Here is a 72,089-nt window from a genome sequence, read left to right as displayed (position 1 = left end):
AATTTCCGAAAACGTACTTTTTATTGAAAAAAAAGGTGTTTTCGGAAATGCACTTCCGAAAACACGAAAAAAAGGTGTTTTCGGAGATGCATTTCCGAAAACACCCCCCTTTTTGAGTTTTTGGAGATACATTTCCGAAACACCCCTTTTTTGAGTTTTCTGAGTTTTCGGAGATGCATTTCCGAAATATTCCAAGACCAAATTGGTCTTGGAATGTTTCGGATATACACCTCCGAAAGAATTCAATAATTATTAAAAAATTAAAATCAAGGTGAATCAATACAATTAATAGGTATAAAATCAAGGTGAATCAATAAAATGAAGGTGAATCAATAAAATCAAGGTGAATCAAAATTTCCTAAATAATTTTAAAGTTAAAAATTATTTTACTAACTTATATAAATCAAAAACATTTTAATTTCATAAATAAATTTTGAATTATATAGAGTTAAATATAAAATTTATTCATTAAATAAAATTAAGACAAAATCTTTTTTTAATTTTTTTAATCTAAATAAAAAATTATAACTCATTTTTAATTATGAATCAGAATAGAAATATATAAATATATAATAATAATTATTAATTTTGTAAGTGAAATATATAAATATATAATATATAAATATATAATAATTATTATAAATTAAAACACTATTTTTTAAATTTTTATAATTATTATATAAATATATAAATATATTTATAATTAATATATAATAACTATTATATAAATTTATAAATATATAAATATATAATAATTTTTATAAATATATAATAATTATTATATAAATATATAAATTAAAACACACATTTTTTTAATTTTTTTTAAATATATAATAATTATTATAAATATATAAATAAAAAATTATAACTCATTTTATAAGTGAAATTATTTTAATTTTTTTAATTAAAATTATTTTAAATTTTAAAATATGAATCAGAATATAAATATATAATAATTATTATTCATAACTCATAAATTATATCAAAATATATAATTATTATTATTCATTACTCATAAATTATATCAAATTTATGATATATAAATTAATTAATATCCTAAAATTAATTTTTAGGATTTTTAGTTTTTTTTTGTTTTTTCGGAGATGCATCTCCGAATTAATCAAAATCCTAATTTTTGGGATTTTTTCGGAAATGCACTTCCGAAGTCTGGAAAAATTTAGAAAAAAAAAATTTCGAAAATGCATTTCCGAAGCAGGGTAAAATGGGGTTTTCGCTGAGGGTGACCCCCATAGGGAGGTGGGTAAAGAAAAAATCTTTTATTTTCGTTACAAATAGCATCACTCATAAATTATTAATAGTTTTAATTACAAATTAAATTAATAGAATGTTTTATAAATAATCTAACTATAATCATTACACTACAAAATATTTATTTAGGTAAGAAAATCTTCTTAATCCTCTTAATATATTATTTTATTATGAATGAATAGTAATGGTAGAAGATTTCATCCGTCTTTAAGAAAAAAAAAGAAAACTTAAGTCGTTCCAACAAGAACTTTAGATAATTTATTTTTATTTCCAATATAATAATTAAACATAAATATTTATTTAATTTTTAATATGAATAATCTTAAAATAATCAAGATATTATTAATTTAGCTAATTAAAAATTACTATAACTATAAATATTTATTTAAAAATTACTCATAACGTATGGGTCTATACATAAAATAAATGATTATTCTTTCACCAAATTTTTATAACTTAATATAATATAATAAGTTACACATTATTATTTTAAATAAATAAATAATTAGACTTGGTACAAATAAAATGACATATTTTAAAGTATAATGTTTTTTAGAATTTAAAATTAATAAAAAAATTGTTTGGGTATATTCGTCACATACATCATGAAAATTATTTAGTTGAAATGTATAAATAAAAACTTATCAATATTAATAGTTTTAATTATTTATTTTTAATTTTGAATTATCTCATTTATAGTTATTTATTCAATTTCTTAATATTATGGTTATCATTTTTTTAAGATCATGTTTTTTATGATTAACACAATTTCCCTTTAAAAATTAAAAAAATAATTCTACATTATACAATGAATTAATATTTGGATCACAACCACGAAATGACATATTTTTATTTACTATTTTTAATAGAATATTTATTAATCATTACTTTAACATAATTATTTATTATTTATAATTATTTTTGTAATTTTTAAATGGATTGTGGTGTAAATTTTGTTGCCATTATTGCTAAAATGATATGTTGCTTAAATTAAAATATTGGAGAATAAATATTGTGATTTTAAAAAATTTAAATTAATTATTATCCATGTATCATGTATGAGTATATTGTTGATTTTAAACAGTTAGACAACATTCTTCTAAAATAAATATATTTTTAATGAATAATTATATTGTTGATTATTAAATAACTATATTATTGGTAAAAGAATTAAAAACTGCAAAATAAAAAATCTTTAAAAAGAATATGTAAAAGTATTATAGATAATTATTATAAGATAAGAGAATGTATATTTTATCTCTATTAGAATTAATTATCTTATTTGTAAAAAATTAAAATAAACGATTTAATATTTACGATATATTTTATTTTAGTTTTAGGCATATGCAAATCAAATCAAATAGAGTATATTTTTTAAAATTGTGTTGTTTTAGTCTAAAATAAATATATTATTTGTAAAAAACCTAAAAAGTGCAAATGAGTTTAAGTTATAAATTAATATTTTATGTTGTATTTTAATATGAAAAAAAAAACAATATCATAGGTTTATAAGTGGAGAAATTAAATTTGAAGATGACAATATCATTTATTTCTATGAAAATTGATTCATTCAATTAAGTATGATTTATTTAATTAATTTATAAAAAAAAAATTTGAGACAATTATGATTGCTGACACATATTTTGCATGTCTACCAGTATTTTATTTGCTTTTCATATTTTATTTTTTTCAAAGTGTAACTCACACGATTCTGATTAATATGATTACCCCATACACCGATCAATTAGGTTGATTAAGCAACTATCAATTAATATATTATTTTTGTTAGAAACAATAGTAAATAATAACAAACAATAATACTAATAATCCTAATGCTTGATAATATAATACTTATAGACAAAAAAAAATAAAAACTAAAATAAAAATAAAAATAGGAAATGGTTATAATTTAATAAAATAACAAATGTGACTTTTGATTTGGTCTTTGTTTTTTTATTATAATTAAATAAGATATTAATTAAATAAGATCTAATTTATTTTTTGTAGATTTATTTATTTTATTTTAATTTAATTTTTATTTAGCTATGGATATTCATTAATTAAATAATAATCAACTAAAATAATTCTTTTTTACCATGGTTCTTTGTTCTTTTTTTGTTAAGTTTGTTTTTCATTATTTGGAAATAAAATAAAAATGAAATCCTTTTTTAGATTATTTGTTGTTTTTATTAAATAAAATTTTAAAAAATTTAGTTAAAAAAATTAAACAAAGATTTAAAGGAATGGGGGCTCATTCCTGTTTTTGTAGGATAGTTTTTAATTTATTTATTTATTTATTTGTTATTTATTTAATTTAATTCTGTTAATCAATTTTAATTATTGATTAATAAATAAATCATAATAGTTTTGGATTTGATGTTTTGTTTTTTCTTTTAAAAAAAATAATAAAGAAATAATAATAAAAAATTTTAGAATCCGAGCACCCCTTTCCATATATATATATATATATATATATATATATATATATATATATATATATATAAAAGTAAACTTTAATTATGAATCCATATTTTTTTTCCGTGTAACATAATAAGAATATTCAAACATTACACAATTTTACTATGGAACTAGTAACAAACCCGTGCGTTCGCACGGGTTCTGGTATGTGACGCGCATTTGTTTCTGATGTATATTTTTTAATAAAAAAAATGTCTGGTTACTTGTGAAAAATTAATATGAATGTATAATTAGTAAAAAATATTTTGATCAGTAATTTCATGTCCCGTTAATAATCAATTTTTTTTACAAATATTAGTTTGATCAATAACTTCATGTCCCGTTAATAATCAAAATTTTCTACAAATATTAGTTTGATCAATAACTTCATGTCTCCGTGTACTTTAAAATATATTTTGATAAGTAACTTCATGTCCCGTTAATAAGCAATATTTTGATCAGTAACTTCATGTCCCGTTAATAATCAATATTTTGATCAATAAATTCATGTTCCGTGTACAAAAGGTTTAGTGAAACATAATCTTACTTTTGCATCACATTTTATACACTAAAACTTACTTAAAAGATATTATTAATTTCATTTTAGAAACATAAATTTTCTTTTTTATATATATATATATATATATATATATATATATATATATATATATATATATATATATATATATATATATATATATATATATATATATATATATATATATATATTCAATGTAACTCCTATGAATCAGATGCCTAATTGGACAACAACTGCATTTAAGATTATTATATAATAAGTATGTCATATTGATAGACGGAACTGTAGAAGCTTTGTCATAGACTTGCTATTGTGATGTCACAGCTACAACTTAGAAAAAAGGACTAATGCAATAAATTTTTTAATTCCGAGAAGCCATAGAAAAAGTGAATAAAATTTAAAGTGGGTAGAGTTCAAAGGAAAAAGTAAATTTAAATAATGACTCAAGTGAGAACACTTAGTTATTATGAGAAATGAGAACAATGAATCACGACCATTAAATTTTGATTTGTTGATTTTAATAGACATGATTAGTTTCTCTTTCTATGATCCTTAATATTTATTTTAAATCAACATAGAAAGAGAAACCAATTCAGTTCATTAAAATCAACAAATCAAAATTTAATGGTCGTGATTCATTGTTCTCATTTATCATAATAACTAAGTGTTCTCACTTGAGTCGTCTCATATATATATACCAATATATTACATTTATAGTTACACTCATTAATAACCTTTGATTTTAAAATATATTATTTGATGAAAAATAATGTTTGTTACTAAGAAAAAATTGGTATGAAAATTGTGATTTACTTTAAAGAAAAAAATAATATTATATTCGCTTAATGTAACTAATAAAACTTTTTATTTTTAAATACAATACAAATTAATTCTCAAAATATGTATAAAAAATACAAAAAAAAACTAAATAATAAATAATTAGAAAATAATAATTTAGTTTTGGATCAAATAAAATTTATTTAAAAATTATCTAACAGCTTTACTCAATTGTTGAAAATTTATGATTTTTTAAACTAACAAATCATAATTATTTTTTAAAAATATTGTATTTTTATTTTAAAATATGTTTAACCAAAGAAATATTCATGAATTTAGTTAATTATTTGAAAATTTATGATCTTTTAAACTAACAAATTAAGATTATTTTTTAAAAATGTTACATTTTTATTTATAAGAGACATATTTTTTTATTTGGATTAATAAAAAAAATGTGTCCAACTTTCACTCTCTTTCAAATGAAAATAAACTTAAAGAGTATAACACAGTTGAAATTTGATTAAAATAATTGTAAAACAAATATATGGGTGTAGATTCATATATATATATATATATATATATATATATATATATATATATATATATATATATATATATATATATATATATATATATATATATATAATTGGACAACAGCTGCATTTAAGATTTGTAGAAGCTTTGTCATAAACTTGCTATTGTGATGTCACAGCTACAACTTAGAAAAAAGGACTAATGCAATAAATTTTTTAATTCCGAGAAGCCATAGAAAAAGTGAGAATAAAATTTAAAGTGGGTAGAGTTCAAAGGAAAAAGTAAATTTGAATAAAAAAATCATTAATAATTATTTATTTTATAATAATAGTCACTAATGAATATTTAAATTTGTAATTGGCAAAAAAATGTAAATTTTACTTAGTTGCTACATGCAATGCAAGAGTGAAGAAGAAAGTATAAGTTGAATATATATCCTAAATATTTTTAAAAAACTATTTTAAGAAATATTAACAAAAATCACGTGATTTTTATTAATAAAATCGAAATGATTTATTACCAAAATTAGAAATTATGATTTAATAAAATGAAAAAGATTTTCTACCAAAATAAGAAATTATGCGTTAATGAAATGGAAATGAATTATTATAATTTTTATGAAACTTATTTTCTTAAAGTCGGATTTATTATTATCAAGATTTTCATATGTTTTTATGGCTCAACAAATATTTTGATGATAAATATTTAATTTATTGTATTAAATATTTAATTTATTAGTGATAAATATTTTATTGTTTTAATGTCTAGGTGAATCTACTTAACACTATAGAATTCGACATTTTTTAAAAATATTTTATTTTAATAGTCTTTCACATACTTTTATTTAACAATTCTCTAGTCAATGCAATTATTCTAAAAAATATATTTATTAATTAATCACTTCACAATTTATTACTTTAAAAAGATAATAAGACTATAACAATATTAACATTTTATAAATTTATAGTATAATTCAAAAATTATATTATAACTTATAATTTAAATATAAATTGAATTAAATTTTTTTAGTGATTAAATTAATCAGCATGTTGATTACTATCAATTTACTCTATCTTTCTTCCAGATTTGAAAAAAAATATTATTTAAACTATAATGTTTTTTTAAAGTTATAAATAAATAGTAATAATGATTATCACTTAATGTTTGATTTTAAGTTTTAAATATATTTATTTATTTTCTTTATTAATGAAAGTTAATATTTATTTCCATCTCTCTTCTTCTTTCTCACATGATATCTTGAAGAAAAAAATTACAGCTGCCGCTCACCTATTCCACTGTCTACAGATTTCACATGGTATCCTTATCTCTACATTTGCAAAAGGGGTAAAGAAAAAACTATGAAATCTATAAAGCCTAACACTTGAAGATGAAGGTTAAAAATAAATACTTTTTAAGATCTGGAGGTTTTTTCTATTACATATTTGTTTGTTTTGATTTTAGATCTGGTGATTTCGGTGGTTTTAATTTCAGATCCGGTGGTTTCGTCGGAAGCCATTTCAGATCCGAAAAATGAATAAGAAGAAAAATCTTTGGTGAATAGTAAGGAATAGCAACTGAAAAATAGAAAAACAAAAAATTCAATTAGTTAATAAAACATACAAAATAAAATAAAAATATTTGTATAAGAAGCTCTACTCCATTGATGATGAATGAAGTGATGAAGAAGATGATGTCTCTAGTTGTGAGGAAGAAGATTAAAATCAAAGAGAGAAGTGAAAAAGAAAAAAAGCCATAAAAAAAGAGGAGAGAGGTTTGAGAGAAAAGTGAGAAGGTTTGCAGTAAATCTGATATGCTTTTAAAGAAAAAAAATAGCATTAATAGAAGGAAAATCTGAATAGTTAATTAAGGCATCCATGTGGCATCATTTGGAACAAGCAGGGTAGTTTAGGTATTTCAAGAACATCTTATTTTCTTATATGATAGATGAACACATTGAAGAGAAATCACGAATAACAACTATCAAATGTAACGGATAAAAAATTAAAATTTCTCTTTCAAATTTATAAACGTTTTACCTAAAAGCAAACTATGTTTATATTTTAAGTTAAAAATAAAACGAGATGGATTAATTAGAAACGTAATAAAATGAATTTAGGTTTACGTCATTAACAATGAGGAGTCAAACACAGTCTTCCATACGAAATGATTAATTAATGATCAGCACTATGTCACCCGAAATCATTACAAATCTGCGTACGGAAGACGTGGCTTCCTCTTTTATCAGCCAATTGGATCTTATCTATCCCCATTTACGATGATGGATATCTCAAGTTTCAAATTGTAGGTTCTTTCAAAATTCTAACATCTATATTCAAAATGTATGCTATACTGTTATGAATATGGATCTAAGAAATCAGTTTCATTCTGATTATGGAATAAATAAACTCAAATTAATTAAAAGTGTTTAATTAGATTTTGTTTTTATAATTTCTTTACTAGGAAATTTGAAAGAAATATATCGAACTGTTGAAAATAACATTGATTTGATTCAGTTTAGTATAATTAATATTATTTTATAAAATTAATACTAATTTTAATTTAATTTTTCAAACTTCATCATTGTGCATGTTTATAGATTTCTTCCATTTACAAATTCTCTTAAAGGTGATGGCTGCGTAAAAATATGGTATGTATATTTTGGAGGTGCATTGATTACTGTTAAGAGACTAAAATGTGTGGGTTTGTATATTTTGATTCCACTGTTATAGGTGACACATCATTAGCTAATTAAAACTATAATAATAAAACTAAAGTATAACATTTAAGGTTTGGACAATAACATGTCCACATAATCAAAGAAAATCTAAAAGATGAAAAAAACACAAAAAAATGGACGAGAACAATATGAACTCCTCCGATAAATTTGAAAGAGAGAAAGAAACCCACATATATTCTATGATAAACCATGAATAAAAGGTTAATAATCTAACTTGTGAATTTACTATTAATGAGTTATTCCTCGTCAATAAAAAGTTGGATTGTGAGCCAAGTAATTTAAAAAACAATAAATTAATTATGCCTCTAAGCATATTATTTCTTCTCTTGAAAATGAAAATAAAGATTTGTTAGAAGAAATAGAGTGTGTTTGAATGAAACATTTTAATGAGGAAAAATATTTTTTTGAGGGAATTTAAAATGATTTGACCAAAATTCATTGTTTAGATACAAAAATGAAGAACTGTTAAAATGATGGAAATTTATGGAGTATTTCATCTAAGTTAAATTTAATCATTTTGAAATGACACCAAAAACCAAAGAATTTGAAATTCCTCTCATGTTCCATAGAATGTATTTGTTATTATTATTTCTTCAAATTTTACAAATTGGTCCTCATATTTTCCAAAATTATAAAATTGACCCTAAAAATTTTCAAAAAATTGCAAATTGGTCCTTAATAATTTTTAAAATTTACAATTTGGTCCTTCAAATTTTTTAGAATTGCAAATAGATTGTCTTAGAGTGTGTTTGGATGAATATTTTAATGAGATAATGTAATGTTTTGAAGAAATTTAAAATGATTTGTACAAAATTTATTGTTTGGATACAAAAATGAAGAATTGTTAAAATGATGGAAATTTATGGAGTATTTTATCTAAGTTAAATTTAATCATTTTGAAATGACACAAAAAATTAAAGAATTTGAAATTCCTCTCATACTTCATAAAATGTATTTGTTACTATTATTTCTTCAAATTTTGCAAATTGGTCCTCATATTTTCCAAAATTACAAAATTGACCCTAAAAATTTTCAAAAAATTGCAAATTGTCCTTAATTATTTTTTAAATTTACAATTTGGTCCTTCAAATTTTTAAAAATTGCAAATTGGTCCCTATTTTTCAAATTTTTAATTTGGTCCAAAAAATTTAAATTTTATAAAAAAGGACCCCAAAAATCTAACAATGAATTATCTTAATACTCCATCCAAAAAAAATAATTTAAAAATGAAAGAATTTCAATTGAATCATTTGAATTGCTTTGAATTTTAAATTCCTTTAAAATTTCCAATTACCTCATCCAAACACACTCTTAGAGAAAAAGAAAAACAAAGTATTTTTTAAAATTCTCATTCCCTTTCTTCTCCTTCTTACGGATCTTTTAGTGATGCTATCAAGAGTAAACAATGCAGCCTTTTAAAAAATAAAATTGACAACTTGCATAACACACTTGATAAGTTTATAAAAGTGAGAGATAACTTAAATCTAATTCTAAGTAATTAAAGAGCAACCTATAATAAAGATGACCTATATTATGAACCAAATAACAATGCTAAGAGACTTAGTAATATTTGTCATGCTAATAAGACCTTTACATATAGTATGCTTATATATAACTATTGCAAAAAATGATCATGTTGCTTTATTCTATTTTATTAAAAAAATCATGAAAGTAAAAATACTTATTCTCTTTATCATTTCTATAAAGAATATCATGAATATAAAATGATAAATATGTTTGCCTAATCCTACTTTTGTGATCATGATTCTAGATGGAAATCTAAAGATAATATGCATTACACTAACACAAGAAGACCTGGAAAGATTTGGGTATCAAAGGTAAAAAAAGTTAATTTTAGATGTATAAATGTTTGACAATTCTAATTAAAAATGTGTAATTCGTAGTGGCGATTCAAATCATATAATCAAAGATATGAATATGGTTTCCTACTTTACTCCAAAGAAAGGAAAATCTTCTTCTTTTGGTAATAACAAAGGTAAATCTATTGAAATTTTGAACTATTGCTAAGGTCCATAATCCTACCTTTGAGTTATTCTAGTTTTTGAAAGTTTATAACATAATTTACTTAGTATTAAGTAAGTTTAATGATAAAGGTAATGAAGTATCATCTAAATAATCCTATATGCAAGGTCTCTGAAACCCGTAAACAAATTTCTTCTGGTAAATTTTTTTTAAAACATAAAAGACTATGAATGTTAAAGAATTCATGCACGTTACCTTTGATGAACTAACCCCATACATGTTGTAGATGTAGAATTATTTGTTTATGGGCATATGTTTGAGAAAAAGCTTTTTAGAAGATAAATATGAAGAAAAATATCAAAAGATGAAGGCATCCTTAAACATAGCAACTTAAGGAACGTACGTAGAATTCAAAAAGAAGTCTAAATATCAACATTAACAAAGATGAAGAAGGACAACAAATACTTATGCTTAATGAACTAGTCTCAAAGCTGAACACTGATAACTAGGGGGAGAAGTATGGTTTCATGTCCTGCTCAATTCTCTCTCTCTCTCTCTCTCTCTCTCTCTCTCTATGTGCTTATTTTCCCACTATTGATTAAGGTAACTCATCCCTTTTATATAAACTATTATTGTGTTCTATATGTTATTTACTCTCAACCAAGGGGAGAAGTATGATCTTATGTCATACTTAATTGTGCCTCTCTATGCTTATTTTCCCATATTATGAGGTAACTCATCCTTTTTGTATGACCTATTATTGTATTCTATATGTTGCTTTTCTGTTTCTTCTTCTTATTCCTTTCCTCGCTTTTCGATAACGATAAAGGGGATAAATATACTCTCAAGGGGAGTATATGCTCTCTTTATCTTTGACGGAGAGTTAACTACTCCATTCCTTTTCATCTATTATTTTCCATTTTTCCATCTCCTTGAGAGATGTGTTATCATCATAAAAAAGGGGAGAAAATGGTTCTATGTGTTATATAGGTTAAAGTATTCTAAAATTTTTGATAATGATAAATGAACAAGGAAAATTAAAATCACAAGTATCATCAGTCAGGAAGCAAGCTAAAAGCAAAGTATCAAAGTTCCTTTATGAAGAACAAAAAAAGTCAAATAAATCAAACGAAAGGAACTAGAGTTATAAAAGCTTTCCTAATCACACACTTAATTAATTATATGTAAATTAAGAAAAGTAAGTCTTGAAGTACTTAGACAATCACACACTCAGTTAAATGATTTATAAAACTTTATCTTTGGTCAAAACCTTCTTAAATTAAATTTGGCCAATGTCTAATCGATTATGGATGTTACTTAATCGATTATACAACGAGACTTAAAATTATAATAAATTATGGATCATATCTAATTGATTATAGGGAAAAATTGCTTTTAATAAATTAAGGAAGTTACCTAATCGATTAAGGAACCGATCCAACAAATCTTTCCTTCGTTACTAGGTCTAATTAATCAAAACGGATGTCTAATTGTTAGAATGACAATAAAATTTATTAGAGAACGAATCCGACCCAAAAATATTTCCTTTTTGAGATACATTTTTTCCTCTATAAAAGAGTGCGTTTATCACTTCTAAACACACAAATTTCCCAAACTATTTATTTTTGCATCTCACTTATTCTCCTTTTGTTATCACTTTTATTCATTAGAAATTTCCTTGGTACTGAGGGAGTGAAAATCTTAATATGAGAGTTGTGTTTTTCTGTTGATGTGCTGAATTTGTTTACTCAGAAGCCTAGTCATCTTGTGCTTTTGTAATAGACTTGAAGGTAGCAAGCTAAACTTATAAGAAGATTGGTGTAAGGTTTTTGGGCTAAACTAGTGTAAAATTTCAAGATGTTGATAGTGAAAATTTCAAGAGGAAACTCTTAAGGACTGGAGTAGGTCGTGTGATTTAAGGTTGAACTAAATTTGATGGTGTGATATCTCTAATCTCTATCGCTTTATTTGCTATCTTTTGTCTATTTAGATGCTTAATTTTTACTTATACCCTCTTATTAAAATTAATCAACATAAAATCAATCGTTTTCCGAAACCAAATATTTTAGATCTATGTGCTTTTATGTATAATGAGTGTAGCAATCTGGTGACATATTTGTTTTTGATGATAACTACTTTGTGAGGTGAAGTCTTCATCTGATATGATGATTAATTTGTGTTTCTTAGATATCAAGATGTCATATGATGTGATAATCAAGTTGGGATTCTTTAAAATCAAGAAATCAAAGGCTATCTCTAGAGGACAACACCTAATGTCAAACACAATTTTGTGGAGTCTATAATGATCTATGAGCAAAAAGTGTGTTTGATGATGTTATCCATCAAGAAGAGTTATCAAGACTCATCCGGTAAAAGAAGTCAAGTCCCATGTGAAGCATTGAATCATGATGAATCAAGCAAGGGATCTTGAATCTTTAGATTTATGAAAGAGTGGAAGTGTAAAAGCTCGCCTTGTCAGTGTCAAGTGATATGTGTTTGTAAAGGTATAAGATTAACTCTGGAAATAATAAGGAAAATCATTCACATATACTTTCAAATGATCGAAAAACCTTATAATTTTATAAAAACAACTTGATAAACCTTTTGGTGCCTAGTCAATGGATTAGAGACTCTTTTTAATTAATTAAGAGGATTTTTACATATCATAAATGATTAGCCCATTAGGGTTAGTTAATTATTACTTTTGTAACTCTAATAATTAATTATCATGTCTCTTAAGCGATTAGTAACGACACATTTAAAATCCTTTCCTTTTTAAATTGCATAATCAATTTTATGATATGCATAATCGATAATGAACATTAAAAAGGACAGTTTTTTTCCATTTGAGGCACATTTTTTTCTATAAATAGAGGGTTTCCCCTCATATCAATTTACACTAGAAAATGTATTTTGAATATTCTCTCTATCTCTCTCTCTATCTCTCTCTCTCTCTCTCTCTCCTCAATTTTGAAAAGATTAAATTTTTACCTGTGAGGTGTAGGTTCTCTTGTGAGGAATTTTTGTAATTTGTTTTTAATAATTAGGTCTTCTTGGTTATAAGCTCAAGCAAGCAATAAGCTCTTGTTTAGTTGTTGAGGTAAACTTGATAAAACCTCTGTTTGATTTCTAAGGCTAGTCTGTTAAAATCTCATGGTTGGTTGATTGGTCTTCGTAGTTATAACTCTTGTTTGATTTGTAAGCCTAGCTTGGTTTTAAAGCTCTCGTTTGGTTCAAGATTGTATCACTGGTGAAATATTTTGTTTGGTTGGGAGGTCTCTATAGTTAAAAATCTTGTTCAACTTGGAGGATAGCCATTGTAAAACTCCATACTGTTTGTAAAGAGGTTTGTGGGCAAAACCTATATAAAGCTCACATCATAGTGGAAACTCTAAAAACAAAATTCCTGGAGAGATGAGTAAGCCAAGTGGTTAGGCCTAACCTTTATAAATCTCAGATTTATCTTTCTCTTCTCTTATCTATTTACATTTCAATCATTTGTTTACTTGCATTGTAATTCTTTTTTCTACTCTAATTTTCTTTATTCCACTACTCATTCTTTGTTTTTTACAAACTTGTTTTAAACTTTGATTTGTTCAAATAGTTTTTATTTAAACATTATTTTTCAAACCCACACAATTCTCCCTCATTTTGTGTTTGGAATCACTAGTTTGACAAGTGACATTAGAGCTTAACTACGTGTTAAGGACTAATCGTCTTAGGAAAAAGATGACATTTGTGAACACTTCTGATTTTAATACACGCCTTTTCACAAATACACCTCCATCAATTATGGTGAAAGGTTTGAAATGTGGAAAGCAAAATTTAAAAGTTTTATAAAAGTAAATGATTTTGAAAAATGAGTTTTCTTAGTTAATGGTCCATTTATTCCTACCTTTTCCTCTAAGGATCAAGTAGTATATAAACCCCGATTTCATTGGATCGAAGAAGATATGAGAAAAGTGAAACTTGTTTCAAAGTCAAACATCTTTTGATAAATGCTTTAAGTTATAAGGAATTATGTTATGTCTTTAATTGTGATTATGCCAAGGAAGTGTCAGATACTCTTGAGATGATTCATGGAGTTTCTCCAAAGATCGAGCAAAAGAGAATGGACACATAAATCTAGGAAGTTGGTATGCCAAATGAATATGAGAATTATTCTCTTAGATGTCACTCAACCATTGGAACTCTTGGAGCTTATATTTGAAATTTTGTATCTAACAACTATCTAAGAATTAAGAATTGGTATAAGATATCTGATCCATTCCTCAATTTGAAATATAGTAGTACTTTTTTTGAGTTTCACGAAGAATATAGAAGGGAGGAGATCATTAAGAAATACAAATAATTGATATAAATTTTTAAAGATGAAGGAATAAACTCAAGAACATTAGAAGAATCTTCATCAAGAGGAGCACTTGAACATGAAAGTGAAAGATCAACACCAATATAATTGTTTGAAAGAATGATCTTGATAGAGGGTTTAAAGGGAATACATTCAAACCTATTAAAACGACTTATGCACTAGGACCCAAAAAGATTTGGGTATCAAAGGTGAAAATTTAATCTTTTTTGAAGGAGATGCTTTGCAACTTTGAAGGTGCTTATTGTAAATTTAATAAAGCTTTGCAAAACATGTGTATACCATGAGTATACAAGAGAAGTCTGATGATTCGTGATGATCATGATAATATTTGAACAAAGTTGATGGAATTAAAAGTATTTATTCAATGGTGGTTGATGATACTGTATAATATTTGATAAAGCTAATTACATTAATGGTGGTGCTCAACTGTCCTGTTTGATTAAGCTATTATCATTAATGGTGGTTCTCAAAAGTCATGTTTTATTAAGCTATTAGTATTGATGGTGGTTCTAATATCCGTGTTTGACCAAGTTATTCATTGGTATTGATGGTGATGCTCAGCAATTGTGATGATCTTGATATATATATATATATATATATATATATATATATATATATATATATATATATATATATATATATATATATATATATATATATATATATATATATATATATATATATATATATATATATATATATATAAAGTCTGAGGATATATGATAACATATCACTCCAAATGGTGTTTTAGACAACTTTCGTATCAAGTGATCTGTAGAGATGAATTTTTTGATGACAGTTTGTTGTTCCCTCTTGAAGGGGAGTTTTCTCAAGATCTCTTAAGGTTTTTGAGGTAAAACACCTAGTAGAAATTAAGTCGGAAAACTTTGAGGAAATTATTGAGAAAATGGTCTTTTCATGCTTAGTGAATATTATATTATCAATAACATTTTTTTTGGTTTAAGTTATTTATGCATTTACCAAGTGTACAAAGAAAAAAATTAGAAAATCTAGGCAAAAGGGTGCATTGCTGATATTTTAAGGGTGCCAAAAGCAACCGACCAAGCCCAACTCATACCTAGGCCCAAAAGGAGCAAAAAAAAAAGAAGATGAAAATAGTCTAAATAATCAATTAGACTTAAGAATAATCGATTAGAGGATATTTGTAATTCAAATTTCAAATTTTTGCTCCACATAATTGATTGACCCTAAGGTTTAATCGATTATTCCCTATGAAATTGTGCACCACCAATAATTAAATCATGAAAGAATCTCACATATGGATTGTCAGGGAAGATAATTGATTAGAGGTAGCATATAAAAGGTACCCACCTTGTCTCTTTTTCTCATCCCATATTATTCTTCTCCTTATTTTTCTTGCTTGTGTTTTTGCAAATACTCTTGCAATCTTCATCATTGTCATGGCTTCAAAAAAGATGCATACTTTTAGAAGTTCCTCATAAGCAACTTACTTCTCAAAGTTCTTTTCTTTCCAAAAGAAAGTAAATTGGTTCAATAGAGATAATGCAAGATGAAGGATCCTTCACTCCTACCACTTGGAAGAAAAGATATTTAAAGATTGTGAGCTCTTGAAATTGTTTGATGAAGCTTTTCTAAGGAATTTTATTTTTGACATCCCGAAAGAGAAGTTTCCAAATTTGGTGAAGATGTTCTATTTCAACCTTTAGTAAGTTAGTGGGATCCTTACTAGTGAATTGAAGAAGCAACATACTAGATTACCTCTTGAAGAATTCGCTGAGATTTGCAATCTTCCACGTATGGATTCAGAGTACAAAGTTGATCAAGATGCATGAGTGTTGTGCCACAAGGCGTCTAAGGAAAATGAAAGCTCCTCAAGTCAACTAACTTCACCTCAGCAAGGAAAGCTATTCGTTTTAAAAGAGTTTGATTATGAGATAATGGAGACTACTCCAACTTAAACACTTCGCAACACCATCATAGTGGATCTTATATGCCTCACGAAGTATTATGTGATGATGAGGATTGCAAGTAGTTTTTTCTTAGTTGTTTCTTTTTTGATTTTGTCATTCTTTTTCCCCCTTTTCCCTTTGTATTTGAATTTCCATTTTTTAATGAAGTATTTTAAGTTTTAAATGCTTGTGTATATTTTATCTTGTGATCTATGTGCTAGAGTATCTTCCCATATATTTATCATTTTCTCACCTTTTTGATAATGTCAAAATGGAGGAGAAGTATACTCTCAGGGAGAGTATGGTATACTCCCTCTATATATGTGTCATAGGAAGTTTAACCACTCAAATCTATCAATTATATTTTCTTGTTTGCCCACCCCCTGAGAGATGCATTGTCATCATCAAAAAGGGAGAAAATGTGAATTTATGTACTTGCATGTATAATGACTTAATAAATTTGGTGAACTATTTGATTTTAATGATGACAACACTATGAGGTGAAGTCTTCATCTGATATGATGATCAAGTTATATTGCTTGGAGATTAAAATGTCATATGATGTGGTGATCAGGTTGTGATGCTTGGAGATCAAGATTTCAAAGTCTATCTATGGAGGACAACACCAAATGTCAAGCAGCATTCGATGAAGTCAATGAATATCTCTGATCAAGTAGTGTGTGTGATGATGGTATCCATCAAGAAGAGGTATATAACCTCATAAGATAAAATAAGTCAAATCTTAGATGAAATGTTGAATCACGATGAATTAAGCAATGTATCTTGAATCTTTAGAGTTGTGAAAGAGAGGAAGTGTGAAGGCTCGTCCTGTCCATGTCGAGTGACATCTATCTTTAAAGGTATAAGATTAACTCTTAAAATACTAAAGCAAATCACACACACACACACACACACACACACACACACTTTTGAATGATCGAAAAAGCATTTGTGATTTTATTAACACAACTGAAAAAACTTTTTGTGCCCAGATAATGGATTAGATATTCTTTCTAATCAATTAAGAGTACTTTTACATGGCCTAATTGATTAACCCATTTGGGTTTGTCAATTATTACGTTTGTAACCCTAATAATTGGCTATTAGGTCTCCTAATTGATTAGTGACAATGTATTTAAAAACCTTCCGTATATAAACTGCATAATACATTGTGTGATATGCATAATCGATTATGCGCATTAAAAAGCTCATAAATTATTTTCTTTTTTGAGCCATGCTTTGTCCTATAAAAAGAGGTTTCCCCTCGTTTTAATTTACACCAGAAAATGTGTTTTTGAATAACTCTCTCTCTCTCTCTATATATATATATATATATATATATATATATATATATATATGTATATATTTATATTTCTTCACTTTTTCCTCAATGCTTTAAGATTGAATTTTTACTCGTGAGGTGTTGGATTTAGTGTGGGGCATTGTTATAATATCTCTCTTGCGAGGTCTTTTGGTTATGAGCTAAACCAAGTAAAAAGCTCTTGTTTGGCTGTTGGGTTAACCTAGCAAAATATATTTTTGGTTTTGGGATTAGCATATTAAAATCTCGTGGTTGGCTGGGAGCTTAGCCTAGTGTTAAAATTTCTCGTTTGATTCAAGATTGATTAAGTGGTAAAATCTTGTGTTTGGTTGGGAGGTCTTTGTAGTTAGGAACTCCAATTTGATTTGGAGGATAACCATTGTAAAACTCCAGTATATGTTTACGGAGGTGGAAAAAACTTGTAAAATGTTACATCAAAGTGGAAAGTCTCAAAAAGAAATTCTCTGAGATAAGAGTAGGTCAAATGGTTAGGCCGAACTTCTATAAATATCCTGCATCTTTTGTCTTCCATGATCTCTATACATTTTAATTTATTTACACCTACTTACACCTACTATATTTCTTTCTTTCTCTTTTGGTTTTCTTTATCCCATATCTCATTCTTTATTTGTTTTACAAATTTGTTTTAAACTATGATTTTATTAAAAAAAAATTAGTTGAACATCGTTTATCAAATTCACATAATTCACCCCTCTCTTATATTTGAATTCGCTTACTCAATAATCGTCCATCATATAAAAAACGTACTACATATATAATACATTTAAATATTCTTCAAGTCATTCATCTAGATGCATGGACTATCATATTTCCAATTATATATTTTATTCAAGTCTTTCAACCACACATACTCATTATGTTATGTCTATACATACATTTATGGAACAAAAGACATAGGTTAGGACTAGCAAATTTAAATGTTGGAATCAATTCATACAAACTGAAAAACAAAAGAACAAACACAGAAATTTGTGGACTTGCCACCACATGTAAAAACCAATTAGGTGCATGTGTATTTACAAAATCAAATATCATGGTGACATAAATGTGGATAGGTTCAAAGAAATATTAGTGACTAAATGGTAAAATCAAATTAAAGTTTTGGATTACTTTGAATCATACTCTCATATTTTGTTGTTAATATTTATAGACAATCACTCCATTTTTGTGAGAGAGCAGAACACTTCGAAATTGATTGTTATCTTATAAGAAAAAAAGGCGTCAAGCATACACATATTCAAACTACTTTCTGTCTCATCAAAGGATAAAAAAGTTGACTTCTTTCCTAGTCCATTGCTCCCTCAACCATTCATACTCCTATTATCCAAGTTGGGTATTGATCAAGATTCAAGCCATTGTTAAAACTTTGGAACGAGAGAAAATGACGGGGTGTAAAAAGATTGAGGCAGAAACCGACGGTCAAATGGTGGTGACCAAGTTTTGGCCCAAGCTACCCCAGGCCAAATCTCACAGTAAATTTGTGTTAAAAACTCCAATGGTCTTTGATGGTAGAAAAAATAATTTTACTAGTAGAAAGAATAACCAAACGACTCACCTTGCTATTTTTGATTAAATAATTTTCCCTATGTAAATATGTCAATTGGGCAAATATAAATTTTAAACCAAATCAATAATAGTTCTCAAAAACTTGGTGACTTATTTGATGAGAGATGATGTATTTGGTGACAAATTATTACAACACCCAATAAATAGAGTTGAATAAAGAAAGAATAAAGTGAGCCCCCCTTTCCTTTCCTCAACAATTATATCACTTCATGTGTCTCTTGTTTCTCATTAATACATTCACACACTCATCACCTCTTCTCCCTCTCTTTCTCAATCTCCCCCATCATTTCATTTCCCATCTCCTAAATCTCTCTCCATCTTCATCCTCCTCTCTCTCTTCCTCCCTCTTGCAATGAAGACCTCTCTTTCTTCCCTCACAAACATCCTTTTCTTTCTTCTCTTTCTCTTCTTCCTCTCCTCAGCTAACTCAAGATTGATCCCTACCCCTACTTCCTCAAGAAACCACCACCATTGTAATTCTTTTTCTAACAGAACCTCACGCTCTTTGTGCTATAACCTTCAAAGAATACACCATCATCACAATCTTGGTCCTCCTCAGACGAATATCGGTGTTGAAGTTGATCCAAGGTATGGTGTAGAGAAGAGACTAGTTCCCTCTGGACCAAATCCACTTCACAACTGAAACCATTCACTATATTTATATATATATACCTACTAAGGTAAGGTAACATTTTCACAGATTATATTTTGGCATGCAGAAAGAGACAATATTCTTTTCTTACTATTGTTCAATCTTTAACATTTCTTTAATTTCTTTGTTTCAGTAATATTTCAATGTTTCTTTTGCCCTATAGTATAATAGGGCAACATATAGATTTTCCATTTCCATGCTTGTATTTGGTTTTCTTGGTCTTGAAATTAGGGCTACAAAATTTTGTAGAAAAAAAAAAGACAGAATCTGAAAACAAGCATGGAAATGGTGAAAGAGAGAAGATGGAAATGGTGAAAGCAGTTGAGGAGGACCCCATGAGTTTCATTAATGAGGAGCCAGCTAAAGTCATAGGACTATCTATTTATGGTTGTTGCTCACAAGAATATTATGTATGGAGTCAACATCATTTTTTTATTTATAATTAAATATATTCATGTATAGTTGGAGTTGAAGTTTGAATTCAATCCATGAAAATATATATAACATATTATGTTGTTTTATTTATTTTTATATCATATTTTGCTTATTTTGTTTAAGGGTGTTGTTAACTTGTTGATGCTATAACTTTTGTGCTTACAAAATTTAATATCTCTACTAACATGATTTTTATATGTTTGTGCCTTTTAAGAAGTCAATAGGGGATTTAATTTTTTGATGGCACATATAAAAGATATGGGTTTTAAACAAGGATTTAATTCTTATATCTTATTCGTTTAAAGAGTTTTTACATTATCATTGATCATAATTTATTAATTAATAAAAGTATTTGACTTTCATATAATTATTTTTAAAGTCATATCGATAAATCATTGTGATGTGTTGATAGTATAAAATGTTAAAATTAATTTTAAGTTTTCAAAATTATTTTGGGTATCCAAATAGAAAATGGTTCTTATTATGTTGGTTACTATAAACACAATAGATGATTTATATTTCACATTAACAATTAAATTTTTTTTCTTCACAAAATTGTAATGTGAAGCATCCAATATTCATTAGATCATTTATTACAGAGTGTCAACATTCATACATTTCAAAACACAATAGATAAAGTTAGTTATGATCATATATAGGATTTCTATTCAAAATTTATAACTTATCTCTATTTAACTTGCTGGCCCTATACATATATTAAAGTCATATTGCTTTGTAATCAAATTGGGCATAATCAATAAACTAGAATTCTATAATATGGCATCAAAAACATAAAGATCCACGTAAAGATTAGTGTGAAAAGAAAAACCACACCTTCACCATCTTAAATTCTGCGTTATCTTTGAATTCATCCGACAACCCAATAACACCGTTTGTTGCTGCAACTCTCAACGGAGAGAGTATTGGACGTGGGCTAGATTGATGAAGACTACTCTACATGCGAATATGAAGTTTGGCTTGTGTTTCGTTGCGGAAGCAAAGTTGATCATAGACTAGAGGCTACAAGATGCAACAATAGATTTGAATTTTTGATGTGGTGAGAAAGAAAAGTGTGAACCTGTAAGGTTGACAGTCTAACACTCAAGTCAATATTTAAGTAAGATGAGTGAGTGAAGTTTGAATTTAAATTTATGTACTTGGAGAAAAGCGCACTTCCCCTTTATATAGTAGAGCAGTTGTAGCAACTCATTATTCTTCAAGTGTAGGATGCGGGAAATTGTTGGATGAATCTTGAACTTGGATCTCTAACGCTCTTCCCCAAGGTAATGCCCATATGCTATAAGTGATTTTGCAAATTATTGCTTTTTTGGGTCGTGGTCGTCGTCTCTTTGGCAGACTAGAACAGTTGCCCATAAGCCCTTGGCTTTGCTTGATAGTGCGAGGGATTTTGTCGTATTCGACCTCCAAATGGAAAGTCAATAGGTGACATTGATGTTCTTAGAAGTTCACACCCAAAATGTACCTCATGTCACACATGTCTTTTCGTAGGTTCTATCATAATGATCTTTGAGAACTGAAATACTCGAGCGCCTTCCTAAGGCAATCTAGAGCGTCGATAATGCTTATTATCTTTTGATTGTTCCTTCCAGCAAAGAGGCATGTGACAATATGTACCATAGAGACCAGGATGGAAGACAGGTGTATCATTATGTTTTAAAAGTACGAGAACAAAGGTCATTTCTTAACGAGGATTGGGTCATACATATACAAGGAGAGTGATATGTCCAAGGAGGAGTATTATCTGAAGAAACAGTTGGTCACCTTCGTCAAAGATTTGGTTCATTCCAGGAACATCACTCCCAGGATGAAATTTCAAAGAAACATTTGAAATGGCTTGTTGAAACCTAGGTGCTAAGGGATACCAAGGAGGAAAGGAATGCCATTTTTTTGGCAAGCTTCTAGTACTTTTGCTCCCTATCGTGTGTTTGGTCGTTTGTAATGTTTTTAACTTTGATAATTGTTATTTGCTGATTCAATGAAGAATGAGAAGACAATCCTTCAACTCCACGTCTCCCCGACTGTTACTAGTCCTTCAAATACTTCAACCCCGATTGATGTTCCTCCTCCGATTGGGATAGGGAAGATTTTTCCTCAACCCTCTCAGCCAGATTTTCGAGAAGAAACCTCCTCAGGGCCTGCTAGAGGTGTTGGTATCCTTAGTGATCCCAAGGGGTCACTGCTTGTGCCAGGTCTCCCAGCTCGTGTCTTATTGGCTAGACCAGGAAACTCGTAATCCAAAAGAACACATGTTGTCTACTTCGGGGGAGGATTGCTCTTACCTTACCAACCTCACCGGCGAGGCTCTCGAGGAAGATTCTTCGAGTATGGCGTATTACATCCGACGTGCTTATGTCGTTCTTGCCAATAATGGGTCCGGTCATTGGGATGCTTTCCTATCTGATAAACATCGTAAAGAGAAACAAATGGTAGATGAAACTATCTGTAACCTAACGCTTCATCGAGATACATACTTTCACAAAATACAAAAGGCTAATATTTATCTTATTGGCATAAGTGATGCCTTGAGTGTCTTCAAATTTCCCTGGCTCGTTAGTTGATCAAGTAACACTCTTGGCGAGGGACATGATAAAGCTCTAACCTCCCCACAAGCTATTTTATCCACTACAAGGGTATCTCTTTCAGCCGTTCAGGGAGATCTTGAAAACTCATGCCCTGAGAATGCCTCACATTGCTGGTCTCGTAATTGTTTCATAGTTCTTTGAGAGCACGTTACAACAAGCAGAACATTTTTACTCTCCTTCGTGTATTTCGAGGAAGCCAGTATGACTCAACCAAATGCTTAAAGATGGGAAAGTCATCTTGATTAGAGATTAGTTGTGTCCTTTAAATTTTTCTTTGAATATAATACCCTACATTGGGAAGTATGAACAATTGAATTTGACATTGAGATATTTCTTTTACCTACTTAAGGAGCATGCATTTTATTCCAAGTTAATTGCTATGGACTTTGAGTTAACTTATGAGGTTTTAACTCGATGTTTATTGGGTGTCTCTAGGGTCATGCCCAGCCAAGGGTAGACACCTCTTCCCCACAAGTGAAACTTGATCCGAGGTTGATGTGTTGCAGACTCATCACGGCCTCTTGAGTGGCTAGCTACCAAGAGAAACTGTGTAGGTGGTCATATCCATTTTAGTGATTTTGCCACTTTCTTTGTGAGTGTGATTTCATTATGGATTTTTAATTGCTTTGGTTATACGCTTGTGGCGTTTATGACAAAACCCATGAGTTTTTGTGTTGGGGCTTTGATCCTTTCGGTCGTACTATGGACTCATTGTTACCTTACACGATCACAAAGAAAAGAGAACCTTAAAAAATTGTGCTTTATTCAGTAATAATGGATAGATCACAATACACTTTTTGAGGTAACTAGTGATACAAGAAATAAATTCAAAGATAAAGTTGTAAATAGAACTAGGCGAGCCTAGTAGTGCTTATTATTCCTAGTTTGTAGTTTGTCGAGCCAGACAAGCTAACCCTCTTTATCAATCCCTTGATGGTGTCCTCCAACTGGATGAAATCATTAGTGGTGTTGACATGGCTCTTGTTAAAGAAACAATATTTTGACTTGTCAATTTTGGAAGATTCTCTAACATGGAAGGGGTTTCTGACCCGACCTTTCAGAATTCCATGTTGGCACACTCTTTGTATATCTTCCTCGAGGAAGTGTTAAGAAGGGGTGTACTTGTCGTACCGACCATGAGTCCCACAGTTGGATTCTTTCCTTCTCTTGTTGGAATATTTCCAAAATGATCGGATGGAACCTACATCTTCCGGTGGTCAACCTGGGCGGTAAGTTTCTTCTCTAGGTTAATGAAGGGTTACACTCTATTTAGCAGCTCTTTCAGACTATAAGCCTTCATATGCCCTAATTTATCCCTTAAGGAGTTATCCTGCCTTAGATCATTCTCAAAGATCCATCACTTGAGACCCTCCTCAACTTTTCTTATTTCCACAGTTATTTGCGTGAAACGATTAATGTATGACCGAAAGCTCTCTTTCTTCCCATGGGTTATCCCACCAAGGGTAGCTGATGTTGTAGTTACATTTTATGAGTTGTGAAATGAGAAGTGAAGCTCTCGCACATATTAATTAGTCCATAGATCAATGCTCACATACAACAGAGCCTTGCACTAGCGTCTAGCAGATCCTATACGTGTTAGTGCAAATATTATACACCTTGCATTCTCGTCCGCATGGAAGTACTTCAAATGGTCATAAGCTTGTTGTATATGCACATCAAGATCTCCTTTCATGTCATACTACCTCAACTATGGAGGTTTTTCCAGTGACTTTGGTATGTGGTTGTCCATGATACATGGACAAAAAAGGATGCTTCATCATATTCTTTATTAGTAGTTTCTCCAGGACTAGGGTGAGGAGTCTAATGTCTCTTGCTCTTTTGATGATCTGGAAATTTCAGAGCAGCGTCTCTTCGTGATTTTGTCGGCTCGGGATCAATAGTTAGACTTTTGTTGGAAGAGGCTTTTTGCATTGTGTTCCCTTTTGGATTCACGTTGTGCAACCATTATTCCAGAAGAAGCAATATTTCATCTATAGCTTGTGAGTTTTGTTACTGAACTATGTTATATTTATTGTTCAATAACTCGTTTGTGACTTGTATTTCGAGGCTCACTTGTAATAATTGGAAACCAGACAATACTTCTAGTCTCGAGGTTCATGGAAGTGCTAGAGGTCTAAGTGAAAGCTATCCTACGATCTGATGAGGCTGGAGGAGATATGAATGTAATAGAGTGTTTACAACGACCTGATTCGTATCGCCTTGAGGAAGATGCAGCGGATCTCATACGGTTTGTGGTTAATACAATAGTAAAATTGATTAATGACAAAACTTATATTTGTGTTATAATAACATTTATTTATTTATTTAAAAAAAATATTGTTCATACGATGAACACTAACTACAGGTGTACACTTTGGTGTAAAAATAACAAAATAGCAATACTCGTTAGCACATGAAATATTTTGGCTAAATTATAGAGTTAGATTCTTGCGAGACCCAATTTTTGAAATAAATTCATAAAGTTACAAAGCTATGTCTTCTATGGATCGAACATGAGACCTTTGATTAGCAAAATAATATCTTGAGCAAGTATTACTCTTTGATAGTTTATTTGTAACAACACGTATATATCTAATTAATTTATACACTTCCCACTAAAAAATTTGAAATGTTTGGGGTGGCTATGACCACCCATAGTCTAGCTGTAGCTCCGCCTCTGTGAGAATCATACTGATGATTTAACACTACTTAGACAATAAAGAAAAATGGTGGAAAGTGCAAATGGTTGTACAAGATAAAATTTAAAGCTAATGATATTCACATGAAGATCACAACCTCTTTACATATTCACATGACTTCGATTTCGGTCTATATTGATGATCTTGTTATAGTTAATAATGATTTTGTTAAAGTTAATAATGATTATGTTATTTTCCCTAAGTTCAAATAATACTTGAGAAATTGTTTTCACATGAAAGATTTATGGAGCTTAAAATATTTCATTGGATTGGAATTAGCATGAGGTACACATGGATTTTTATAGGTAAAAAAGTACATTTTTGATATTTTGGACGAGTGTGAAATGCATCCTTGCAAACTTTCTTCCTTTTCGATAGAACAAAACCATCGTCTTTTATTGGATACAATATCACCTTATTCAGATCCTTCCCAATATCATAGACTCGTGAGACGTCTCATTTACCTCACTATCACTCGCCTAGAGATCATTTACTATGTTGATATTTTGAGTCAATTCATGCATTAACTAGAACATTTATTTTCACACTTCATATGTCTACTCTTGGATACGAGGGTCTGTGTTAAGAGTTTCATATCAAATAATATATGATCCGAGAATGTATTTATAAGAGAGGACAATTATCACTTTTAAATCAATTTTGTATAAATGAATTAGACATGAAAGACGATTGGTCCACTATCCTTTTTTTTTTTCCACATGATTTAATATTAGGCATATAAACAATTAAATATTTGAATTTCACTATTTCCCAAAGGCTTCTTTCCTTTTTGCTAAGGAAACAAGTTGTTTATTCCCTTTAGAACATTCCACACGCCAATGTAAACAAAAGTTGAAAGCAACACAATATTTTAAAGTAAAAATATAACCTACTTTTTATCCTAGCAGCTTTAATTTAAAGTTCTTAAAATTTCATCACACAAAACTGGATTAAAAAATAAGCTCAACAAACAAAGTCAAATAAGATCCTATGCTTGATGTAAAAAATCTCTAAACAAGAAGAAAAGAATACTTGTCTTCCCCCACAAGGCACTAGAGTTCCAAATCATGTTACACATGCAAAGTATATCAAACCTTGCTTGACCCTAATAAAGGTCTAAATTTCATTGGTTTCTTCTCTTTCAAATAAGCACCTAAAAGTACAACTGCTCATAATTAAAGCAGAAAAAATTCTTCCTCTATAGAATGGAGAATTGGATTAAGCAAATCAGGTTAGTCATTTTTACTTTTCACCTTATACAAAATTTAATATTTTTTCACATGTATCATTTATTGTATCAAAGCACATGCAATCAATTCTAAATATAGAAAGTGCTTTCTGTTTCATGCTAAACAATTTTTTGTTAGAGAGAAATTAATTGGTGCAGAAGAAGAAGAGAATAAAGCTGATTTTGGTGGTAGCAGGGACCAGAAAACTTCATCTTTCAAAGGTGATGAAACTATTAATTGTCTTTCTAGTTTTGTTTTTGGCTGAAAACTGAATGAGGCAATCATTTGACAAATTTCTGCAGAGAAGAAAAAGGCAAATAATTGGTTTCAGAGACAAGTTTCAAGGAATATGAGTTATGATTATGATGTTATAGAAATGGAGCATGCCACAGCAGTAGCTGCAGCAGCATTTGCAATTAGTTCACATGTGTCAGAAATAACACATGAGAAGAAAATGAATGATTTTGCTGAAACTTCATTGACCAAGACCAGAAGCAATGTGTTTGATAAAAAATCTACACTTTCCCAATTAGGTTCTGCATCCAAAAGATTATCAGGTAAATACATTCTTTATAATTTTATTTTTTTAATTCCGTATTCTATGTCATAATAACTGCTGGACAGAACCACAACTGTGGAGACTAATCCCTCGAGTTGGATAGAACTGCAATATGTTGTATGCTACAAAGCTCTCCCTCAAGAGCTTTAATGCTACCATATTCTTGAGGCTCGATTCAAACCGAGTATCTCTGGTTAAGAAAATACGATTATAATAAACTGAATCTATCTGCATTTATTGTAGGTTCATTTAAAAGCACAGATGAACAAGTTAACAAGGTACCAACAACATCAACTTCAAGAGAAGAAAAGAAGCCTGAAAAGCCCATCACACTCCCACCAGTACCATCAATGAAAAAGACTTCAACTTTTAGTGAATATTCAAAGAGAGGTAGTCATAAAAAACCTGATATGCAAACACCAAAAAAGACTCCAACTTTTGGTGATAACTACTTTAACAACACTGATGTCTCAAAACCTGAGACCTCACAACCAAAAAATCTTCCACTAGCTGATGATCCAACCATGTATTTAACTGCCCTGCCACCACCACCGCCACCGCCACCACCACCTCCGCCACAGCCACCAATCAGGCAGACTTCAACCTCTACTAGACCATCAACAAGATCAGGTACCCGTACAACAGATACAAAAGCAGATGCTTGGGAAAGGGAGGAGCTAAACAAGATCAAACAAAGGTAGATGCATGCATGCATGAGAATTAACTATATTTTTCAACGACACTACATTTATCTCTAACTTCATACATTGCATGCAATGAAATATGATTCATTTATCAGGTATGAGAGATTGTTAGAGACAATAGACTCATGGGAAAAGAGGAAGAAGATGAAAGCAAGACGCAAGCTAAATAAGCATGAGGTTAGATTTTCTATTCAACTGATCAACCATACTTTATGCTTACAGTGTTCTGATAAAGTGTGATTGATATGATACCTTTGTGCAAAATGCAGCAAAGTGAAAATGAGAGGAAAAAGCGGAAAGCATGGAGGAAATATGAAGAGAAGATAAAATACATAGATGGGATTGCAGCAGGAGCTAGAGAACAATCAGAAGAAAGAAGAAAGAATGAAACGATTAAAGCTAAAGAGAAAGCGAACATAATTAGAACAACAGGCAAGCTTCCAGGGGCATGTTCCTGCTTCTAATAAAGAAGAACACTGATACATATGTACATAAATTATAATGTTATTTGGTTGTAGTAACGAAAAAATTCTGTGATTATTTGTTTCACTGTTCTATGAAATCTATGAAGGTGCGTGTGTGATGTTAATAGTTGAAGCCTAGACATAAGAAATTATAAAGATTCAATCTGTTTAAACGTAGGAAATTGTAAAGAATCATATAACAATGGCAATTAGACAATTCTGCTGATGCTTCTCAATATATATTTTTCATTTGCTTCCATATTTTTGCTTTAGAATTTTTTTAACAAGCTAAAACTATATATGTATTGAAAAAAGAAGTGCAAAGAATATTAGAAATACAAAAACAAAAATAAGTTGCTTACAAACCAAGACATTTTCAAAAGAATATAATTATTTCTCTTATGTTTAGTTTAGGCTGTGTTGCTCCGGCAGTACAAATTTAATTTTCACTATTTATTTCAATGACTAGCTAATGATAAAGATGGATTAGTTTCAATGCGTTAGTGTCCAACTTAGGGAGAAAATTATCTTTATGGAAGTTATGTAATGATGAATTTTTTTAGAAAGAAAGAAGATGTGGAGTTATGTCGATGAAACCTCTGTAACGGCCACATATAAAAAGGATGAAACAAAATTTGCAAAAGAGTTAGAAACATGAAATGTTAGGAATTCGAAAATCCTTATTTGGATCAATAATTTTGTTTCTCAATCAATAGACGTGCAACTAGCAAAATATAATATTGCTCAGAAGGTTTGCGACCATTTGAAACATTTGTATAATCAGTCTAATTTTATTAAACACAATCATGTGGAGAGTAATATTAGAGTCCCTTAAACAGAATAGTATGGCCATTCAAGAATTTTATTTGGTCATGGCTAATTTGTGGATTGAATTAAAAGTTGTCAAATGGTACATTGACCAAATAGAAGAACAACATTTGCTTCACTTTCTTATGGCACTTTAGGATGATTTTGAAGACCTTCGTGGAAGTATTATACATTGTACTCCTCTTCCTACGTTGATTCAGTTTTTAGTGATTTTGTTGCTCATGGTCACAAAGGAAAACCTCAAGGGATGGTTGAGTTTGGTAATGATGAATGTGCTTTTTGCAAGGAGTAAGATAGTTGGAAAGGACAATGTTCAAAATTATTGAGATCGAATAAGAAGTATTTTAAGATTCCATCATCCAACGTTACTGAAATTATGTTCCTCACGGGTCAGATGTTGGACCAGGTGTCTGGAAAAACTTGTCCGACTTGTTAAACCAAATTTAGCAGAATATGACAACAACAATGAATCAAAGTAAAACATAAAGAACACAACATAATTGGTAACCGAGTTCAGTGTAACCACACCTATGTCGGGAGGGATTCTAACCCAAGAAAGAAAATCCACTCTTTATAGAATTAGTACAAAGTGTCTTAGATGAACAAGTCTCTTGTTCAATGTCCATCTTCTTATTCTACCCTAGTGTGTCTTTCTATTTAGGACATCCCCTTAAATATAATAGTCCCTCTCACTTTCTCTCAATCACTAACCCTAGTGATCAACATCAATAAACAAAATGCATGTTGAATTACAACTCAACTAAACAAACCAACTACTACGCCTTATGATATGAATGTAGGCGCAAGCGTGGTGTATAAGAAACATAAACAAAAGACTAAAACAAACCCTAACACAAAGATCTTCAATTAAGCTCGTGGTTTTCAACATTAGAATGAGTATCTTTAAATAGAAATCCATAGTTGCACTTTTATCCAATGGGAATTTGAATTGCAACAATCGAAACTTTTGGAGATTTGGTTGAGATTTGTTTTTACAAAATAACTCCACTAAAATATTTGATTTGAATTCAAGTTTTAAATCTCCATAATTTAAATTTGATCTAATTAAATTATCAAATAATCTAACTAATCAAATTGCTAAAAGATAGTAACAAACCTGATTGAATCATAATCAGAAAATACGCTTAGGACAATGTTAGAAAGTATAGGATAAGTATTTTTAGTATCGTCTCCTCAGGGATTGATGCGATATTATCGCCGTTCTACAGCTTAGTGTATTTTGAATTAAGGCTCTGGATGTTTTTAGTATCATGAAAGATAAATAGCATTAAAAGAAATTAAAGACAATAAATTCGGGTTTAAAAACGATTTGGTAAAACTGTGTCAAGATTAGTGTTCATTAGTTTGCTTCATATGTACTCTAAAGATTATATATATGAACCTATTCATGATTAATACAATCACGTATCCTCTCGATACTGTTTATCTCTAAAGCAATATCGTGATTATTATCATATTCACCGTCAGATGATCTCTCATGCCGACAATCAACATGATAATCTTAAAAGCTTGATACTTGTGAATATCAACTCACAAATCTATCTCTAGAGTTTGTTTATTGATAGATGAATATCTTTTAGGTCTAGCTTTGAAACATATCTCTCAATAGTGATCCAAAACAACAAATGAAACATAAATAACAAGATATTCACCATGTATTAATCATTAACCAAGTTCATACATAATAGATCAAAGAAGGTACATATTTACAAACTAACTACCTCTAATCTTGACACAAGATGGAACTTAGCCCTCCATATCCATGGAAGCTCCAACAACAAGCAACAAACCAAGATTTAGTGACATCAAACTCAAGAAGATCAAAGAAAGATGTTTGGAAATCTTGATTTTCTCTTAAAAAATGGTTTTTCTCTTCTTCTCTTGCCCTAACTTTTCTTTCCAAATGTGTGTTATGATAAGAACCAAGCTAGCCATGCTTAATCATCAATTTTATGTGGCTAAGAACAAAAGTTGAAAAAGTAGGTCCGCTGAGCGGAGAGGGTCCGCTGAGCGGAGCAGTAAAAATATCTGTTTTGTCTTCAAGGTCCGCTGAGCGGAGAGGGTCCGCTGAGCGGAGGTAAATTTTCTGTTCTTCTCTGCCCATGTCCGCTTCAGCTCCGCTGAGCGGACTTGCTGATGGAAAAAATTGCTGCATCCCTGCCTGGGTCCGCTTGGACTCCGCTGAGCGGACCTCCTTGCACAAAAATTCTTCTTTTTGCATTCCATCCTCATTGCAAGCTTGTTTTGATCATTCTTCTCATTCCATCTTGTCCAAAAATTGTTAAAACCTAAAGAAACATAACAAGAGTTAATAAACTAACTTAATTTAGAAAATAAACATAAATTTATTTATTTACATACTATTATATCAAAAAGTAATCAAATTTGGCACAAGAGTTTCAGAAATACCACAAAACATATATACAAACTATGCACAAATGGGATTCTAACAACTCTCCCCAACTTTGATCTTTGTTTGTCCTCGAACAAAGCTAGCTCAAAAACATACATCATCGAATCACATGAGGTTAGCAACATCAATTGAATGGTTCAAACTTGAGTTACATACCTACAAGATAAGTCTTCCTTGCTTGTACAAGATTCTAACATGACTATGAACCACTTTCTGAACACAAACTTTCAACACAACTGCATTAAAGGGATAATGTTCATGAATGAATCACCTATGTTTCACTTCACAAAAATAATTGAAGGACAATTGCCATGATAGCATAAAGGACAAATCACACTCACTAGTAATGATGCACATCCAAAACAATTCATATATTCATCTATACTATGCACACGAGACAATAGAGACAAAGATCACTGAGGACTTCATTTGGTTGTAACTTGGCCTGGGTTCCAAACAAGTGATATTATATGTACACGGCCATTGAAACAAAAAGGGTGAATGATCATGGAAAGCATTATTTATGTACAACACTACTAATATGTTACCCTTTTGTTTTTCACCATACAATGCATCCTTTCCTTTTCTTTAGACCATTAACACACATTTTTTTTTTCTTTTCTTTTATCATTGTCTTTCCTCTTTTTTTTCTCAAAGAATGCATTGCACCACCATATTCTTTCTTTTCTTTATCTTTAAGAAACATCTCTCCCCAACTTTAAACATTTACATCTATAAAGACATCAATGCTTTCCATTTAAGGTTCAAGTACTATTGGGTTAAATGTTTACCAAAGAAATTATCAAGTGAATCACTTCTCTTTATCAAAATTCATTGTGTTTTTCTTTGAGTCACTTGACAAAACAAAAATTTTAGGCTCAAAATTGGTTACAGAAGATCACACACTCACGGGTAGCCTTGTTTAAGGTGGTTTTTCTCATACTACTCAAAAAATTTGCCTCGATCCCTTCTAAGCTCTAATGTCTCATACAAAGCAAGATTAAACATGAATCATTTGAGTTAACATCAATCACTAGAACACTCTTATTTTTGTACACAATGGAAGTCCACTCACTTATCTAGTTTTGTCCTATTTTTGATTCAAACACAAACAAAATTTCTAAAATGCAATGTGATCAAAACTTTGTGTAAAGTCCTTAATTCATAGTCACCTTATAATCTACAAAGCAACAAAATACTTACCTTGGTATGAACATCATCAAGAATATCATCATCACCATCCAAATTTTTTTTTTTGATGTTGACACACCTTATCACTTTTTCTTCTTTAGAGCATCACTTCTATTCCAAGACAAACACAAAAAAATTATATACACCTTAACATATAATATATGTACACTATTCTACTACTAAAACACAATATTATAACAACAAGGGCATAACTTGCCCACACAAGCACACATTACTTAAACCAAATACTTAAACAACAAAGGCATAAGTTGCCTACAAAATATGTTCGGGTGGCACCCACGGCCACCAAAGTACAACAAACCTCATCCTCATCTGGATGGCACAAAAGTAGTTACTAATACTAACAAAGGTACTAGAATTTATGCTACTAGTTCAACAACATAAAAGTAAATAACAGAGTATTATAAAACTAAACATAAACTACATAAACAACAATAATAATAAAAATCACTGAAAATCCTCAATCCTCCTCATCATCCTGCTCCATGCCATCTCCTTCCTCTTCTTCCTCTTCACCATCCCCCTCTCTGAAAAATGGCCTCTCCGCAGGCCATGCACAATGAGCCTCATAATCCTCATTAGTAGGAAAAGAGGGAACATCCGCCGGGTTGACTTGGTGGCGATAGAGCTTGCACAGAGAATCATGAATCATTGCTTGCGATCTTCTGTTGGCATCAAAATACGCCCAATTGTACCTGCAAGCTAATTCTTCATTATACCTACCACCAGCAGGAGGAGCCATGTTCTGTGGCTGAGGATGCTGCTGGACACCTAGCTTGGGAGAGCAGTGCCTATGCACATAACCTGTGTCCACAACACTAGTGGATTTCATGCTTGCAACATTAGGGAACTCCACACCTGCATTCCTACATAGTCCCATAATCAAACTTGGAAAACCAAGTTGAGCAGACGACTTTGTCCCTCTTTTGGTACCACTTGAAGCCACAATCCTAATCTCCTCAGAAATGATTTGAGCCACATCCACCTCTCCACCTGTCATAATCCAAAACAAAAGACAAGACATGTCAATGGTTAGGTCAAATGTGTGGCTCCTCGGCATGACATTGTTCAGGAGGAAAACTGTGTACAGCTGTGCCATTTGAGTCATGTTCTTCCTGTCCATCTTCTGAATATAACCGGAAGGGTTAAGAGTGAACCCTCGGCGCTCAAAGGATAACAGATCAGCAATCTCCTGCATATTCCAAGTCTTTGCAGCCTTTTTCCTTGCATACTCACATTTCTCACCTGCAGCACGAGGAGACGGTCTTCCCAAAAAATTGTTAATTGCATCCCTTGAAAAAGAAATGCCCCTACCTCTCACATAGGACGTGTAAGTGTACACCCTTCCCTCAACCGGAATCGCATTTGCATAGAACTCGCGCACAAGGTCCGCATTGATTTGAGTATCTGGAGAAATCAGAGCTTCCCAATGGCGTTCCGCGATATTATCCAGAAACTGATAGAAGTTACCTCTATGTGGGAGGTCAAACACCTTTTCTGGCCAAATCTTCCGACCAACCAATTTCTCAAACCTCGCCTGCTGCTCTGGTCCTAGAAACCTATGGGAATCAAAGGGTGGTTGCGGAGCAGCTCCTGAACTCGAGCCTGTCACTTGCCTAGCTCGCTTTCCCCTATCACTTCTTGACGACATCTACAAAAACAACACAACATCGAACAAACATCGTCAAAAGCAACATTTATAGCATATTACAAGTCCATTGGTAGTATTAAACCAGGCCCTAAACCATTGCATCAAACACAGATAACAGAACTGAGATTCTGCACTCAGCAGGGTCCGCTCAGCGGAGGGGGTCCGCTCAGCGGACCTGCGCAGAAAATCAAAAATTCTGCAGAACAGAGGTCTGCGCCAGGAACAACCATGGGGTTTCAAACCCCTTTCAAGCACAAGGAAGCAAGCACATAAGCAAAGGAAAACAAGAATATTAACATCCAGTTCAAGGAACCCTAACATTTACAATTTAATCTAACCTAAATCTAAAACCTAAACAGAATTTCTTACTAAAATCAAACCTAATACACAATCTATTCTTAATTCTACTACTAAATCACACCGATTCCTAAAAGAAACATATCTATGCAACCCTAATATACTTTAAACAGAAAATTGCAACATTAAACACCACATACCTTGTCTGGAACTGAAGAGAACAAGATACAGCAGTTGATAGAAAAGAAATTGAGACTTGAAGGTTTGAAAATGGTGGAGATAGAGAAGAGAGCAAGTGGAGGCAAGTGAGTTTCACAATTGTGGTGAGTTAGGGTTCTGAACCCGCTCAGCCACAGACTTCTTTCTTAAGTGGGCCTTTGGACCGGTTTGGTCCATTGGGCCTCTTTTTTTTTTTTTCTGGTTTTTAGCAGGTCCGCTCAGCGAAGGGGGGTCCGCTGAGCGGATGACAGAAAACAGCATTTTTCTGGTTTTTTCTCAGTCTGTTCCACTCGATTCTTTCTCCACCGACTTTTCAAATGTCCCAAAACACATAAAACAGAGAATACTTACAATGTTGGGGTGCCTCCCAACTAGCGCTTTGTTTAACGTCGGTTAGCTCGACGGTCCGAGGCGGCTTTACGGATCAAAAATCGGAACGGATTCCGAATTTCGATCGACTTCACCACCAAGATACGGCTTGAGTCTTTGGCCATTCACGGTCCAACTTTCATTTGTTGTCGGATTTTCAAGCACAACCGCTCCATAGTCTTTTACTTCTTTGATTCGGAACGGACCCGACCATTTGGATTTCAATTTGCCCGGAAACAACTTCAACCTTGAATTAAACAATAGAACCATTTGCCCTTCTTTGAAATCCTTCTCCACAATCTTTCTATCATGATATCCTTTCACTTTCTCCTTGTAGATTTTGTTGGATTCATAGGCTTGTAATCGCAATTCTTCCATCTCAAGCAATTGCAATCTTCTCATTTCACCACTTGCCTTAGGATCAAAGTTAAGCAACTTCAAGGCCCAAAATGCCTTATGCTCCAATTCTACGGGTAGATGACAACTCTTCCTGTAAACCATTTGAAACGGAGTAAAACCAATCGGTGCCTTGTATGCCGTACGGTAAGCCCATAAAGCATCATCCAACTTCTGTGACCAATCCTTTCTTGACGACGAAACTGTTTTTTCCAAAATTCTTTTGATTTCTCGGTTGGAAACTTCGGCTTGACCATTAGCTTGCGGATGATAGGCCGTGGTTACTTTGTGCTTCACACCATATTGTTGTAAGACTTTTTCTAGTTGTGTGTTGCAAAAATGTGAGCCACCATCACTAATGAGAATCCTTGGTGTTCCAAACCTTGTGAAAATGTTTTTCTTCAAGAACTTGATTACGGTCTTTCCATCCGCCTTCGGACATGCTATTGCTTCCACCCATTTTGAAACATAATCAACCGCAACCAATATATACTCACAACCAAAAGATGAAGGAAATGGTCCTACAAAGTCTATTCCCCAACAATCAAACACTTCCACTTCTAACATATTTGTCAATGGCATCTCATTCCTCTTACTCACTCCACCACTTCTTTGACAATTGTCACAACTTTTTGTATGCAAGTAAGCATCTTTGGATAACGTAGGCCAATAGAACCCGGATTGAAGAACTTTTGCCGCCGTTCTTTGCCCACCATAGTGTCCACCATAAGGTGAGTTATGACAATGCCACAAGATTCTCATTGCTTCTTCCCTTGTCACACATCTTCTTAACACACCATCCACACCAATTTTGAACAAGTATGGATCATCCCACACATAGAATTTGGCATCATGAAGAAACTTCTTTGTTGCACTTTTACTCCAATCTTCCGGCATCCACCCCGATGCCTTATGATTAGCCATGTCAGCAAACCACGGCCTTTCTTCCACCATGAACAACTTTTCATCCGGGAATGATTCCAAAACCTCTTCTTCTTTGTTTGTTATCTCTTCATTCACCAACCTTGATAAATGATCCGCCACCAAGTTTTCCGCTCCTTTCTTGTCTCTAATCTCTAAGTGGAATTCTTGAAGCAACAATATCCACCTAATGAGCCTTTGCTTTGAATCCGGCTTGGTAAGCAAATACTTTATCGCTGCATGGTCAGTGTAAACAACAACTTTCGAACCAATTAGATAGGACCTAAATTTTTCTAATGCATATACAATAGCTAGTAGTTCTTTTTCAGTTGTTGCATAATTAATTTGTGCTTCATTAAGAACCTTACTAGCATAATGTATAGCATGAAAAATTTTTCCTTTTCTTTGACCCAACACCGCTCCTACCGCATAATCACTAGCATCACACATTAGTTCAAAATCAAGTTTCCAATCGGGTGCTATGATTATGGGTGCGGTGGTCAATCTTTGCTTCAATTCATTAAAAGCTAAAAGGCATGCATTATCAAAAACAAAAGACTTATCTTTGTTGAGCAAGTTGCTCAAAGGCTTAGCAATCTTTGAAAAGTCTTTGATGAATCTCCTATAGAATCCCGCATGGCCTAAGAAGCTTCGGATTCCTTTGACATTCGTTGGCGGTGGTAACTTCTCAATAACCTCCACTTTTGCTCGGTCGACTTCAATTCCTTTGGAAGAAACTTTGTGACCAAGAACTATGCCTTCGGTAACCATGAAATTGCATTTTTCCCAATTGAGGACCAAGTTGGTTTCAACACATCTTTTCAACACGGCATCCAAATTCTTCAAGCAAAGATCAAATGAAGCTCCAAAAACGGAGAAGTCATCCATGAAAACTTCCATTGTCTTTTCTATGAAGTCCGAGAAGATAGCTTGCATACATCTTTGAAAAGTGGCCGGTGCATTACACAATCCAAACGGCATTCGTCTATAAGCAAAAATTCCAAAGGGACAAGTGAACGCCGTTTTCTCTTGATCTTCCGGATTGACCGAGATTTGGTTGTACCCGGAGTAGCCATCCAAGAAACAATAGAACTCTTGACCCGATAACCTTTCCAACATTTGGTCCATAAAAGGTAAAGGGAAGTGATCTTTCCTAGTAGCTTGGTTAAGCTTTCGGTAATTGATCTGCTATTGCGCGCGGGTCAAAAACGAGTTGTTTAGTATAAAAGCAGTACAGCGACAGTTGACTCGAAATATCGTTCTCAAAAGGATTCTTGATTTTTATTAACTAAAAGCTAAATCGATTTAGGGGGGTTTGGTTTGGTCGAAAAAAATGATTATCAAAAGTGATTCTGAAAATAAGTTGTTTTGAAATAAGTGATTATAACAGGTTAATCTACCGGTTCTACTTCCAACTTATCATTGATTATTACAATTTCAATTCCCTAAGCGGTACCAATTCCTATTCGATTGCAATATTGATGAAACAAGCGCCGACAATACTACACGAGTTATGTTCCTAATCACCGAATTAAGCAAACGGTTCACCGAATTAAGCAAACGGTTATCGATAGCGCGAATTAACGAATAAGCTAAGTTTAAACGCGATTAAAGTAAGGAACATGCATCAATCGAATTAAATCCAATATATTCTATAAGAACGAATTAAGCAAACGAAATCATATAACAAATTGGAAAGGAACTGAATTAAATTGAAAGTAATAATAACCTCAAAGTTTTGTGGAATTCGAATTCGGCAGATTAGCCCTTAGGATTAGTTCTCCATTACAGGATCGTCAAAAGCTTGGAAAATTTCGTGAATGGAAGATGGTTGCTACTGTACCGCGGCTGCTAACCTAAGGGACAATAGCACAACCCGTTTTACAATCCAGCTGGGTCAAACAGACGACCCAGGCCCAAAACTAATTGACCCGAAACTTAACTATAACTAGTGCTGCAACTTCAACGAATTTTCTGGCTCTTCTACAGTCCGATTCTGACTTCGACTCCAACATAGGAATTGTAGCTCTTTCTCTTAGCTTTCCGTCGATTATTAGAATGCCTCAATCGGACTCCTGGAACTCCAGTTATGACCGTTTCCGTGCAGACTGCTAAAGCTGAAAAATAAATACGAAAATCAAATAACAATAAAAATAAATTAAAATATAAAAACATAATAAAATAGAAAAATAAACAAACTAAACCATAGAAATGCCTAAGTACAAACATAAAGGAATGTGCATCAAAATGCACTGATCAAATTCCCCACACTTGAACTTTTGCACTCCGAGCAAAATGAAAAACAAAACAACGAAAGCATAAATACATCAATAGTTACTCATCCTAGGCTACAAATCTTCTTCGGGTAAGTTCGCATCGCCATGTACTAATCTTGCACACTAAGGGCATCGTAAGAACACTAACCACATATATGCAGACATAAGCCTCCTAAATACACAAACCAATTCAAATCATATTATTATACCATAGCCTAACTTACTCATCCTTTTTGCTCTGTTTCATTCAGGCGCAATCACATTAAGCCCGTTATCTCCACACACTTATAGCAAGGCTACCGGTTAGTGACTCTGATCCCTTTTTTGCATGGGGTTCCGGTACTTACGTGGTATAACCCTTTTGCTTACTCAGATGTAGTTGCGGGGGATCGGACCGTAATCCTCCCTACCAAGTTCAGCACCAGGAACCGCTAAACCAACTAACAAAGAGTTTTGAAATCTTTTTTTTTGAAGATAACACAACCGTTGGGTTAAGTGACCGGGTGAGGGTCACCAAACTTAGAAGGTGTATTATCTTTTTTTTTTCCGGAACATTCACTTATATTCATCGGCTTCCCTGCGTAAAGTGTGTGAGAGATGGTGCCGACTGCTGAAATAAACTACTCAAGAGCTGTCAGAGAATGAGAATTAAGGCTAAAACATAATAACAAATTTAAATCAATTTCCATATGCAGGAGACTCACGGTGTTAGAACGATACCGATCTTATGAATTTTTCCCACGTCTCCGCAAACTCGACTCAAATCAGTCTATAGCCTAAAACTTTCAAGAAGATGCATTTTTTTATTGGTTGAAATTAAAACAAAAACAAAAAAAATTGAAAGAAAACAAAACAAATAAATGATTCTCTCCCCCACACTTAAGACATACATTGTCCTCAATGAAAGAACATTAATATAAAATAAGAGTGAGAGAAAGGAAAGAACACACCCGATTAGTCAAGGAGGATAAGTGATCACATAAGCTGCCTTTCCCAAAGAGAGATCTTCTATATTCTCTTCTTCCAAAGTGGGGCTCTCATGGAGTAGCTTTCGATAATTCTCATCGTCCTTAAAAAGTGGTTTAGCTCCTTCGCCTTTTATTCCAGGATCAAAGAATGTTCTTCTAAAAGTAAAAGTGTCAAATGGGCACGTGAAGGTGCTCTCATCTTTCACAACATCAAGGAACCAAAGGTTATGGGGCTGCCTCACTACTTTTGCTACATCTTCAAGTGAGATCCTATGCACACACATGGACGAACTAATATCATAAATGTCATCCAAGGTCCATCCAATTCCTTTCTTATGCTTCTTCAAAACCTGCAAAAATTTACTTTCTTGATCAAAATAAAGTTTAGAAGAAATTATAACCGGAAGTTTTTCATTCATCTCTAAATAAGCATATTTAAGATTTTCAGGAATTGGTTTCAGCTCTTGGGAAGGTGGTTGTTCAATGGATGGTTTGTTCCGGGCAGCCGGGGTGTCGAGAGCTTCATCTACATGAACAACTTCATTTGCAACCTCATTTGCAGTAAGAATATCATTTTGCAAGGCAAGCTCAATTTCAGCACAAACAGAGCAAATATTAGTGTCAGTACAAACATCACAAGAGTAAACATCATCAAAACCAGACAATGATGGAAAATCATCTGCAAACGAATCAGTACAAATATCATCAACATTTTCAGAAAGCAACTCTATTTGAAAAATGGATTGCTCATCCAAGGGTTGTTGGTTTGATCCTTGAGCTTGCTGCATGGCATTCATCAAAGTGGCAAGTTGTCCAATCTGTGTTTGCAAAGTCTGGAGAGTAGAATCTACTTGCTGTTGATACTGAAGATTATTTGCAGCCATTTGTTTGACAATATCCTCTAGTGAAGGTTCGGAAGGTGCAGAGCACACAACCTGGAATTCCTTCAGATGCTTATGCGAATCCTCTCCTGCAAAACCACTAAAGCTAGGCAACAAATGTGTTAAACCATATTCCAATTCAAAAGGTGTATCAGTCGCAGGATAGTCAATACATAAACCATTGTAGTTCACATTAGGGACAAGCAATTGCGTCAAAGTTCTTTGTTCAGCCATGGTTCAACAAACACAGAAATATCAATTATGTCCCATATAGGCAGAAAGAAATAGAAAGAAGGAAAACGATTAAAATAAATTTAGAAAAATATAAAAACACAAAATTTAAACTAATTAAGACAAATAAGAATTTTGGGAATTTTTTTGGATTTTTTCAAAACTGACAAAACAGTAAATAATTAATTAAAAATAGAAAAAAGAAGAATTTGGCAATTTTGGGTCGATTTCCCTTACTCTTCTAGAGTAAGGTTCCCTTACTCTTCTAGAGTAAGGGAGTATTGATCACACGATTTTTCTTCTTCCAGTAGGAAAATTGTTTTTACAATCGAACACAATTTTTCCAAAAACCGATTTTTTTCGACTCAAAACGCGAATTGGCCAAAACCGTGGGGAAACTACGGCCTAAACGCGAGAACACTAAACCTATGACTCTAATATCAGTTAGTATTCACAAGAATCCTCGGCAACGACGCCAATTTGATCTGCTGTCGCGCGCGGGTCAAAAACGAGTTGTTTAGTATAAAAGCAGTACAGCGACAGTTGACTCGAAATATCGTTCTCAAAAGGATTCTTGATTTTTATTAACTAAAAGCTAAATCGCTTTAGGGGGGGGTTTGGTTTGGTCGAAAAAAATGATTATCAAAAGTGATTCTGAAAATAAGCTGTTTTGAAATAAGTGATTATAACAGGTTAATCTACCGGTTCTACTTCCAACTTATCATTGATTATTACAATTTCAATTCCCTAAGCGGTACCAATTCCTATTCGATTGCAATATTGATGAAACAAGTGTCGACAATACTACACGAGTTATGTTCCTAATCACCGAATTAAGCAAACGGTTCACCGAATTAAGCAAACGGTTATCGATAGCGCGAATTAACGAATAAGCTAAGTTTAAACGCGATTAAAGTAAGGAACATGCATCAATCGAATTAAATCCAATATATTCTATAAGAACGAATTAAGCAAACGAAATCATATAACAAATTGGAAAGGAACTGAATTAAATTGAAAGTAATAATAACCTCAAAGTTTTGTGGAATTCGAATTCGGCAGATTAGCCCTTAGGATTAGTTCTCCATTACAGGATCGTCAAAAGCTTGGAAAATTTCGTGAATGGAAGATGGTTGCTACTGTACCGCGGCTGCTAACCTAAGGGACAATAGCACAACCCGTTTTACAATCCAGCTGGGTCAAACAGACGACCCAGGCCCAAAACTAATTGACCCGAAACTTAACTATAACTAGTGCTGCAACTTCAACGAATTTTCTGGCTCTTCTACAGTCCGATTCTGACTTCGACTCCAACATAAGAATTGTAGCTCTTTCTCTTAGCTTTCCGTCGATTATTAGAACGCCTCAATCGGACTCCTGGAACTCCAGTTATGACCGTTTCCATGCAGACTGCTAAAGCTGAAAAATAAATACGAAAATCAAATAACAATAAAAATAAATTAAAATATAAAAACATAATAAAATAGAAAAATAAACAAACTAAACCATAGAAATGCCTAAGTACAAACATAAAGGAATGTGCATCAAAATGCACTGATCAGTAATCAATACACATCCTCCAACCCGTCACGGTCCTTGTCGGAATCAACTCATTCTTTTCATTTGTGATCACGGTCATTCCTCCTTTCTTTGGTACCACTTGGACTGGACTCACCCATGCACTATCGGAAATAGGATAAATCATTCCGGCTTCCAATAGTTTCACCACTTCCTTTCTTACAACTTCTTTCATTGTAGGATTCAACCGGCGTTGAGGTTGAGCTACCGGTTTAAAATCCTCCTCCATCATAATTTTATGCATACAATAGGCTGGACTAATTCCTTTTAGATCGGAAAGAACCCATCCTATTGCCTCCTTGTTAGCTTTCAACACGTGAATTAATTTCTCCTCCTCCTTTTTAGACAATGAACCACTAATTATCACCGGCTTCTTACCACCTTCTTCAAGAAAAACATATTTCAAATGGGGCGGTAACATCTTCAATTCTAATTTGGTTTCTTCCACCTTTGGCTCATCTTTCAACTCCTCCATCTTTGCTTCAAAAGGACTTATTTCTTCAAAAACATCAAGATCTCGCAAACACTCTTCAATCTCTTTTTCTTCTTCTTCATTGAGAACATCAAGAGCTTTGGTTAATGTTTTCTCAAGAGGATTGAACACATGAGCTCTACTTTCAACTTGCATGATAACTTCCTCCATAGCATCAATTCTAAAACAATCACTTGTATCATTTGAATGTTTCATCGCTTCCGAGAGATCAAAACACACTTCCTCATCTTGGAACCTCAATTTCATCAAACCATCATCAATGTCTATCATCATCCGCGCCGTCTTCATAAAAGGTCTTCCTAGAATCAACGGGGTATCAACATCTTCCTCCATATCAATGACAACAAAATCAACCGGAAAGAAGAACTTGTCAACTTTCACAAGTAAATCTTCCGCTATCCCAAAAGGCATAGTTGTAGACTTGTCGGCTAATTGAAGTGTCATTCTTGTATTTTTCATATCCATAATGCCTAACCTCTTGACCATGGACAAAGGAATCAAATTGATACTTGAACCCGTGTCAACCAAACCTCTTCCAATATGAATGTCTCCAATAGTAACCGGCAAAGTAACTCTTCCTGGATCTCTTTCCTTCCTTGGTAAAGTACTTTGAATGATGGCACTACATTTAGCATCTAGGACAACCGTTTCGGGCTTAGTGTAACTTCTTTTCTTCGTGAGGATGTCCTTCATAAACTTGGCATATTTTGACATTTGCTCTAAAGCTTCACCAAAAGGAATATTAATTTGCAATTGCCTAAATATGTCAAGATAACGAGCATATTGTCTCTCATTATCTTTCTTCGAGGGAGCACGAGGGTAAGGTAAATTACGAACGGGAGGACTCATAACTTTCTTCTTTCCTTCTTTAATCTTTCTCTTTTTCTCTCTATTTTTTTCTTCTTCTTCCTCACTTTTTTCTTCACTCTCATTTTCAACTAAGACTCCCTCATTTTTCTTTGGTTCTACTTCACCTTCCACCTCTTTCTCTTTTTCTATCCTAACTTCCTCCTCCTCGACCTCCTTCTCCACTTCACTTTCAAGCACCCTCCCACTCCTAGTTACAACCGCTTTGCAATGCTCCTTAGTATTGGTTTGAGTGTTTGCCGTGAATGATGGTCCGGGTTGCTTCTCGGCTAATTGTTTTGCAAGTTGGCCGACTTGAGTCTCTAAATTCTTTATTGCCGCTTCATTACTCTTTTGATTCGCCATTGATGCTTGCATGAATTGATTTAGAGTCTCCTCCAACTTTGAAGGCTTGTCTTGAGAAAGTGGCTGTTGTTGATAAGGACTTTGTCTTTGTTGATAATTATCTTGTCTCCACCCTTGGCCATATTGCGGTGCATTAGGTCTTTGTTGGTATCCACCTTGGTTTTGGTAAGGAGCTTGTCTTTGTTGATAGCCTCCTTGATTTTGATTCGCCATGTAATTCACTTCATTCACCGGTGGACAATATCCGGTAGGGTGGTCTCCACTACAAAGCTCACACGAAGCAACTTGTTTGTTCTTGTTAGGATCATGTAATTCCTTGAGTTGTTGAGGTAACCTTGCCATTTGTTTTGTAAGCTCCTCCACTTGTTGAGAAAGAAGCTTGTTCTGAGCAAGAATAGCATCATTGGTTCCTAATTCAATAAGTCCCGGTTTCTTTTGAACAACTCCTCGATTATGTTGCACCTGATGATCATTCCTAGCCATTTTCTCAATTATCTCTATTGCCTCCTCCGCTGTCTTAGCCATTAAGGAACCTCCAGCAGTAGCATCTAAAAGAAGCTTCGGTTGTGGTTGTAAGCCATTACGAAAAATGTGAATCTGGGTGAGTTCATCAAAGCCATGACTCGGACATTTTCTCAACATTGACTTATACCTTTCCCATGCTTCATTAAGAGTTTCATTCACACCTTGAGAGAACACTGAAATTGTTGTTTTTGCTTCAAGCAACCTTGACTGAGGAAAGAACCTATCAAGAAACTTTTCTTCTAACTCATTCCAATTTGTCATGGTTTGAGTAGGTTGATCAAGGTACCAATCCTTTGCTTTACCAATCAATGAGTGGGGAAATAATCTTTTAAACACTTGCTCTTCCTCTCTTTCAGGTGCTCCGACTGCTCCGGCAGTTTCATAGAACTTTGTCAAGTGTGTATATGGGTCCTCATGATCAAGTCCTGCAAAGGGACTAGCATAAAGTAACTGAAGAATGCCAGTCTTCATTTCAGAATTTCTTGCATTATTGTCATTTCGTGCAAACTGGGCTGCTCTTCTTGGACTGTTAGCACATGGTGCTCTAGGAGGTGGTGGTGGTGGTGGCGGTGGGTCTTGTTCTCCATGCCCTGCCATCTCTTCTTCTATAACTTGTGGTGCTGATGAAGTAGTAGCTTCTTGGGCTAATCTTCGTTCTTTGGCTAGTTTCCTTCTTCTTCTGGTTTTACTGTTCAATCTCCTTGCGGTTCTTTCAATTTCTGGATCAAAAAGAAGCTGATCTGCTGGGACACTCCCACGCATAAACCAGAGCTGAAACACTAACCAAAAAGTGAGCAAAGACTAGGTAATAATAATAATATTTATACTCAAAACACACAAAAACTATTGCTATGCTTATAATATCTTAACGCCAATCCCCGGCAACGGCGCCATTTTGTTAGAAAGTATAGGATAAGTATTTTTAGTATCATCTCCTCAGGGATTGATGCGATATTATCGCCGTTCTACAGCTTAGTGTATTTTGAATTAAGGCTCTGGATGTTTTTAGTATCATGAAAGATAAATAGCATTAAAAGAAATTAAAGACAATAAATTCGGGTTTAAAAACGATTTGGTAAAACTGTGTCAAGATTAGTGTTCATTAGTTTGCTTCATATGTACTCTAAAGATTATATATATGAACCTATTCATGATTAATACAATCACGTATCCTCTCGATACTGTTTATCTCTAAAGCAATATCGTGATTATTATCATATTCACCGTCAGATGATCTCTCATGCCGACAATCAACATGATAATCTTAAAAGCTTGATACTTGTGAATATCAACTCACAAATCTATCTCTAGAGTTTGTTTATTGATAGATGAATATCTTTTAGGTCTAGCTTTGAAACATATCTCTCAATAGTGATCCAAAACAACAAATGAAACATAAATAACAAGATATTCACCATGTATTAATCATTAACCAAGTTCATACATAATAGATCAAAGAAGGTACATATTTACAAACTAACTACCTCTAATCTTGACACAAGATAGAACTTAGCCCTCCATATCCATGGAAGCTCCAACAACAAGCAACAAACCAAGATTTAGTGACATCAAACTCAAGAAGATCAAAGAAAGATGTTTGGAAATCTTGATTTTCTCTTAAAAATGGTTTTTCTCTTCTTCTCTTGCCCTAACTTTTCTTTCCAAATGTGTGTTATGATAAGAACCAAGCTAGCCATGCTTAATCATCAATTTTATGTGGCTAAGAACAAAAGTTGAAAAAGTAGGTCCGCTGAGCGGAGAGGGTCCGCTGAGCGGAGCAGTAAAAATATCTATTTTGTCTTCAAGGTCCGCTGAGCGGAGGTAAATTTTCTGTTCTTCTCTGCCCATGTCCGCTTCAGCTCCGCTGAGCGGACTTGCTGATGGAAAAAATTGCTGCATCCCTGCCTGGGTCCGCTTGGACTCCGCTGAGCGGACCTCCTTGCACAAAAATTCTTCTTTTTGCATTCCATCCTCATTGCAAGCTTGTTTTGATCATTCTTCTCATTCCATCTTGTCCAAAAATTGTTAAAACCTAAAGAAACATAACAAGAGTTAATAAACTAACTTAATTTAGAAAATAAACATAAATTTATTTATTTACATACTATTATATCAAAAAGTAATCAAATTTGGCACAAGAGTTTCAGAAATACCACAAAACATATATACAAACTATGCACAAATGGGATTTTAACAGACAATATCAAACAAGGTCTGCTCACAAGGGTCAGATGTTGCACACATGTTGGAAAATCTGGTTCCACATGTGTCCTTTCTTCACCAAAACATTTTGAACATGTTGTTTTGCATAATGCCGTCAATCCAAAAGAAACGATAACCCCTCTTTAGCAAATTTTGGCAAAACAACTCTTTCAAAACTTAAAAGATGTGCAAATGGTAAATCTTCAGAAATACCACAAGATGAGAGTCATAAGCGCACCACAAGCAAAGACACAGAGAAAACAACAATAAAAGCACACACTAGAGTAACACACATCAGTGTCATACCCAAAATTTTCCCTACCTTTTTTTATTATTTCACCTGGCTTTTGCTAGATTCATCTGAGCATCATTATACATCATACATAATTTATTTCTACTCTCTTTCATCTCAATTGGCATCATAAATAATTTGTTTCATTGCATTCAACAACACTTTTAGGTCAAGCAAATATTTTTTATTTGGATTAATTTGGATATCAACATGTTTGTTTCTTGTGAGCTTAATGACAATTTGTTTCCTCTTGGTTATTTTGACTTAAAGCATAAGATTGAATTTCATAATGTGCCTTTATTTGATTATGATTGAACATCATCCAAAATTTTGGAAGTGAAGAAAAAGACAAATTTGCACTAAATTAATAAAGGATTGTACAATTGGTTTTGAAAAGGACATTTTCATTAGTTTGTAAATTTGATTGAATTACAAGGATGTCACTAAGCATTACACAAGAGAAGTTTACATTACGAGTATACAAAAAATATATAGAAGGTTGACTTTTTGGTCAACATGTCAACCATGGAATGGTTGTCTATGTTGACCATTTCCCTAAGCTAATTATCCAAGTCATGGCAGTTAAATTCTTACTCAAGCATTCTCCAAACTTCAATCGTACATCCTGGTAGTATCCATCAAACTCTAATTTGTCTTCATGCCCAAGCCAAGTTGATGTGTGAAAATTGAATGACCTTTATCAACCTTCATAAACACGTAAACACACAGTCATGAATGCATATCCTAACCACAATCATGTTCATAAAGCAATGTCCATATCAGAACCCAACAATCTGTAACTTTTGTAAACTTAGTAATCGAATAGAGGAAGCCATAATCGATTAGTGACGCCTGTAATTAATTTTTTTTCATATTTGAATTGCATTATCGATTATGTGATATGCATTATCAATTGTGAGCATTAAAAACCCACCATTTTTGAGCCACACTTTGTCTTATAAATAGAGCGCTCATTTCTCGTTTCATTCACAACACAAAACATATTTTGAATACTCTTTATCACTCACCACTCTCTTTTCTCTTGTTTTTCTTCTTCACTTTTGTCTTATAGCTTTTAGAGTGAAATTTATCTATGAGGTATTTGGTTTTGGTGTAGGGGTAATTTTGTAATATCTCTTGTGAGACATTTTATTTGGTTCTGAGCTAAACCAAGGTAAAAGGCTTTTGTTTTGTTTGTGAGGATTTTTGTCAAAATCTCACGTTTGGTTCGTGAGCTTCACATGTTATAAAAGTCCCCGTTTAGTAAAAGAGATTGTCCGTTAAAATGTCCACTTGGTTCGCGAATTGGGCGTGGTATAAAATCTCTCATCTGATTTGAGTTATCCTTGTAGAAAATCTCATATTTGGTATGGAGAATAACCTTTATGAAAACTCTTGATTGGCTTGAAGGATAGCCATTGTAAATCTTCAATTTGTTTGTAAGGAGGTTCGTGGGAAAACTTATACAAATCTCACAACATAGTGGAAACTCTCAAGAAGAAATTTTTAAGGAGAGGAGTCGGACAAGTGGTTAGGCCAAACCTCTATAAATATTTAGTGCATCTTTCTCTTTCCTTATCTCTTTACATTTCAGTCATTTATTTAATTCCACTGTATTTCTTTCTTCTACTCTGATTTTCTTTATTTAACTGCTTATTCCTTGTTTGATTAACAAACTTGTTTGAATGCATGAATATGATCATTTTGGAGTGGGTAAGCAAGTTGTTGGGAGTTGAGTTAATCAACAAATACCCATCCAAAAGAATAGATTTCAAAAATCTATGGAGGTTTGGACTGAGAATTTTTTAGACTACTCTAACTTTAGGGTATTGGTAGGCTTTGCATTTGTGCATATCAAAATTAGTCCTAAGCATATGGATATTACTTTTGATGAGACTCGTATTAGGATGAAGTGAAAAAACTATAAAGTGAAAGAATCTCAAACCGAGGTGGATACTACTCAATTTAATGTGGAGATTCATACTTGGGATACTTTTAGGCTCTAGCTTCTAACTCTATGGAAGGGAAGCTAATTTGAGTGCAGACTATTAGTTAGATCATGATATGGTAAGAAAGACTATTATACCACCTTAAAGGTATGGTTATGTTGGTCATTAACAAATATCTGTAGGGAGGCACTTGAAAGAAAAGCGAGTCAGAAATGGTTAAAGATAATGAATGATGAGAAGTCGTACTTGGAAACTTGTGAGACTTCGTGAGAGAGAAATAGTGTTTGGATGCAAGTGAATCTTCAAAGAGAAGACATGTGTTATGGGGATTGAAGAATCAAGATATAAAGTAATACCTGTAGAAAAATGTTTCACTTGGGTTGAAGGGATTGATTATAATGAAATATTTTCACACATGGTAAAACATTGTTATATAAGGATTCTTATGATTATTGTGAATCAATATAATCTTGAGTTAAACAAATGAGTGTCAATGCCATTTTCTTATATGAAGACTTTGAAGGGACAATCTACATAGAGAAATCTTAAGGTTTAATAGAGGACGAGTCTATAAGCGTAGTTTTTTTTAGAGATAGTTATTATAGTTATTTATACATATTAAAGATGTGGGAGGAAGTAATTTTCTACTTACTTCTATATGTTGATGATATTTTAATGACAAGCTCTACTAGGGAAGAGATATTTAAGCTCAATGCGACTTTGAATGGATAATTATAGATGAAAGATCTTGGTGTATTTAAGAGGATCCTATACATGGTTATCATAAGAAACTATAAAAAAAACAATGTTGTTTTTATCTCAATTTAAATACCTGAAGAAATTGGTGGGTAGTTTGGAATGCTTAGTGCTAAAATTGTCAACACTCCACTAGGTCATCACATAAAATTTCGGTTGTACAATGTTCTCAAACCAAAGATGAGAAGAAGATAATATCGATTACTTCCTCTGCAAGTAAGAGTTGCAAGCATCGTGTATGGTAGGTGCGTAGTAGACTAGACTTATCGTATGCAACTATCTTAGTAAGTCAGTTTATGGAAAATCAGGCTCCATTTTATTGGGAAGCTTTAAAATGGGTGTTGAGGTATTTGAACGATCCATTGAAAGGTGGTTTGAAAAACATAAAGATAAATGGAGAGATACTTTGGAGGGATATGTAGATGCATATTATATTGGGAATGTGGCCATTAGAAAATTCTTGTCGAATTTTGTGATTACATTGTTTGGAAGGGATAATAGTTGGAAAACAAATCAACAATATGTTATGGAATTATATGCAACTCAACCAGAGCATATTTCCTTGGTTAAAAGGGTCAAGAAAGCCATATGGTTAAGATGTGTGATTGGAAAGTTAATAATCGTTCAAGAATGTGTGAAGATACATTGTGATAGTTAAAATCAATTGATTTGATTGATAATTAAGTATATCATGAGAGGACAAATCACGTTGACACACATTTTCACTTCATTAGAAACATGATCAATTTGAAGAAGATTGTGGTGGAAAAAGATGCTTCACTAAGTCAATAACCAGGTTAAAATTCAAGCATTACTTGAACTTGATTAATTTTGTTGAAGATTGATTAGAGCATAGAGAGAACAACAAGGTGGTTGATTGGTAAATTGACGTCTTCATCATTTTTAGAGGTAGCATGAAGATTTATGGATCACTCCTGAAGAAAAATCAAGTGTCTACCTTTTCTGTTATGTCTCGAAGATGTTCAGGCAAATGCTTTTTTGAGGATTTTGTTTGATATTGTGTTTAGAACTGCTGCCACATTTGCAGACTTTAGTTTTCTGTTATTTCTCATTCAGTTTTGAATATTTCAAATATGTTTCCTAATTTTTAGTTAAGTTTTGTTTTACCTAGTATTAAGTCATCAATTTGTTTCTAGTATTCTATCATGGCCTAACTTGTAGGAACATGATCCTAGTGGGCAGTTATCATTCTTTGGGTATTTGTACGTTGGAATTGAATGAAATCAATATTCTTCTTCCACATTTTCTAGCAACTGTCTTTATTCTTTTCACTGCAACTCTACAAAATAACAACAAATTGGTATCACAACTCTCTTCTTGAGGAACCTGTAAAATGGATGATAAGTCAAGTTTTTCAAAAGTTGCTCCTCCTCTCTTTGATGGGAACAACTATGACATTTGGGTAGTAAAAATGGAATCTTATCTAGAAGCTTTGGACGCTTGGGAAGCCATAGAAGAGGATTATGAAGTTCCTCGGCTGCCGAATAATCCTACTATGGCTCAGTTGAAATATCACAAGGAAAAAAAAACAAAAAAGGCACAGGCAAAATCGTGTCTCTTTGTTGGTGTTTCAGAAATAATTTTTACTATAATCATGACCCTCAAAACACCAAAAGCAATATGGGACTATTTGAAGGAAGAATATGCAGAGGATGAGAGAATTTGAAGCATGCAAGTTCTGAATCTGATGAGAGAATTTGAGTAGCAGAAAATGAAAAAGTCTAAGACAATCAAAGAATACTCAGACAAATTGATTTCTATTGCTAACAAGGTTAGATTACTTGGCACCGGATTTGCTGATTCCAAAATTGTAGAAAACATTTTAGTTACCGAGCCTGAGAGATATGAGGCATCTCTAGCCTCTTTAGAGAACTCAAAGGATCTTTGTAAGATCACTTTGGCAGAAGTCATTCATGCCTTGCAAGCCCAATAGCAATGTAGGGCCATGAGGCAAGAAGGAATCGTGGAAGGAGCACTTTCAATCAAGTATCAAGACAAAGAGAAAATGTGGAAGAAAAAGAACAAGAAGAATTTTGTTGGAAGTGGTGATGATGCCTTATTTCTCATTCAGTTATGAATATTTCAAATATGTTTCCTAATTTTTAGTTAAGTTTTGTTTTACCTAGTATTAAGTCATCAACTTATTTCTAGTATTCTATCGTGGCCTAACTTATAGGAACATGGTCCTAGTGGACATTTATCGTTCTATTGTGTATTTGTACGTTGGAATTTAATAAAATCAATACTCTTCTTCCACTTTTTCTAACAATTATCTTTATTCTTTTCACTGCAACTTTACAAAATAACAACAGATTTCAACTTTATAGAAACGCAAGGCATTTTGTCTACTATTTTTAAGGTATTGTTTGCTAGTTTTTACTAAGAGGTAGTTTTCTAGATAGAAGTTTAGAACTTCAAACTGTTATTTTTCTTAAAGTTGGTAATCTTTCTAGATAGAAGTTTAGAACTTCAAACTGTTATTTTTCTTAAAGTTGGTAATCTTTGAAGGTTATTTAAATGTTCACTTTTGAAGGTTATTTAAATAATCACTTTTATATACTTTTAGATTGTGTGATTTATGAGAGATTGAATCGCAAATTAGATAAAAAAGATAAAAGATGTTCAAGCGAAATTTCAAAATTCATTTGTAATTTCTTAATTAAAGACTTTTAATTAGAAATAGATCAGAGAGGATTACATCATTTTTGATGAATATAGGAAACAATTTTCTTTTTAGCTTTTTAAGACCAGTATAGGCCGATTCAGTGTCATTTTTGGCATCAAGTGATTCCAGCCTCCTCCCGATCGCAGTTGTGAGAAATCAAACCGTAGTCCTTCCTATCAAGTCTAACGTCAATCACCACTGAACCAACTAACTATTGATATATAGAAAACAATTTTGTGTGTGCTAATTTTTATGTTTTATCCTGATTTTATTATTGTAGTTTTGTTTTCACATTAAGTGATAATTTAGTATTAATTTAGTATTGCTTGACATTGCTCTGTGTTGTTACTTCTTTTCTTCTTTTCTTTGTCCTAGAATTTATACTTTTTCGGTGTCTTTGAATCTTCAATTTTACAACAAAATAAAAAATTCCAAAAGTTATAATAATAGATGACCTCACTTTAGAAATAAAGAGACTAAAATTAATTTTAATAAAAAACAAGATCAAAACTTTCACACACAAAATTAATCAACACATGTTGAGAGAGCGAATAATTTGATGAAGCTAAAAGAGAACAAAAGACAACAAACCTGCTTAATTAAAATATGCAACAGAATTAGAAGAAAAGAAGAAGAAAAAACATAAACAAAGAGGATGAGGATGTTGGTTCAAAGACAGTAAACTGGAACCTTACATATTCAATCCACTATAAAACAGTGCTAACTGAGTATATCCTATCCTACACATGATAAGATACACAATAATCAATAATAATGCAAGTTTTTTGTCCTTATTAATGAATCACAACTTCACAAGTTGATATTTCATTTCTTAAACAAGTCTCCAGCAGCCTTTGTAGCACCAGCAACAACACCTACTGGCTTAGGTTCTGGTTTGGGATTAACATAATCAACTGCCTTCCCAACGTACTCTCCTACTGTCTTCTGAACACCTCCAGCAGCAGTTGCCACATTCGAAGCTTGTTCCCCTATAGTTTTCTGTGCTGTAGCCGCAGCTCCCTTTGCACCCGCCAAAAAATCGTTAGATCCTGTTGATGCCATTGTTTTTAAAGAATGGTTGATGATATCTTACTTTCTTGAAGACTTGAAGGGTTGGTCAGTTATTTATAATATATTATCAAGGTTGTGATATTATGTAATGAAAAAATATCTATGAAAATTTGTGGTTATAGTGTTGACTACTCATACATAAATAATACAGTAGGGTAGGGCATACGAATATAATACATTATGCATGTCCTTTCAACTACTGTTGCTTTCGTATGTCGGCACCATTTACTACCACCACTCATTATTTGTTTCTCTTCATATATTATATCTAGTTAATTTTGAATTTTAGAACTCAACATTGTGGCGTATAGCCGTATACAGAATATGTGGAAGATAAGTGATTGAAGAAAATGTTTATAGAAGATAAATACAAAAGTTTATAATTTTATAGAGACAAAATTATTTTTAACTTGTTCTAAATATTCTATTTATTATTTTAAAAATAATTATGAAAAATTCAAATTGGATTACAAAACTGAAAGAATACATAGAAATAATATTGAAGAATTATGTACAGCCTAATTCTAATGTGGTCACCTAGTAAAGAGGGATTCTTTTAGCCGCTCTTCTACACCTCTACAAATTATAGAGGAAAGTGTTACTAATTATTATCGTGTTTAACTGTCACATTAGAAGCCCTTTTTTTTTTTTTTTCCAGTAATCAAGATATTATATATATATATATATATATATATATATATATATATATATATATATATATATATATATATATATATATATATATATATATATATATATATACTATATCTAAAGCTGAGTTTAAATGTATTATTTAAAGCTGTACATATATACTTAAAAAAACTGTATGTTAAATAATTATAGAAAAACGTAAATTAAATATTTTAAAGTTTTTTTTTATAATTATATAATATAATATATATAAATGTTAATTAAAACGTTTTTTTAATAAAGTTGAATAATTTTTTTAAAGTTGAATAAAGTTTAATAATTAACGTTTTTAATTTTTTTAATAAACGTTTTTTTTTAATAAATATGTACAGCTTTTTTTAAAAAAGTTTAAATAAATTTAAAAAAAACGTTAAAATGTATTATTTAATTATATAATATAATATATATAAATGTTAATTAAAACGTTTTTTTAATAAAGTTGAATAATTTTTTTAAAGTTGAATAAAGTTTAATAATTAACGTTTTTAATTTTTTTAATAAACATTTTTTTTAATAAATATGTACAGCTTTTTTTTATATTTATATTATTAAAGTTTTTTTAATTTATATAAACGTTTTTAATAATTTTATTTATATGTTTTCTTCAGTTTTTTTATAATTATATAAATGTATTATTTAATAATTTTAATAAATGTTTTTAATTAATGTTTTTAATTAATGTTTTAATTATATAAATGTTTTTTTATAATTATATAAATGTTTTTTTAATTAACGTTATAATTATATAAATGTATTTTTAATTAACGTTTTAATTATATAAATGTTTTTTATAATTAAAAACGTTCTAATTATATAAATCTTTTTTTAAAATGTTTTTTAAAAGTTGAATATTATTACTTTATTTATTATTTTATTTATTTAAATCTTTATTTAATATTTTATATATTACTTTATTTATTTATTTTATTTATTTATTATTAATATTAGTTATGTATTAATTAGTTATTATTAATATTATTAATATTTATTTATTACTTAATTATTTATTATTAATATTATTATTAAAAAAATGTTTATATAAATTATTAAAAAAATGTTTATGAAAATTATTAAAAAAATGTTTATATAAATTATTAAATATTACATTTAAATAAAATTATTAAAAAAACGTTTATATAAATTAAAAAAACTGAATAAAAAAACATTTAAATAAAATTATTAAAAAAAAGTTTATGTAAAATAAATAAATAAATAAATAAATAAATAATACATAAAGTAATATATACATATTAATAATAAATTTATAAATAAATAATACATTATAAATATGAATATATACTTTTATTGAAAAAAAAGTAGAAAAGTAGAAAATATGTTACATATACAGATCCTTCCATATATTAAACATGAAAGCTTCTATAGCCCAGTGGTAGAGGGACTACATGTGAACCCCTTGGAGCTGGGTTCGAATCCTGCTATTTTTCCAGCCTTTTCAAAGGAAGCCACGTCAGCCGCCAAACAAAGAAATCAGGCGCTCAGTCAGCAAGATTCCACATGCCCAGTCAGCCAAACATGGAATAGCATGGAACACGGGGTTCCTGGAAACAAAATCTTGTTTTCTAAGGGGAAAACCGAATCTCGCTACTTTGACAGGGGGGTGAATAGTATTTAACCCTTAAAGAAATGACAGATGGAAAACACGTTTGATCAAAGCAAATTTAATTTATTTAATGAAATAAAATTATCTTCCTTCCAAAAACCACTTAAAATTAATCAATCATTCGTTTATAAAATGAATATTTAAGTTCTTCTTCATATAATAGAATCTATCTTCAACTACGAGTTTTGTAAATATAGTAATTCATTGATGATCAGTATCAATAAACTTAATATTTAAAACTCTTCACTGAACATTGTATCTAATAAAATCTTATTAAATTTAAATTTTTTCCTCTTAAATTAAAAATAGAATTTATAACTAAGCAAATAGTTTTTATGTATCACAAAGATATATAGTTTACTCACTTTAATCTAGTAGGTTAGAAGTTGATATTTCATCCATAAGAGTCGAGTAATACAACTTGTTTTCGAGTGTATTCCGTTTAGTTATTGATAATACAATAGTTGATTGTCTCTTGCTTGACCAATAGATTTAATTTAGGGATAAATATACGTTACCCCCTTATATATAGGAGATATTTGGGTTATCCCCTATAAATTTTTTTTTTGGATTACCCCCTTGAAATATGAAAAGTTTCGTGTTTTTGTCCCCTATTAACCCCCCTGTAAAATTGTTTTTTTGATTTACCCCCCTGATTTTCACTGTTTTTTACACGCTTAGGGGGTACCATAAAATTATAGGGGGGTAATCTAAAAAAAAAACTATAGGGGGTAACCCGAATCTTGCCTATATGACAGTGGGTAACATATGTTTATCCCTTAAATTTATACCCAGAAATTGACAACAAACGATAGGTTTTTTCTTTCAATTCTATCTACAACATAGTCAACATCGCAATTACTTACTAGCTTTACTTGATGTCTTATATAACAGTTCAATGCTAGTAGTTCCCTTCAAATACCTAAAGATTATACTAATAGCTATTGAGTTTAATCTTCTAGGGTGTGATTGAAAACAAGTACACAAGCAAACACTTAATAATATGTATAACATTGAATTTGTGAGATAAATGAGAGACCATACCATATATCTGTATACATTTTGGTCTACCTTTGAACTAGTTTTATCTTTTCTAAGAGTACTGCTGGGATGTATTGGTTTTAGCACGAGCGTACATTTTTCTAGATCAGATTTAATGGATTGTGGACTTGGATAATTTATTTGGGCCTGAAAAAGGGATGATTCATAATAAAATAGCTCATGAAAAAATCAAGTTAAGTGCATAAAGGCTAGGTGGACGCCTGAAATAGGCTTAGCCTTCTTGAACGGGCTTATCCATCCAAATTGGTATTCCTAGCCTACTTCTTTTAATACATGTGGCCTACAAGGTGTTCAGGGAGTTACAATCAATAATTTTCAATCAAATGGGAAAACTATGGATCTATGAGCTTATAAGTATAGTCAAGATGACTTTAGATGGTGAAGCTTATGGATAGCAAAGCTGCAAATCAACTAAGTAATTGTTTAATTTTGATGATAACAACACCTAATATAAAACAATATCTAGTGAAGTATTTATCTGGTGAAGATAACTTAAGCAGTCGAAGATGTTTAAGATGGATGAACAAGATATCCTCCTGAATCAAGTTATTCTCCTAAAGATGCTCTTAAAAATCAAGCAATCTCTTTGAACTTAACTATGTGGTCAAACACCATTTAAGTGAAGACTTATATTATAAGGATCAACATTGGTTTAACCATTCAACTCTCAAATGATGGTAATCAACATGAAGTATCTCAGGTCTCATTAAGAAGATTAAAGGCTCTTGTGAGATGATAAAGTCAAAGATAATGATGCTAAGTCTTGAAGCTTCATAGTTGTGAAAAAGAAGAAGATTGAAAGCTCGCATTGCCTTATCCGTATGAGTGACCAGTGTCTTGTAAAGAAAGACACAATGATATTTTTGGATATTCTATGGCTAAATTACACACACTAAAAACTTTTGAGAAGCCTCTCATAATTTATTTAAACTACCAACAAAAATATTTCTATGGCCTAGCCAGTTAATTGAGGGAATGGTCTTATTGATTGAAGACATTTTCTAGCTATATAATCGATAAGACTTTTAACCTAATTGATTAGGTCTTGCTCAGTTGAATCTAAAATTGATTGGGACAATGTCTTAATGATTGGTAAAGGCTAAATATCAAAAACTTCCATTTGTGACTTTAATAATTGATTATTCAAGGTCTATAATCAATTAGCCTAATTAGTTATGACATTGATTCAGCCCATGTGATTAAGAGATCTTCTCTATCACTTTTCACATTCAGAAAACGAGTTTGAATCTCACTTTCTTTTCTATAATCAATTTTATAAATCTCTCATCTCACACATATTTAGCCATAGTGTTTAGAGAGTATTCTTGAGTCTAAGCGAGGATCACTCTTATAGGTGAGGGCTAAATTATAATTTACCAAGAGTGTATTATCTATTGTGTAAAATATCCTTCCATAGAAAGTTATTTAGTTTCAAGTTAAGCTAGTAAAAGCTCTTGTATTTTCGGGGTATTGTCTTAGGAAGTCTCTACTGGTTCGTGAGTTCCGCTTTGAAGAAAAAGCTCTCTTTTGGTTCCTAATGATCAGCCATTAAAATATCTATAATGTTTCTTGAGCTCAGCCTAGTTAAAAGCTCTATAGGTTTAAGATCATCCCGGTTAAAATCTCAATTGGTTACTAAGTTCATCTTGGTAAAATCAATTGGTTTGAGATTATTGAGTATAAAATCTCACTTCGGTTTTTGGTCAGCCTGTTCAAAACCCTGATTTGGTTCGTAGGATAGCCAACTCAAAACTATATCCTGGTTCGATATCAGCCTTAGAAAATTTTAATTTGGTTTGGAGGATAACCACTCTAAACCTTGTTCCTTTTTTAGTTAGAAGTTAGCCACAAAACTTCATTTCCTTGTGTAAGGGAGTTTGCAGGCACATCCTTCTAAAATCTCTCAAGTTTAATAAATACTCTCAAGAATAATTCTTAGGGAGAAGAGCTTGTCATTTTTGGTTGAACCTGAATAACTCTCTCTCTCTCTCTCTCTCTCTCTCTCTCTCTCTCTCTCTCTCTCTCTCTCTCTCTCTCTCTCTCTCTCTCTCTCTCTCTCTCTCTCTCTCTCTCTCTCTCTCTCTCTCTCTCTCTCTCTCTCTCTCTCTCTCTCTCATATCTTTTACTTTCATGTCATCAAGCATCTCTACTACATACCTATGCATGGGGTTTTACACTTGCATTACAATCCAATCATATAAGCACATACATGGCGCAACACTCTAATATAAAAGGTGGCATATCTTGTACTACTCTTGTAATACTCCCCCATAAGCTTAAGGAAGAATGTTAGTCATGACTTTTAGCTTGGTGTGAAGGTTAGTGAAAGCGGTCGTACCAAGAGGCTTAGTGAGATGTCTGCAACTTGCACCCTGCTAGCAATATGTTGAATCTTCGTCTTCTTGACTCTAAATCTCTCTCGGAAAAAATGGATGTTAAGCTTAATATGTTTCTTTCTAGCATGAAGTATCATATTATGTCACAAGATTACTACATTAAAATTATCACAAAGAGAGAATGAGGAAAAAATGGAACAACAAGTTCAGTGAGAAGAGATTCCAACCAGAATAGCTCTAAAGTGGTGTGATCCAAGGCACAATATTTTGCTTTGGTGCTTGATCGATCAATAAGAAGTTGCTTCTTGGAGCTCCAAGACACAAGGTTGGATCCAAAGAAGATGCATGAATCTGAGGTAGACCATCAATCATCTGGATCACTTGCCCAATCTGAATCACTATAGGCCCTTATATAGAGTTTATGTGACAATGGAGCTGAAGAAATGAGTAAGACATGTGTAATGGTGCTAGTGATATAACGTGGGATCCTCTTTATAGCATACTAGTGAGACTCCAAAGAAGAGGCCATGAATTGGAATACTTTGTTAACACAAAAGCTATATCCAGTCTTGTGAAAGTCACATATGGAGAGCCCCAACCATAGATCTATACTGATGAGCATTTGGGAGTGGAGAAGAACCTTGCTTGCTAAGTTTGCAGAGTCTCATCATAGGAGTAGAAACACCATTTCCATTGCATTTATTGGCTCGCTAAGTTTGCAGAGTCTCATCATAGGAGTAGAAACACCATTTCCATTGCATTTATTGGCTCGAATAAAAATATATCGAATATATTTGGTCTGAGTAAGGAGCATACAACCAGTAGATAGATGCTTAACTTCAATGCCTAATAAGTACTCATGCATACCAATATTTTTAAGAGCAAATGTAGCATGGAAAAAATTGATTAACTTGTGAATTAAGGTAGAAGAGAATCTATGATAATGATATCATCAACATAGACTATAACCTACATGGTAAGGCCTTGATGGGGGTAAGTGAATAGAGAATGATCACATTTGTTATGAGAGATACCAAAGTGAATTAATGTGTGAGTTAACTTCTCATGCCATGCCCTTGAGACTTGCTTAAGACCATAAAGTACTTTATTCTACTTGCAAATCATGGTGCAATCTTGCTTTTCAAAGTCAGGTAATTGAGATATATATACCTCTTCTTAAAGAGAGCTATTAAGAAAAACGTTATTGATATCAATTTATTGAAGATCCCACTTGTTAGTCAAGGCAAAGGTGAGAATAACCCAGATTTTTCGGTAGGCTTCACAACCAGCGAGAATGTTTTATTAAAATCAAAGCCAAACTGTTGATGATAGTCTTTAGCTACAAGTATGACTATGTATTTATTTACATTCCCATCAAAGTTCTCTTTTATCTTGAAGATCCATCCTTTACCTTGAAGACTCATTTGCACCTAACTAGTTTTTTAAGTGATGGGAGAGTGTTCAAAGTCTAAGTCTGGTTGGCTAATACAACATCATATTCTAGTTGCATAACTTGGTGCTATTCAGGTTGAGAAAGAGCTAGCTTGACAAACCGAAGTTCCACAAGAGTCAAGGATTTTGGCTTTGGAATGGCCAATTTTAGCTCTTGGAAACATATGGTCATTGATGTGCAGAACTTGTAGATGTGTGGAACTATGTATGGCTAGTGATAGAGACTCCTCAAACCAGTTGATATCAGTAGGAACGTGTGATCCAGAACCAGTGGTTGAAGATGTAGAAGTAGTTCTCTCAAGAGTTGGACTGTCATGGACAATTTGGGAAGGATGCAACCCCTACGCATGGTTATAAGTAGCGGCTGCAATATTGCTGATGTGGTAGCATCCACATCCGCATCGGGCCGCAATTGCAGTGTGAATTGTAATCACATGTTAAACAAGACTAGAATTTGCATCAAACACCTCCACCCATGTTTCTTCACATATTTTCATCATAACTCAACATTTGAGAACCCATAAACTCAATTTAGATGTGATTTGCAATGTAAAATACTAACATTAAGTGTTTTTTTAACAGTGTATTTCAAATATTTCCTAATTTAAATTCATGCCGCAACGGCCGCAATACACATCGCAGCAACCGTAATGACCGCAATCGAAACACCCGCAACCGCAACCGCATCCGCAACCGCAACCGCAATTTAAAATCATACGTCTTGAAACAAATCTTCGTAAGGCGTCATTAAAAATGATATCTTTCAGAAATAGGATGAATTTAATTAATTTTAGTCAAAATAGAAGATCAAAATACACTTGAGGATAATTTAGTTAACCGTTGAAAGAGCAAAAATATTGATGAAGCCAAAAGTGACCAACATATACGAAAAGGGAAGCATGATTGAATGGTATATGCAACAGAATTAGGAAAAACATAATCAAATCAAGAGGGACATGATGTTGGTCCAAAGACAGTGAAATGGAACTTACAAGTTCAATCCATCATAACAAAGTGCTAACTGAGTATATCCTACCATATACACAACGATAAGATACACAACAATTAACACCGAAAGCAACTACAAGTTTAGTATCCTTATTAATGAATCACAAGACAATATTTCATTTTTTAAACACGTCTCCAGCAGCCTTTGTAGCATCAGTAACCGCAGCTTCTGTTTTAGCAACAGGGTCTGGTTTGGGAGTGGGAGTAACATAATCAACAGCCTTGGTAACGAAATCTCCTACGGTCTTCTGAGCATCACCGGCAGCCTTTGCAACACCACTAAAAACACCTGGTTCAGGTTCTGGTTTGGAATGAACATGATCAGCAGCCTTGTCAACGTACTCTCCTACGGACTTCTTAACACCCCCAGCAGCGGTTGTGGCCTTGTCAGTCTGTTCCACCGCAGCTGTCTTTGCTGATGCTGCAGTCTCCTTTGCATTCTTCACAAGATCGCTATCAGTTGATGCCATCGTTTTTAATTAGTTATGGTTGATGATAACTTGAAGGTTGTTCAGTTATTTATAATGTAGGAGTGAAGTGGTGATATTATTTAATGGAAAAATATATGTGGAAATTTGTGGTTGGAGATTTTAATGTGGGGTCACTTTGTCGACATATCATACAAAAATAACGTAGTAGGGTAGGGAATACCTAACACGTTATATGAGTTCATTTAAAAACTATTTACTTTTTATGTCGGCAAGGTACTTTCCTTTTACTACCACCACTCAATGTTGTTTTTTTATATGTTAGTAGTTATATTTTAGAGGTTAATAACACCATGTCATATAGATAGGGCTCGTGGGACGGGAGTTTAGGCTCCCATAATTTTAGGGGCACTAAATTTTTTTTCTTATCCCTATAAAAAATTTTCTATTATAAAAATACTTGTTAGAAATTTAAAAATAAAATAAAATAATGGTTAACAAATTATAGGAGCACTGCAAAGTTAAAATTAATAAAAGAATGTAATTTCTCATAAATAAAATATAAAGAAGAATAAAATAATATCAACTAATTTATCCATAATTTTAGCAACTATAAAGTTTAATTGAGGCACTAAACTTAAAATAATGATATAGAAAATATTTTATATTATTGGTTCCAAAATTAAGAGTGAAGCACTACTTCAATTAGCTGAACAAGATAATGATCTCAAAATTAAGAATGAAGCCGAATCTATAGCAACTCATGGAATTAGAAACTTTGAATTTTTAGTAGCTATGATTATTTGGTAGCTGAATCTTGAGTCTGCTGAAGAGTCTTTTCGAAATCATGATTTCTTATATATTGTAGATCAAACAATAGGCTCACTTGATAGAAGATTTAAGCAGTATAGCACATATGAAAATATTTTTTTTGGATTTTTGTTTAGTATTGAAAGGCTTAGATCATTAATAATTTTGTTTGAAGAACCGGAACTTATTAGAGAAGTGTTAATAGTTAAATCAAAATTAAACTATATAATATGAGTTCTTTAAAGACTTTTAATTGCTTTCCTAATGCATGCATATATTATAGAGGAATATTGACTACCCCTATCATTGTTGCATTTGCTGAAAGAAGTTTTTCTAAATTAAAATTATTAAAATCTTATTTGAGATCTACTATATCACAAGATAGATTAAATAGTCCTGCCTTAATTTCAATTGAAAATAATTTTTTGAAGAACCTTGATTATGAACAAATTATTAACGATTTTGCAACAAAAAATGCTAAGAGGATGATATTTAAATAATTTTAAAAGCTTGGTCAATTTTTTTATAGGAAAAAAAGACCGGATCAAGAAGAAGAAGAAGAAGAAGAAGTCTCTTTATAGTAGTTTATGTTTTGATGTAAGTATAAACATTGATTCAAAGATCCATATTTCTATTCTTTTTGGACAATGTCAAATGAAAATGTGTTTTTTATCTAATTATTTCTTTTATCTTTATGTATTTACTATTAAAAAAATTATAGGGGCACCACTCTTTTGATTCGCCCAAGGCACCAAAATTCAAAGGACCGACCCTGTAGATAAGACATGTGATATATTTTATGATGTGGGCATGAATTAAAAAAATTTATACAAATAATCAGCCTTTGAATTAATTGTCATATTAATTAATCACCTTTCACACATAATTTTTGAAGTAATCTACTTTAAAAAAAATATATTGAATCAAATAGTTGTTGTCAGATAAATTGGCGCCTCCATTTAAAAAACAATAAGTGTCGTAAATTAAATTGATCAATGTATTGTTGGGTGCAAGTGTGAGTGGTTAAAGTCCCACATTGTCTATGAACGAATGAAATGTTGGATTTATAAAAGAGATGACTCATTTACCTAACACCTTAAGGTTTTGGGTTAAGATGTGGTGTCTCCCTTTCTTGTGGTCCTGGAGCATTGATCTCGTTAGTGCTCCTGACTCTCCCGGACTCCCCAACAACTGGTATCAGCTATGCAGTTTGGGTTAGAGAAAATTGAAAGAAGAATTATTTTTTGACTTGTGGAAAGTTCAACTCAAAGATGTGTTGCTTCAATCAAGATTACACAAGGTGCAAAGATTATGTTGGTGGTTGAAGAGCTTCCTGCCAACAAGGAAGTCACACCATACATTTTCAACCTTGTTATCGGCATGTGAAAATTCTCTGAGTGGTTTAGCTTCAAGTGAAATTTGAAGGATAGAAACACACTTAGAAAGGGGGGGTTTGAATAAGTGTAGCTTTAAAAACTTGACCAATAAAATAAATTGCACAATTATTTTTATCCTGGTTCGTTGTTAACTAAACTACTCCAGTCCACCCCCGCAGAGATGATTTACCTCAACTGAGGATTTAATCCACTAATCGCACGGATTACAATGGTTCTCCACTTAGTCAGCAACTAAGTCTTCCAGAGTCTTCTGATCACACACTGATCACTCCAGGAACAACTGCTTAGATACCCTCTAAGACTTTCTAGAGTATTCTGATCCACACGATCACTCTAGTTACAACCTGCTTAGACAACCTCTAAGACTTCCTAGAGTATTCTGATCCACACGATCACTCTAGTTCCTTACAACTTAATGTAATCAATTCTAAGAGTATTACAATTTGCTTCTTAAAAGCTATAATCACAAACTGTGATATTTCTCTTAACGTTTAAGCTTAATCTCACTAATATATTACAACAGCAATGTAGTGAGCTTTGATGAAGATGAAGATTCTGAGCTTTTGAATAGAACAGAGTTTCAGCAAGTTAATATGAGTTGTTTTGTTCAGAATCGTTAACCTTGCTTCTCATCAGAACTTCATATTTATAGGCGTTGGAGAAGATGACCGTTGAGTGCATTTAATGCTTTGCGTGTTCCGTACAGCATCGCATTTAATGTTATACGCTTTTGTCAACTACCTCGAGCCTTGTTCACGCTGTGTCTACTGACGTTGCCTTTAATAGCTTCTAACGTTCCTTTTGTCAGTCAGCGTAGCCTGCCACATGTACTTCCTTCTGATCTGATGTTTGTGAATACAACGTTTGAATATCATCAGAGTCAAACAGCTTGGTGCAAAGCATCTTCTGATCTTCTGACCTTGAAGTGCTTCTGAGCGTGATACCATCAGAACTTCAGTGCTTCTGATCTCATGTTCTTCTGATGCTTTCATAGACCCATGTTCTGATTCTGCTTCGACCATCTTCTGATGTCTTGCCAGACCATGTTCTGATGTTGCATGCTGAACCCTTTGAGACAAAGCTTCTGAGCGCTGAATTATGCATACTCTTTATATATTTCCTGAAAAGGAAATTGCATTGGATTAGAGTACCATATTATCTTAAGCAAAATTCATATTATTGTTATCATCAAAACTAAGATAATTGATCAGAACAAATCTTGTTCTAACAATCTCCCCCTTTTTGATGATGACAAAAACATATATAAATGATATGAATTTGCGATCAGAAAGAGCAGACGGCAAAAGACAAATTGCACAGCTATAGCATAAGCATGTGAATATGTCTCCCCCTGAGATTAACAATCTCCCCCTGAGATAAATAATCTCCCCCTGAAATAAATACTCGAAGAACTTTAATAAAAGACTTCCCTGATTATTTCGGTAGAGACGATCACATAAGCTTCTGTCTTCAGAGAATTCATAGCTTCTGACTTCTGCTTCCATTGGACAGCTTCAGAACTAGAATTTCTTTAGATCCTTAGAACACTCACAGCTTCTGATTCCTGCTTCCGTTTAGGACAGCTTCAGAACTTGAATTTCTTTGATCTTCAGAACATTCACAGCTTCTGATTTCTGCTTCCATTTAGGACAGCTTCAGAACTTGAATTTCTTTGATCTTCAGAACATTCACAGCTTCTGATTTCTGCTTCCATTTAGGACAGCTTCAGAGCTTGAGTTTTCTGGATCTTTAGAACATTCACAGCTTCTGATTTCTGCTTCCCTCGGATAGCTTCAGAGCTTTGAATTTCTACCAACATCACTTCATGCTAGATTTGTATCAGAACATTGTTGAATGTACCAGAGCATCATCAGAGCATCTCTACATCCTGAAATGTTACAGAACAAAAACTAAACGACAAAAGTCAGCATGAACGAGTCAGAACATAAAATGTATATTAGAACACATGATATGTATCAGAGCCATATAGGCTAAAATAATGTATCAGAGCAAATAGAATTTTGTCAGAGCAAATAGACAAATATGGATCAAATTCTATTATCAGTGCTTCTGATTCATTCTTCTTTCTTGCTTCTGATTTCTGAAGCTTGACAGCACTCAGCTTGCTTCAGTTTCCATGAGCTTATTCTTTTTACAGAATAACACTTCTTATGGTTTTGCTTTTTGTGTTTGCTTTGAAGATTCTCTTCACTTCTTTATACCTGCAAAACACTTAAACCATATAGAACTTGCAGTTCTTGTTAGTAAAAGCAACTGATTAAATCAAATCATTTATCACATATTTCTCCCCCTTTTTGTCATATCATCAAAAAACAGAAAAGAATCAGAGACAAACAAAAAGAAACACACGGAGGAAGAAGATGATTTCATTGAAGTTCAAACATCAGGTACAGAAGTACATGAAGATAAGTAAGATCAGATGCACAAAAATAGATGCAACGAAAAAAAAAAAAAAAACAACAACACAGACTCAATCTAAGATGGCCCTAGCCTTGACAAGATCTTGGCCAGCATCTCTTGAACCTCATTGTTGTGTCCATCTTGCCTCACCATGAAAGCTCTATACTCAGCATTGAGTGAGCTTTGCTCATCCTGTCTCTTCTGAATTTCTTCCAGAGTCCTTGCAAGACGAGAAGATTCATCAGAAGAAGCTTCACCGCTTTCAACCACAGGAATAGCAACTTGATCTGTAGCTTCCATGGATAGATCATTTGCAGGGATTTCCTCAACAGGATCTGATTCAGCAACATGATCTTCAACATCTGCTTCTTGCATAGAAGCATCTCCATATTCTGCAGCAGGAATTTCCGAGTCTCCATTCTCAAGTGCCTGAAGAATGGCAGCTAGATTCCTGGGAGCAGAAGGACCTTCAACTTCTGGTGGGTCAACAACTTCTGGAATGACCAAGCTTGGGTTTTTCTCAGAAGGGTTTTCCCTCAGATAGTTAAAGAGAGTCTTAACGTCTCCGAGCAGAACAGGATAATCAGGAATAAAGATAACAATATCCCTGCATGGATTTGCTTCCATTTCAGCAGCCAGTCTTAATTGTTCCATCTCATCCAAGAAGGGCTTCTCTTCCAACAGATGTCTTCCTTTGAGACTAGCAAACCAGAAGTCTTCAGATTCTCAAACAGAATGTGAGAAATGTTGATCTCAGTCTTTTTGCCAATGCAGAAAAGAGTGTGCTTGTGATCTGGACTGATGTAAGAAGAGGAGAGCATCCTTTTTCTGTGGTGAAGAGAACCCAGAATAATCTCAGCCCATACTCTATAAAATGGCCTCAAGGTGCCTGTGTTATTCGAGTCAATCCCAGAAGACTGAAAGATTTGTTTTTCAACTATCGACCAATCAACAGATGCATGTCGAAAACCAGACCAACCTTCTTCATCATTCAGATTATATAGCTTCCTGATCAGTTTTTCAGAGATAACCACTTCATGCCCTAGCACGAATGAAATGATGGCCGTTGGGGTAACCGTTGCATGTACCCAGAAATCCTTCACAAGATCAGGATAAATTGGACCAACCAATCTATTAAGGTACTTGGACCATCCTTGCTCAAGGATTCTTGCATCACACTTAAAGCCATTTGCTTTAAGATTGTTTAAGTCCACAGCAGTTTCACATAAAACCTCCAAGTCCTTCGTGGGTATCAAGCAAGTTTTCAAAGGAGCATATTCATAATTTCGTAGAAGGATTTGTGAAGAAGTAAGTCTTTCTTTTGAGGAAGATGAACAAGAGGAAGAGTTCATGATGATTATGTCGTAAGATTAGAACAAAGACTAGGGTTTGAAAAAGAAAGAACAGATGCAGCGAAAAAAAAATGCACAACAAAATAGAGAGAAGGAGAAAAGAATGAAGTTGAAGCGGGCTATTTAAAAGATTTGAAAATAATTAAATCATTTTGCATTAAATGAGAAATGACATTAGGAGAGATAGCATGGTAAATGAAATGATTTAATACAGTTACCTAGGTCGGCGTCTTTTCAACTGCACACTTCATACTGACCGTAGAGACACGTGTTCATCATCAGATAATGGATGACAGGTGTGAAATATTCAATAGGCTTTACGCCTTCTGATTTCGATCACTGCTTCTGAATTGATCAAATTTCTCTTCTGGAAACACTCCTTCTGAAGTGTGCTGATGTAAATCTGAATGATCTTCTGATCCATTACTTCTGATATACACAGCTTCTGGAGATTCACTTCTTTGTTCTGCAGCTTCTGATAAGATAAAACTGTATCTGCAGAAATTCTTAAGCTGCTTTGTTTCATCAGAAACAAGTTTATCATCAAACCAGATATTTATTGATTCGTCCACAATCAATGTTTCAATATTGTATATTCTGTAGCACTTAGAGCATTCAGAATAATCAAGAACGAAACACCATTGCTTTAGAAACAAACAAAACAAATGGTTTCAAGACTAATAAACTTTCTTTTCTGATCTCCTACAAACATAGTTTCTTCAACAGATTTAAGTACCAGAACTTGGAAGACAGTCCTTCTTCCCTTCAAGTGTTGAGACCAACTTGAGTCCAGGTGACATGACATGTTGACTTTTATCTTCTTTGTTGCCAAGAGAATCTGCAAAAGAAATAGTCTTTTTCTTTGGTACCCACATCTTCTTGGGTCCTTTCTTGTTATTTCTCCTCAAGTTCTGATTGAACTTAGGTTTAACATTGTAAGCAGAAGGAGGAACAGCAGGATAATTCTTAATGTGAGTTTCATGATATTTCCTAGGTTGTGTCACATGCTTTTTGGTGTGTGTTATGTGAAAACTTTGAGCATGTGAAGTGTGCCTAATATCATGGGAGTGGCCATACTTGAACTGATCATACAATGGCTTGTATGTGAATTTCATTTCATCAACAGGTTCAAGTTTGTATGGGGTTTCACCCTCAAAACCAATGCCAACTCTTTTGTTTCCAGACACAGCATATATCATAGAAGCTAGCTGACTTCTGCCAATACTTCTAGATAAGAACTTCCTGAAACTTAAATCATATTCTTTCAGAATATGGTTTAGACTAGGAGTGGATTTTTCTGAATCAGAAGGAGATCCAACATTATTGGATAATTTTAAAAGTTTTTCTTTTAATTCAGAATTCTCCAACTCAAGCTTCTTTGTTTCAAATTCAAATAGCTTTTTCAGCTTTTTGTATTTGAGACTAATCTGAGACTTGAATTCCAGAAGTTCTGTTAGACCAGAAACTAACTCATCTCTAGTAAGTTCAGAAAATACCTCTTCAGAATCTGATTCTGATGTAGATTCTGATCCGTCATCTTCTGTCGCCATCAGCGCACAGTTAGCCTGCTCATCTTCAGAGTCTGAATCATCTTCTGACTCATCCCAGGTTGCCATAAGACCTTTCTTCTTATGAAACTTCTTCTTGGGATTTTCCTTCTGAAGTTTTGGACATTCATTCTTGAAGTGTCCAGGCTCATTGCATTCATAGCACATGACCTTCTTCTTGTCAAATCTTCTGTCATCAGAAGATTCTCCACGTTCAACTTTCTTTGAACTTCTGACGCCTCTGAACTTCCTTTGCTTGTTCTTCCAGAGTTGATTTAGCCTTCTGGAGATCAAGGACAGTTCATTTTCTTCTTCAGATTCTGATTCTTCAGGATCTTCTTCTCTAGCCTGAAAAGCGTTAGTGCATTTCTTGATATTGGATTTTAATGCAATAGACTTACCTTTCTTTTGAGGCTCGTTTGCATCCAGTTCAATTTCATGACTCCTCAGGGCACTGATCAGCTCTTCCAAAGAGACTTCATTTAGATTCTTCGCAATCTTAAATGCAGTCACCATAGGTCCCCATCTTTTGGGTAAGCTTCTGATGATCTTCTTTACGTGATCAGCCTTTGTGTATCCCTTGTCAAGAACTCTCAATCCAGCAGTAAGAGTTTGAAATCTTGAAAACATCTTTTCAATGTCTTCATCATCCTCCATCTTGAAGGCTTCATACTTCTGGATTAAGGCGAGAGCTTTAGTCTCCTTGACTTGAGCATTTCCTTCATGAGTCATTTTCAAGGACTCATATATGTCATAGGCCGTTTCCCTGTTAGATATCTTCTCATACTCAGCATGAGAGATAGCATTCAGCAAAACAGTTCTGCATTTATGATGATTCCTGAAAAGCTTCTTCTGATCATCGCTCATTTCTTGCCTTGTCAGCTTTACGCCACTGGCATTTACCGGATGTTTGTAACCATCCATCAGAAGATCCCATAGATCACCATCTAGACCAAGAAAGTAACTTTCCAGTTTATCTTTCCAGTATTCAAAGTTTTCACCATCAAATACCGGCGGTCTAGTATAACCATTGTTACCGTTGTGTTGCTCAGCAGAGCCAGATGTAGATGTAGACTTTGCAGTTTCATCAGCCATCTTTTACTGAAGCGTTTTTCTCTTCCTGAATCTTTTCTAAACACGGTTAAGTGCTTGCACCTTAGAACCGGCGCTCTGATGCCAATTGAAGGATAGAAAAACACTTAGAAAGGGGGGGTTTGAATAAGTGTAGCTTTAAAAACTTGACCAATAAAATAAATTGCACAGTTATTTTTATCCTGGTTCGTTGTTAACTAAACTACTCCAGTCCACCCCCGCAGAGATGATTTACCTCAATTGAGGATTTAATCCACTAATCGCACGGATTACAATGGTTCTCCACTTAGTCAGCAACTAAGTCTTCCAGAGTCTTCTGATCACACACTGATCACTCCAGGAACAACTGCTTAGATACCCTCTAAGACTTTCTAGAGTATTCTGATCCACACGATCACTCTAGTTACAACCTGCTTAGATAACCTCTAAGACTTCCTAGAGTATTCTGATCCACACGATCACTCTAGTTCCTTACAACTTAATGTAATCAATTCTAAGAGTATTACAATTTGCTTCTTAAAAGCTATAATCACAAACTGTGATATTTCTCTTAACGTTTAAGCTTAATCTCACTAATA

At 32.5% G+C, this 72,089-nt stretch overlaps 3 protein-coding genes across 4 annotated transcripts; 2 read left to right on the top strand and 1 right to left on the bottom strand.

Moving 5' to 3' along the window:
- The first annotated feature begins 19,700 nt into the window (after positions 1 to 19,700).
- LOC131607329 (CLAVATA3/ESR (CLE)-related protein 9-like) lies at positions 19,701 to 20,656 on the top strand. Its single transcript, XM_058879346.1, has 2 exons — positions 19,701 to 20,183; positions 20,289 to 20,656. The coding sequence occupies exon 1, from the start codon at positions 19,856 to 19,858 to the stop codon at positions 20,144 to 20,146; it is 291 nt and encodes a 96-aa protein (XP_058735329.1). The 5' UTR covers positions 19,701 to 19,855; the 3' UTR covers positions 20,147 to 20,183; positions 20,289 to 20,656.
- A 6,260-nt stretch (positions 20,657 to 26,916) lies between these two features.
- Positions 26,917 to 29,087, top strand: LOC131607328 (remorin-like). Of its 2 annotated transcripts, none has more exons than XM_058879344.1 (6): positions 26,917 to 27,123; positions 27,260 to 27,342; positions 27,424 to 27,678; positions 27,924 to 28,377; positions 28,480 to 28,561; positions 28,654 to 29,087. In XM_058879344.1, the coding sequence occupies exons 1-6, from the start codon at positions 27,098 to 27,100 to the stop codon at positions 28,846 to 28,848; spliced, it is 1,095 nt and encodes a 364-aa protein (XP_058735327.1). In that variant the 5' UTR covers positions 26,917 to 27,097; the 3' UTR covers positions 28,849 to 29,087. The 2 variants fall into 2 exon arrangements, with proteins under 2 accessions (XP_058735327.1, XP_058735328.1); XM_058879345.1 differs by having other exon boundaries at positions 26,919 to 27,123; positions 27,280 to 27,342.
- Positions 29,088 to 53,797: 24,710 nt separating this feature from the next.
- LOC131607327 (uncharacterized) lies at positions 53,798 to 54,345 on the bottom strand. The gene has a single exon (XM_058879343.1). It carries the CDS (start codon positions 54,284 to 54,286, stop codon positions 54,050 to 54,052), a length of 237 nt encoding a protein of 78 aa, XP_058735326.1. The 5' UTR covers positions 54,287 to 54,345; the 3' UTR covers positions 53,798 to 54,049.
- Positions 54,346 to 72,089: the final 17,744 nt, after the last annotated feature.

This window comes from Vicia villosa, linkage group LG5, assembly GCF_029867415.1.
Source record: "Vicia villosa cultivar HV-30 ecotype Madison, WI linkage group LG5, Vvil1.0, whole genome shotgun sequence".
NCBI classification, from domain to species: Eukaryota; Viridiplantae; Streptophyta; class Magnoliopsida; order Fabales; family Fabaceae; genus Vicia; species Vicia villosa.
The sequence above is the reverse complement of the archived record's forward strand: the minus strand, read 5'-3'. Positions and strand labels throughout refer to the sequence as shown.

What these genes read in the sequence shown, in the direction of transcription:
- LOC131607329 (XM_058879346.1), top strand. Translation starts at nt 19,856, where the DNA reads ATGAAGACCTCTCTTTCTTCCCTCACAAACATCCTTTTCTTTCTTCTC.
- LOC131607328 (XM_058879344.1), top strand. Translation starts at nt 27,098, where the DNA reads ATGGAGAATTGGATTAAGCAAATCAG. An exon ending in GAAAACTTCATCTTTCAAAG is followed by an intron (nt 27,343 to 27,423) that starts GTGATGAAACTA and finishes AAATTTCTGCAG; the next exon opens with AGAAGAAAAAGGCAAATAAT. An exon ending in TGCATCCAAAAGATTATCAG is followed by an intron (nt 27,679 to 27,923) that starts GTAAATACATTC and finishes CATTTATTGTAG; the next exon opens with GTTCATTTAAAAGCACAGAT.
- LOC131607327 (XM_058879343.1), bottom strand. Translation starts at nt 54,286, where the DNA reads ATGGCATCAACAGGATCTAACGATTTTTTGGCGGGTGCAAAGGGAGCT.